Source organism: Miscanthus floridulus, chromosome 13 (assembly GCF_019320115.1).
Source record: "Miscanthus floridulus cultivar M001 chromosome 13, ASM1932011v1, whole genome shotgun sequence".
NCBI lineage: Eukaryota > Viridiplantae > Streptophyta > Magnoliopsida > Poales > Poaceae > Miscanthus > Miscanthus floridulus.
In genome coordinates this window covers 5,310,939-5,383,027 of record NC_089592.1, presented here as the reverse complement: position 1 = coordinate 5,383,027, position 72,089 = coordinate 5,310,939, and the positions used below count along the sequence as shown (strand labels likewise).

The window sequence follows — 72,089 nt, the reverse complement described above, 5'->3', positions numbered from 1 at the left end:
TTTAGTTGAGTCCCATTTGTGCCCAATGTGAGCCTTTCTCATGTTCTTCTTGCTCTTTCTATAGTCGGCCTTGTCCTCTTTCTTGTATTTGTTGTCCTTGATCTCATATGGACACTTGGCAATGAAGTGATTGGTGCTACCACAATTGTAGCGTGTCCTCTTTTTCTTGTTTGGAAAGTTTCTTTTCACTACCTTGTAGCATTGCTTCTTTAGCCCCTTGTGAAATCTTTTCATAAAGAGAGCAACATCATCAATCTTCTCATATTGATCATCATCATTTTCACTTTCACTTGAAGATGATGTGGTCTCTACTCTTTTTTGAACTTGCTTGCTTGCTTTGGGCTTGCTAGTTGAAGCTTGTTGTTTGATCTTGGATTTGCTTGTAGAGCCTTGCTTGCTTGATTTGTTGGCCTTGAGAGCTACATCTTTGATCTTGATGCCCTCTAGCTTTGCTTGCAATTCTCTAAGTTTCTTCCTCTCATTTGCTTCTTCTCTTTGCATGTCAAAGGCCAAGATCCTCCCAAGTACATCATTTGGTGTGAAGTACTCAAACTTTTTTCTTGTCTCTAATCAGAGTGACTACGGTCTCATTTCTAGGTGAATAAGCTTCCAACATAATCTTGACAACTTTGTGATCATCTAGCTCATCACAACCATAGCCTCTAATCTTGCCCACCATTGTCATCAACCTATCAAACATTTCTTATGGCCCCTCTCCATCCAAGATTACAAATCGGTTGAGCTTTGACATCAACAAATCAATCATTGCCTTTCTCACTTTGTCAACCCCTTCATGTGCTAGGTGCAAAGTGTTCCATATTTTTCTTGGCAACATCAACTCTAATCACTCTATTGTACTCATCACCATCTAAGGCACTAAGCAACACACTTGTGGCTTGACCATTGAGGTCAATGATTCTCATCTCTTCTAGTGTTGGGTTCTTAGGATCAACCGGAGACTCAAATCCATTGAAAACAATCTCTCAAATGCCGAGGTGAAGACCTATAAGATAGGCTCTCAACAAGTGCTTCCACTTGGCAAAGTTAGTCCCATTACAATGAGGCAACTTGCCCACGGGCACATTGATGAAAGACCTCCGATCATGGTTAGTCATAGGAATAGAAGAGTAGTTAAAGGATACGACGGCATATCTGTTGTTGTTGGCCTTGCCATTTCCTTTCTTCTCCTTGTTGTTCCCCTTCGACACTTGGTATGACTCATCATCATCTCCATCTTCGGAACTACTTGATATACTTGATGATGCACTTGTTGCCTTCTCTTCTTCTTTCTTCTTCTTCCTAGCTTCTCTTCTTTTTCTTGTTGCTTCTCTCTTGAGCCTTCTTTCTTCTTTCCTTTGCTTCTTCTCCTGTAACCATTGCTCCTTCTTCTTCTTCTCTCTTACTTCTCTTTTTATCTTTCTTGCCTCCTTCCTTCTTCTTCTCTCATTATCATTGAGAGCTCTTTTGGCATTGGTAGCCTCAAGATGTGGTAGTGTGGTGTTGCTTGCTGTCGACGCGCTCAGCTCGCTATTGTCCATGTTGACATCCACCTGCTTCACGCCACTAACTCCTCCTCCGGGCTGGATAACTCAAGCTGTGAAGCGTATATGAGATAACCTACTCTGATACCACTTATAGGATTTCTGGTTGGCCTAGAGGGGGGTGAATAGGCCTGTCAAAACAAACACTCAAACTTTTATTAATTTCACCTTGCGACACTACTGCTCTAACACACGACACTGCCGGACTGCAACACTACCGAGCCAGAATAGCGGCACTACCACACCTCTAGGCAACTTTAAGTCACAGTTCAAAATTAGTGAACGGAAACTTAGATCAGAGAAATTTCTCAGCTTACTGCAAGTATGATAGTCACAGATCGAGAGCTAGAAGTAGTAGAAACACCACACACAAGTAGATCGACTAGAAACCCTAGAAATCACCTCAACAACAATATGACAATCAAGTAATGTAAATCAAGCACAAGAGATACAATGACTTATCCCATGGTTCGGCTCGCCACCAAGGCTTGCCTACATCCACATTGTTGAGGTTAGCCACTAAGGCTTAGGGCTTTCCAACCCTTCCTCATTCTCAAGTCAAGAGACTTAACTCTTGAGATGAGGGGTGAGTTTACTAGCTTCAAGAGCTGGTTATAAACCTCCCGAGGCTGCCACACAAGTTGGCAAGCTCCACGGGCGATGCTCTAGCCGGCTAGGAGCAAAGCTCCAAGTGTAATAAACACAACCGCCGACCAAAACATGAGCCAAGTGCTCTTTTGAGTTGAGGAATCAATGGAGCTGCTCTCTAATAGAGTTTTGGACCCTTTTATCTCAAGGATTAATGGAGAAATTAATGGATTTGCTTGACGGCTCAAGGTCACTAATGGAGGGAGAGAGAGAGAGAGAGAGCTCTTTTTCTGTTTTGGACGAGCTGGAATGAGCAGAAAGAAGAAGATGGCCGTTGGGTAGGAAGAGGATGGGTATAAATACCCCCTCAGTCACAACGGTCACTTAAGTCGCGATAGTGCATGTTAGCTTAAGCATTGTGTCTCCCTTTATAGTACGGCTTTTCCTATACTCAAATTCAAAACATAATAGAATTTAAACCTCCTTTAAGTTTGAAGCCATCAACATTTATAATTGGGGGCTCCTCCGTTTCGTGTAGCATCCTCAAATATAAATTCTCTGCTTGTCATCTCGATAAATCTCATTAGTTCTCTAATTGCATGGTCATTATCACAAAAACCCACAATTAGGGCTTGATTGCACTTTCATAACACCTCAAGTCGACCTCCACCGTAACATCCCTCGAAGTTGTATTGCCATTTTTGTGGCCCAAGCAAGGGTCAGACCAAAAATAGTGTGTTTGCTTCGCCAAAGGGAAAGAATATCAGGAATCCCAGCAAGTAACCGCCACTGCAAAACCAGTCAACCATACAAGAAGGCAACCAACCCAAGCACCCACTCCCTCCTACCAATATACTCCGATCAACTATGACATACCTTTGCAACAACCACCCCCATCAATACACAAACTTCACAAATTACCACCACCCATATCAGACCTACGACATCTACGACAATAACCACCACAAGTATAAACTTGCACACCTCGCAAAAATATATACAGTAACCCACCCACCGACACCACCGCAAGTGAAAACCCTCAGCTCTACCTCCTCCTCCACCATCGCCGACTCAACCGCCGTAGCAGCAACACCACGTCAAAACAGGCAAAATAGCTAGCCAACTCAAACAACAATCAATAACCCCACCTCCACCTTCGGGGTCATTCTTGCAATCATAGGCGGCTCCAACGAAGATCATGGCAACAAAAGACAGCGCAAATGAGCGCATGAGAAGGGTGCACCATGTGCCCAGTGCGGGTCCACACCAAAATTCATAGTGGTCCCATCTCCCGACAACCTTCGACAGCTCTGACCTCAAGCTTCGTGACTACCCGCATACCGATGCGATGGTGATAGAAACAAATGTGGCAGGATGGACCGTCACAAAAAAAATCCTCGTAGACACGGTCAGCTCAGCCGACTTTCTGTTCGTGTCAACCTTCGACAACATGAAGCTTGATAGAAATCAACTCCAACCTCCCCCTATATGGTTTTGGAGGAATGCAAGTCAAAGCAATCGGTAAAATTTCCTTGCGTGTAACGTTCGGCGACCAAAACAATGGTTAAAAGGTAACTATGTGAACATACGAAAACACATCAAATGTTTTTCATGGAACATATAGAAAATAAAATGTAAAATATGAACATGGAAAAATTAAAATTATAACAATGAAATAAAAAAATAAATAGCAAATGCTATGAAATATATATAAAATAAAACCAATGAATAACTAAAATAGAATTAACAAAAGATAAAAAAAACCCTAAGATAAAACAAAAAAATAAAATTGAGAAAACCACAAAATAGAGGAAAGTAAGCAAGAATGAATACTCCGCTACTATGTGAATAAAAAGAGATAAAAAGGAATAAAAAAGACACTTCAACAAAGAAATATGGATGGAACGTCTCACGAGTCATGAATACAAAATTTCATTGAAACAAAAAATCGAGTCATGAATACAAAATTTCATTGAAACAAAAAATTAAAATAATAATTGAACATCCGATCATAAAAACTTCATATGTATACTACACGGACATGACACGTATGTATAGAAATATAGAGAAAAAGTAGAGCTTGAAAAATAGAACAAATAAATAAAATAATTTATTATAGTAAAATAATGAAGAAGAAAAAGGATAAAGAAAATAAAATGAACAAAAAGTCCAAAGAAAAGAGAAATAAAAATAAAAATAAAAAAGTAAACACAAAACAAATAAGAAACATAATTAGAAAAAATAAATAAAAGAAAGATTAAAAAAATAAAGAAGAATAAAAAACATACATACATGAACGGAGTCGGAAGGAAAACAAACATTAACTAGTAGAAAGAAAGAAAAACGAGAAACGTACATAAAAGGCAAAAGAAAGAAAAGAGATAAACCGTACCTGATGCCGTGTTGGAGTGCGAATCGAAACAAAAAAAACGTACATAGAATAGAAGGGAAAAATATATATATAAGAAAGAAAGAAGAAAAGGAAAACATACATAAAACATACGTAACTCGTTTTTTTTTTGTTGTTGAGGAAAACGTATCTAGGTACTTTTTTTTTAAAATGCTCTCGTAGTCGGAAATCAGCAGATGGGCTGCGCTCTCTCGTGCACGTGGGCCTCGCTGCAGCGCTCGTGCAAGCCAGCAGCGCGCGTGTGCTCCGGTCGGCTAGCAAGCCAGCGCCCTGGAATATCCGCCGACGCACCCGCTCCCCGCACGCAGCGCGCGTCACTCCCCCTCGGATTCCCCTCATGTACGCATGCTTCTGTGCACGGGACCCACCTGCCAGCTAGAGGCACCAGCTTGGAGATCACGCTCCCACCAATTCGGAGACCCGACGTCGTTTGCTTTTCCGTCGGCAACCCGTCTCCTGCTTTCTTCTTTCCGTTGCTTTCCCTCGCTGCTTTCCGTCCGCCCGCTCCCAGCAAGGACAAGCGACCCGTGTCCCTCGGACGACCGCACCGCACCCCGTGGAGGCGCGGACTCGTCCAATGCCGCGACAACGCTCCCCTTCTCGAAGCTTCTGCCCGCCGCCTCAGGTCCGACTGGGTACCTTTCGTGTGATTGGCACGAAATCACGTCACTATGGGAGTGATTGGTTGCTAAAGGGTCAGCTAGCCGGGATGGAGTGGCTGTCTAGGCTCTTTCCAGCCATGATAAGACTATGCACTTTGCTGTGTTTGGTTATCTTTGTTGTTGGTCCAGTAAAAAACGAGATCGTATTTGGTTGTACGCATGCATCAAAGTTTTGAGTAACCAATCACCCCATAGTGACGCGATTTAAAGCCTCACAAACGTAATTTGGCAAGAAATCGCGTCACTATAATACCCGCACTGTTATAGCCGTCCATTTTTCTTAGGACACAAGAGAGAAGGCCCACCCCACATCAGTTATTAGAGAAAGAGCGAGAAAAAGCTGGACGAGGAGAGATGGAGGCCCCGGCAGCGGGGAGGACCGTCGCGAGCCTTCAAGAGGGCCTTCTCCTCCTCCACGAGCACCCGGAGCACATCGTCGTGAAGGTGGATTCAGCGGAGGCGCGCCACGCTCCGGCTCTTCTGCAGCTCCTCCACAAGAGTACGCCTGGGATCTGCGCTCCATCGTACAAGTGGAGCAGCTGCAGAAGGTGAAGATCTGGCTCGACACCGTGGAGCTCGCCGTGTTGCTGCTTCTGGAGGGGAACGGGATGGATGTCTGGGAGATCCACCACCATGCCAGGAAGGTCGATGGCAGGCACGGCGTCTTCAACCACGCCGCTTACGACGTCTCAAGGATCCTCATCAACGCCAACAATGAGCTCGTGAAGCAAAAGGAGCCGATCGGGGCGGGAAAGATCGCAGCCATGCGTGAGGCGATGGAGCGCCTCAAGCCGCTCATCGTGCTCCTCTCCGACAACGAGCCCGACAGCGGCGGAGCCGGCGGCGGCAGGTCCGGTGGCACACATTAGGCGCCCATGGGGAGGACCATCGCGAGCCTTCACGAGGGCCTTCTCCCCCTCGAGGAGCACCCCTCCACATCGTCCTCAAGGTCACTTTCGTGGAGACTCGCCACGCTCCAGCTCTTCTCAAGGGAGGGGAGAAGTGCCGCTGGAATCTGCGCTCCTTCGGGAGAGTCAACCACTTGGCGAAGGTTTGCATCTCCGTGCATACTGTGGAACTCGCTGTCCTTCCGCTTTTGGAGGGGAACGGGAAGGACCTCACCGCCGGCCGTCGGACATCCGCCACCATGCCAGGAAGGTCGATGGTAGGCATGGCGTCTTCAACCAGGCCGCCTACGACGTCTTGAGGATCCTTATCGACGCCAACGATTTCTCCTCGCCTTCATTCTACATTGGTAACATATCATCATAGACTTCCAAAATATCTCTAGACATTCCTGATACTTTTTCATCCTGTCTGTGAACGAATCGTTTCTAATTAGTTAAGTCTCATCGCGTTCTACAACTTCTGTTTTGGTCATTTCTCCATCCGAGTTAATTTGAACAGTTCAAAAATATTTGAATTGTGGGATTACAATTTTTAATTAATGACAACCACATTTGATTACTAATGTGGGACTGTTTTTAGCGACAAACCCCATGATGATATAAGGTTTTAGTGACAGACTACATGACGATAAATATACCTATCTATACCGACAGATAGTGAATTGGTAAACGAGGAAATAGCGATAGAAGATCTATGAGTTATCTTTAGCGACAGATCATTCATCAATAAATATTATTTTTAGCGTCAGATGTCTGATGCTAATGCGGTGTTGTGGTGTAGTGAGAGTGTAGAGAGGAGAGAGCTTGGTGGCTAGGATTTGCGAAATGAGAGTGGGAGGGAGAGAGCCCCTTGCCCTCATGCTCATGGCACCATATATAGGCAACAACAATTTACAAGTGGCCCCGTGGTGGGAGTGGGTTTTACATGCTCTAATAGCACTAGTTGGGCCCCTTCTAGGAGGACTTAGCTCATATTCCATATGCCCCCCCCAACAAATAAGAGGTTATGGCATCATGCCATGTTTTATTTGTGAAGTTGTTCTGCACTCTTTTCTTATGACTTGAGAAGTGTGTACTCTGTTTATGAATTTATCATTATGTTCTCTTTGTTTGTAAAATTTATTGTTTGGTAGATGTTGACACCAAAAAATGTGCTAACATGGAAATTGGGCCATGCTATCAAGTTTCTAACATCAAAGGGTGTTGGGAAATATTTGGTGCGACAAACGACAAAGAAACAAGCAAAGAAGAAGGAGGATGGCGCTTGGTGACTTGGCTCAACGAAGTTGGTAAGGCCAACTCACCAAGACGGCAAGGCCGGCTCCCCTACCCTAGGTCGACTTAGCCGACTCTCCTAGTCGGCTAAGCCGATTGCCCCTAAGCCAGCCTGGCCACAGTACCTAGGTGTCGCGAGTTTAGAACCATGTATGGCAAGCATCCGGATTGTTCATCGGAAGTCGATGTGTGGGTCGTCTCTAGTGACTTGGACTCTCAAAATACGCTAGGGACATAGATCGGTTCATCCTAGTTTGGGATTTTTAGCCCTACGTCTAGCAGTATAGTGTTCTTCATGTTAAGAATGTCTAATCTGGGGTTTACAACAAAGAAATCGAGAGAGTTTGGCAGGGGATTGCGCGGTGCTATCCTAGGGTTCCTGGCTATTGAGTCTACTTGAGCGGTCGAGGACCCGATCCCCTTCTAAGGAGCCCATGCCTCCCCTTATATCTTAAGGAGGACATGGGGTACAAGTCAGTTTTGGTTCTAGCCTAAGGATTCTCCACCGGATGCTTACAGTTCCTTCATCTTTGCGCCGCCTGGTACTTCCCTGTTGTTTAGGAGGGGGCCAACAATGTCGCAACGACTCCCTGACGCTGCTACCATAGTCTGACTCTTGATCGTTAGGGGCTACCTACCGTGTTGCGGCCTCCCCTAGGGGAGGCTTCTCGAGGCTTCCTTGGCGTGCAAGGTGCCGTTGGCCTAGCGCAGAAGACTCGAGGGGAGCACGGATTTTCTTTCTGGACCAAACTTTGCTCATTTCAAATGACCCCATTTTGGCTTTTTCTTTGGCTTTTGGCCATTTGAGTGAGTTTTGCCTTTTTTTTCTTCTTCTTTAATCTATCTCTGTGTGTTGGTATGGACAATGCACTCATCAAGGGGGAGATTGCAAAACAAAGGTTGATATGTGTCCTTGTGTGTCAATTTATGATTAGTGATTGTCAGGAGATGACCAAGGCTTTGGTTGAGTTCGGAGACTAACCATCGCGTGAGTGCGTGTGCAACATATCTTTTGGCTGTGTTGGTGTGTAGGTGTGGATCACAGAGATGGTTGATGGACATAGAGAAGGGCAAGTAGAGACGTGCCGTGCCAATGGACTAGAAGCAGTGAAGGATGGACGTGACGCTTGGACCCAAGGACCAAGATGGCCACAAGATTGACCGCGGGTGGCTAACACTTGGGTACATCGACGAGCAAGAGTACATGCGGAGGAGTAGACTATGTTGACCAAGATAAGACGATGGTTGACCAAGTGAAGTGGAGGCGCAAGAGGACTTGGTGATCGGTCGGTCAAGGACGATGGTGACACATGTCAAGATTATAGCGGAGTTGTCGCAGATACGCTTCTCCATGTAGTTTGGTGGTTTGGGCCTTGAAACCACCTGTTGACGATTTTTCGAGTTTGTGCCTCAAAACCCGGTTGGAATTCCAGCGGGAACGGGAGGAGGCACGTGGCATCTATGTGTAAGACCAGACCTTGTTGATCTTGGCAATAAAGCAATCATGTCCTCTGAATATCTTGTCCATGATCTTTCTTGAATCTCGTTTGTTTCGATTGGATTTGGTTTTTCTCCTCCCGGTTCCCCCTCTCTTGAGCTTTTGATGGATTTCAACTTACTGCGGGTTTGAGGGTGATTTGAGTGGATGGATTCGTGCTAGAACCTCTAAGGAACATGTTTACCAAGTGGTTTGGGCAGATTCCTCACGATCACTTAGATCCATCACTTTTACGAAATATTGTAAAAACCCTAACTATTTTAATGGATTTTTCGATCTGCATTGATTCATTGACTTCTGGGTGATGATCTTTGGGAAAAAGCTTCTAAGCACCCAAGGGAACCTCTCTGCAAAATTTCAGATTTTATAGAGTACGTTTGAATTTATTTTGATTTTTTCTTGGAGAGATTTTAGCTGAAATCTGCAAAAACCAGCCGAGGCCGGTTTTTCAACTTGCTCCGATTGAGCTCATTTTTATTGGAGATCTTCTCCTTGGTGTTTTAAGGTCCCCCACCAAGTTCAAGTCTATTCAAATTCGTTTGATCGATTATTGACGTTTTCTCCTTTTGGCTCAAATCTGAAAATCAGTCTGAGCCAGATTTGGAAACTGGCCTAGGCCAGTTTTTCAACCTTCTCCAATTGAGCTATTTTTGGTGAAGATGTTTTTCACAATGTTTTAAGCCTCTCCACAAAATTTCATGTCTTTTGGAGGACGTTTGGTTAGTGTTTTGTGTTTTGAGCACTTGGTTGGACGGAAGAAAAATTGGATTAGGCTACCATATTCATCCCCAGTCTAGTCGCCTTGCTCGGTCCTTCGTATATACAAAATATAGTCAAGATAAGTCATATACAAAATATGGTCAAGGTAAGTTGTATTTGGTTGAGAAATCGTTCCGTCGATCAGCATACACAATACACACATAGCACAAGGGGAATGAGACCTCTTTCTTTATTTTTCTTGTAGTATACAATGTACATCTATGATTACAGGCCGGGGCGTCTCCCCATTCTTCTTATAGCCGAAGAGGCTGCTCGATATAAGAGCTCCTTTGACTTCTCCCATTGACTTTGCCCCTATCCTCTGCACGCCTCATGTACCTGGGTGAGCGCATGGTCATTTTTGTGACCACATGATTCGCCCACAAGTAATTTTTCACAACAGAATCCATAATGATGTCAAGTAATGTGGCGGGCGCCCTGGGGCAGACCCCAAAAGTCTATAGCCTTTGCGTACTTTTCCAGTTCTAGAATATTAATTTTTAATGTACGCTCATTCACATATGGGTATTTAACGTTAGATTTATTTCCAAAAGTATCTTAGTTATCGACTTTGCTTCTATTAGTGCTTGATGTGTCTCTAAATTTGGTATTAGTTGTTATATGTTCACCCAGGCTCTAGCAATTCTCTAGGTCCGCCACTGGGTGTGCCTATAATACGCTGTGTTGTACCGAATTGAATTGCTTTGCTTCTCTAAACTAAAGTGGAGGAAACCTTTTACTCTAAAGAAATTCCTATCCACAATCACTGGAGACCTCATATTGGATAGATAAATGGTCTATCATTATGTATTAATATAAGTCAAGATGTGTGAGCGTGGTGCTATGTAGCGGGGACCATAATGTCCCCATGTCGCTCTAGCCACACAGATTATTTGCACTATGTTATCTTAATATATTATCTATATAAACAGAGAACAGAGTTCCTAGTTCTGCAATTGTCCAGTCCAGCACTCTGCCCAGCCCTCCTAAATTAGTACCTTGGCTTTGTTCAGCTCTGATGGTCTGTTCTATTTCTTAGGTATACTCACACACCAGCATAAATAGTGGGCTCTAAGCAAGCCCATGGGCTAATTACAATTTACAACATTAGGCAGCCCAACACTCCCCCATGTGTGAGCTCTTCACTTTGCAGATTCTTGGCATATGTGCAATGTGTAATGCAATATACCATGTGCACTCATGTGGAGGATTACCTAGGGTAGAATATTACCTCCATGGTCTGCTGTTTTCCTTTCTCTTATAACTTTATAAGTAACCATTTGGGTTTACAATCCCAATGTTTGACTTTTATCCCATGTGTGTGCATGCAGGACATTTTGCACCATATATATTCCCTGTTGCCACTGCGTGATGCTGCCCGTGCTGCTTGCTCGTCTCATGCCTTTCTACGTTTCTGGAGATGTCATCCCAATCTAACCTTAAACTGGCATATCCTTGGCTCAAATGCAAATGCATCTCAAGGGAATTTCAGCTGCATAATTGACAACATCCTGAGGAACCACTCAGGCATCAACATTAAGATACTCAAGCTTCAGTTATATGGCATTTATGATGCCTGCCAGTATCTGGACAGTTGGCTTCAGGTTGCTGTTAAACCTGGGATTGAAGAACTCACCATTGAGCTATGTTACCGTCGGGGTCCGCCGACCCCGACGACTTGGCCACGGCATCATGTATCCTACGATATTTTACCGGTCTAGACCCCGGCAAATAATACGTTTTGACCCCGGCGCAAATCTCCAACCTATACCGTCTGCCAGAAGCACAACAGACCTAGTACGCGGCCTTTCATCTTATAGGTGAAGCACACCAATGGTACATGCGCGCAACGAAGGATACACCCATGATAGAGTGGGCGTACTTCACCGAGAGCATCATCCGCAACTTCGGCACCGACCGCAACACCACCAGCGACCTCTCACCTCCCCGTCATACCGGCTACGTGAACGACTACATCGACAACTTCATCGCCTACGCTCTGCGCACTGGCATCTCCAGCGAACAACATCAAGTCAGCCTCTTTGTCAACGGGTTTCAGCATGTGCTCCGAGAGGTGGTTGTGTGGCACCACCCTCGCTCCATGGAGACAGCCATCGACCTCGTCCGTACCCGGGAGGTGGAGGCCCCGGCGCCTACGGCCACCAAGACGAGGCACTCAACCCCGATTGACGGCGACCGCCACGACATCACACCACAAGGAAACACCGACAGCTCCAATATTGGATCATCTGCGGATCCACTACACCCACCTTCAGCGGAAGCTGCGACATCGATAGGCACCCCAGCCTGCATCCATTCGTCGGCACCAACACCAGAGCAGCAACCTGTGTTGAGCCAGATCCGGAGATCCTCGCTCAACTCCGCATTGCCGCACCAGATGAGAGCGAACTCCAAATCATCTCCGCCACCATTGAAGTTCAGGCGGCGACATCAGCCTGGTCCCTCCAACATGGGATCATCCGCTACAACGAACGATACTACATTCCGGTAACTTCACCTCTGTTACATGACTTGCTCGAGTCATTCGGAACCTCAGCTCCGCACCTCCTGGCGATCGACCTTCACACAGTGACATCTTCACCGACAACACAAGCTTTCCCCTCAAGTATTCTACTCCTTGAGGCATGGCCACAGCGCATACTCCCATCGGCAACGATTGTCCTCATCGACAACAATGGCCAACAGTTCCTCTCCATCGACGACACCTACATCGGCAGGCAGCACGCCGATGGCCCTCTACTAATCTCTCCGGCAAATGACAACACCGGCGATCTCCTCTTCGACACGCTAAAGCACTTCACCATGACACCACCGACCATCATCGCTACAGCGTTATGTCGGCGCATAAGGAGTCAGGTCGATGCCATATAGGTGCACTCACTTCCACGACCTTCATGGGTGATGCAGACACTACACTTTCTGGGAACGCTTCCCGACGCCGCCATCCACGCAGCCCGTTGCATCCATGAACCACTGGATGGCTCGGGAACCAACAACTACTACATCTCTGGCTACTTCGGCTCCTGTAGCTACTACTTCAAGTTCGCCGACTACCACATCAGCACCAATCCCTTCAACGACACCTTGGGCTACTTCACCGATCAGATTGCGGAGCTACCAGCAGACACCAACCCACCACCAAAGCTTGTCAAAGTCTGGACAATGATTCAGCGCGAGGACGCGCTGATCGGAGAAGGGGGGAGTGATGTCATATGTCTAATGGGGCCTACAGGCCCATTTGGCCCAGCTGGTCCGGGCGCCAGCAGCAGCGGCACCGCCGCCACTGCATGGGGCAGCAGCAGCGCCGACGCCTAGGGGAGGCGCACAAGCGAGGGCGGATCCCCAGCCGCTCCACTATCCATATCCGGAGGATCTCCAATAGGAATAGGATTAGTTAAGATAGGAATGAGTCCATATCTATAAGGACTTCCCTCGTTAGATAAAAATCTACCCAGGATTACAAGTAGAGGGGCTATGTAATTATGGGAATCAAGAAAGGATTGCCTCAAGGCCTATCTCTCCTTCCCCTTCCTCTCCCTGCGCCGACCTCCCCCGCTCCCTCTGCCCTAGCTGCCCCCCCCCCCCCTCCCTGCCTGTCTCCCCTACCTCCCTCTACCCTAGCCGCCGCCACCTAGGAGCCCCCTCCCTGCCGGGCTCTTACAGATACCTTGCGTCCTGTGCAGCTCCATAGCCTGAAGGTTTCTTGTTGCCTGAAGCTGCGAGTGATAGAGAGCAAAGCTCGAAATCTCTCCTGTTTTGTATCCTTGAAGTAGGGAGTGTAAAAGTCTCACTTGGAGAAACACTGCAAATGAAGAACCTGTGCATGGGCCGTTCCAACCTAGTCTGTTACGCCCGTGTTAAATTTTCATCCAGTATGCCAAACCTCAAGACTCTTTCCATCAACTCACATTATGAGGTACGCATTTCCTAAAACATTAGTTTTTGTAGACTAGGGGATGTATATATGAATATAACTGTAGTCATACTTTTTTTTGTATATCTAATCTGAAACATCTTTATCTTGCAGAGGGTTAATACACCAATGCTTCGTACCAAATTCCTATTCCTCAAGTGGCTGTCTATTTATCTGAGATTGACCTCTTGCCCATCCTATGACTATTTTTCTCTGGTTTCTTTCCTTGACGCTTCTCCCTCCTTGGAGACTTGGTTGTTGGATGCAAGACGCTGTTCATTCCATCCTGCAAAATATTTAGTAACTGCTGGATCCATTTTCACTCTATTTTATTTATGATGTCTTTTCCACCCCACACAGGTAGCTGAGGAAAGTATGCATCATGAATCAATTTTCGGAGACGGCTCCTTGCAGTTGAGGCAGATGCCTGAGCAGCACCATGGCCGCCTTAAGACTGAGGTTCAAAGGCTTCAACTCAGCCAAGAGCTTGGTTGAGCTAACGTGTTATATTCTCAGGAACGCAAAGTCACTTGGCCGGCTCACACTGGATACCACTTATGGTGATCCTAAGTGTGATAGCGCAATGTCCGGTGGCAGGTGCACTCCCATGAGTAAAGATTTTCTCATGGAAGCGCGTAGAGGGGTTGCGGCAATTAGAACGTACATTGAAGATGAGGCTGTGTTTAGTTCGTGAATTTTGAGAATTTGGCTACTGTAGTACTTTTATTTTTATTTGGTAATTAGTGTTCAATCATGGACTAATTAGGCTCAAAACGTTCGTCTCGCAATTTCCAAACAAACTGTGCAATTAGTTTTTTTTCGTCTACATTTAATGCTCCATGCACGTATCGGAAGATTCGCTGTAATGGCACTGTAGCATTTTTTGAAAAACTTTTTGGGAACTAAACAAGCACTGAAGTTCCATCTACTGTTAGGCTGACGGTGGTTGAGCACTGTACTCGGTGCCATGCTGACGACTTATCTGAATAGGTCAGATTAGATTTGGATGAAGCTTGCTTTTTTTTTTCTTGGATTAGGTTGCAAGGACTGTTCAATGTTTATCACAGAATCAGAGCAGGTGTGTAATATTTGTAGGCATGGATAGACCATGCTTTGTATCTTGTCTTATTGGACCCGCACCCCTTCAATTCAGATCAGTGTCGCTTTTCTTTGGTATATCAGTCATATACGTGGATTTTTGTTTGTGGATCGAGATGAGCTGGATTCGTTTGTGGAATGTACGTTCTCAATCGCTCTTTTCTTTTTGAAAACGGCAGCGTCCACACGCCTGTGTCCGTCTGGACACCCGCGGCTGCTCCGTCCGCTCGGATTCACGTGCCGCTCGCGCCGGCTCCGTTTCCCATGCTCGCATCCGAACTGTCCGCTTCAGATCCGCTGCCCACGCTGTTCGGATGACTCGCCCCCGCCTCTTCCACACCGGTACGGCGCCCGTCTCTTCCGGGCCGCCGGGAAGACTCGCCCCGCCTCTTCCACAACAGCACCACGCGCCCTGTGCCTCCTCCCCACACCGCTGCTTGACGACCTGCGCCTCTTCACCTCCTCCCCACACCGCCGCTTGACGACCCGCGCCTCTTCCACGCGTCGGTGACCACGGCTTGGCCCTGCCCGTCCTCATGGGCACCAACACCGGCGGTCTGCACTTGCAACATGAAACACTCGAATGCAACATACATTTGAAACAGATGAAACATTTGGGACATACGCTTTGCAACATGTGGTTGAAACATATGCAACATCTTGATAAAAAATTGCAACATAAAAAAACACTTACTGCAACATAAGACTAAAAGAGCTGAAACATTTAGAACATGCTGTTGTAACATATGTGTGAAAACATATGCAACATCTAGATAAAAAACGATTGCAACATACGTTTGGAAACAGATGAAACATTTTGAACAAACGCTTGCAACATGCTTCTGAAATACTTGCAACATATGTAACATCCCCTGATCTACTTTTGCAACATCCATAAGAAATAATTGCAACATATCTTTGAAACAACTGAAACACCAGAAACATACATTTACAACATAGGGTAGGGGAAGCCTAGGCCGGTCGATTCCAGCCATTGGGGTCGGAGCCGGCAGCGAGCGGTGGCACACGAGCACCCGCCACCAATGCCACCAGTACCGGGCTTGGCTCGGTGATGGTGGGGTATGGGGGGCGAGGAGCTGAGCGCCATGGCTGCCGGGGTAGGGGGAGCTCGGTCACTGGGGTGAGAGAGGGCGCCGCCGGGGGTGGGGAGGGCGCCGCCGGGGGTGGAGGAGAGCTACCCACTCCTTTGCAACACGGTCGCGTCACCTCCATGGATCTCGCCGGAGGTGAGTGGATCTCGCTCCCACTCCATGGATCTCGCCAGGGGTATGGGAGAGGGCCACCGGATCTGCGGGCGTTGGGGGTTCCCGATAGGGAAGGACGCCGGGCGTTGTTGCGTTGCGGCAGGGGATGAGGAGCACGGAAGGGGTAAGGGCAGGAGCGGAGCGATGCGTGCGGGAGTTGATTTTATTTTTTTAGGCAAGCAGTGCATGCGGCAGTGAGTGGAGCGAGGCGTCCGGCCTTCGGGACATCTTAATGGTAGCATTACTGTATTGAAAAGGAAGCGGAAAAAGAACTAGAAATACTCTGATACATGTTTCTCTATTATCTACACATGCCATTATTAAACAACTATCCTCCACAGCCCGTTAGGTAAAAGCTAATAAAAATACACATATACCGTATTTCTCTACTCATGCATGCCATTATTAGAGTAAGTCAGGCCAACCATCTCATGCACTTAAGTATTTAAAGTTGACTTAGAAAATATTCATAGTTGCAATTTATTTATTTATTTATTTTGTGTCAAACATAGTGGAAAAATGAAAAATATATAGCTCAACAAATGTTTAAAAATAAAGATAAAAAAGCTTGTTAATCAGAAGAGTTTGAAGCGTTGCGAGGTATGGTTCCAGGATTGCCACCACACCCACAGGTTTGGGAACCAGCATGCACATCAATATTGTTCGCTTCGCTGAAAAGTCATGCTGAAAATACTGTTTGCTGATTTGTCGTGAGAGAAAACACTGTACTATGGCTGACACGTGAACTTTTAATACCAAAGTAATTATTCCAGGCACATACAGGAAAACGGTAGCACAATTGTTCAGAGAACAGATACAATTAGTGTGAAAACAACACTCCAATATATATGTTCCATAAAAAATAGCGAGAAATGAAACAAAGCAAAGCACATACATACATTGATACATGTGACAACTAGAGATACACTAGTGTCCTGTGACGGAGCAAGGAATAGTGCAAAGGGTTTACCGGTCACAAGTTGCTGGCTACATCTCTGACCAAGTCTACTCAATTTTAGAAAAGAGGGGCTTGACGGTCTTCCTGAGCCCGAAATCAGTCCCAGTGAAGAGCATGCAGCTTTCAAGTTCAGACATGGTTTTCGAAGCTTCCGAAAGTGAACTCTTAAATCCCTTGTTTCTGAAGATTTCCACATACTGTTCGCACAGCATCACTGATTTAGCAATCTGACCGCAAAGCTTCACAATTCTCAGACAATCTGCTGTTGCATGACGGTTGTCGTCTATTACGGTCTTGAGCTTTTCCACAAATGCTTCACGTCGTTGCTCCTCACTTCCTGCATTGTTCTCATTCTGAACGGCAATCTGAATTGCACCATCCAAATCTGCGCTGTCCAGCTTATCACATATGACCTGTGCAAGGGACAAAAACGCTTCTTCCTCCTCTCTTTCTTGATCAGAAATTTCCTCTGTTTCTGTGTGGTCGCCGTCTGTAGAAATGCTTTGCCTTTCTTCATTATTTGTGGATACAGAATTTCCCTGGTTCTCCTCGTCTCCTAATGCAGCAGGATTGTTCTCGCCCAATGAAATTTTTCTTTCTTGCGATTTTGTTTTAATTGACATTATTTTTCCGAGGACCTGCAATGACAAAATTACTTATTAGTTCTCGCTGTTTTTCTTTTGTAATGGCTTCTTAGTGCATTAGCATTTTCTGGGTGCCAAGCCCAGAACAGTATTTTTTTTCTTGAAACGAAGTCTCCTGTAAAATGAATGGGAATGGAATTCAAATCAATGCGCACATGGTGCTTGTAATTAAATGAGAAGAGAAAAAAACTTTTATGTTAACAACTTAACATGCTTCAAAGTATACTTATTATTTTCAGAAAAATTAAAACGAAAGTGTTGTGCTACTGATGTATTTTGATTAGATTAATATATTTGCACACTAAAAATCTATAATATACTTGCACACTCACCTTTGGCAGTATTTCCTTCATAGTACTGTCCACATTACAGTGAGCATACAGGTTCGCCATTATCTCTGCTGCTATTGTTCTCCGTGTGATGTTGTATCCATCAAGTATTCCAGTGAGACAACCAATAATGCCGTCTTGTGTGGTCATGATGAGGGCAGAGTTACTTTTCCTGTTAGCTGACAGGGATACCAGTGTCCTCCCAGCCATGGCGGCACCATCTCCATTAGCAAGGAAGAAGAGCTGCAGCTGCTTTGTGACGAGCACCTCTTTTATTTCCTCGGTGAGGTTGATAGACAAATCCAGTGCCAGTTCTGTGAGGATCTCCATGGCTACCAGCTTCAGTTCTTGGTGATGAGCTTCATTGTTGCCCAGTTCAAGAATGCTCTTTAGGTTGCTCAGTGCCTGAACATTATTTGAGAAGATTTCATGGCTGCCGTCTGGAGCGCGGATGAGCTGGTACAGCACCTTGAGGCATCTGGTTACAATGTCAGCCCATGCCTTATTTTTGACAGCTTCAATTAAGGTCGCTGAGTAGACGGGTGCCGTGATCTTGGGAAGGAGGCCGGGTGTGCTGCATATGATCCTGCGGTTGTCGTCGTTGTTGGACGCCAGCCTCTCGAGGATGGTCAAGCCTTGCTGAACCAGCTGGTTGCTTCTACCTCCTTCCCTCTTGTTCCGATGACGGTGTTCTCTTATCGCCATTCTCTGCTGGTCCATCATCAGTTTCCTGCGCTCCAGCCAGTCTGGTCCTATGTCTTCGTCTTGCTGATGCAGGGGCGGGTCATCAGGGACAGGGTCTTGGAACAGGGAGGATATGCACCGCATGGCCCCAGGGTAATTGGATAGATCATCTATGTGGGCAGCAACATCGGCCACGATCGTCGCCGCGAGCTCTCTAATCTCCTTTTTATCTTCTAGGCTGCCGGTCACTGCATAGCATCTACCGCGGCAGAATTGAACACAGGCTTCATCTAGGCGGCGGCGGCTGCTGCTGCTGCTTATCATAAGTAAATCTATCAGTCTCTGAATCCTGTGTCTCGAGGGAAGCAGCACCCGGCTCACATCTTCCCCCTTGTTAACGAAGGCACTGAGTAGCCTTGCACCATACAGGTAGTCCTCCTGGGATTCAGAATCCAGCAACACAGCGCCGTACTTGATCAAGTCCATGCCCTTGATGGATAGAGGATCCTTCCTGCATTTCGCGCTGATATCAGAAATGTACCTGCCGATGGCATCCTCGCCCCACTTCTCTGACAGTTGCTCCAGTGATTGGAGGCGTCTGACCACATTTGCCTCGTAGATGTACATAGGTAGTAGCAATACCAAGAACATGGCGCCTTGGAAAATAATAAGTGAATAGAATATGTTCAGTGTTGCCATCATGTCTGCCATGCTGTCAGTCCCATCCATGTGATAACCGTGATTCAGCTTCGCTATGCGCCATGACGAGATCCCTGCACAGGCCAATGGCCCGAGCACGTAGAACAGCCAGACGCACAAAAACAGGACCGTCAATGGCCATAGCAATACTATTAGTACTACTAGTAGTGCAGGAATACGAGCGATAAGGAAGTCCCCGGTACTGAATAGTATTATCCAAAATTCCACGAAATATTGTAGATTGGCCTCCCAGTCCTGGAAAATCCTGCGGGCAACAAGCATGCATAGTCCGTCAGTGTCCTACCCATCTCATGTGCGCACCTCCCAACGTCATTAGTGGAAGAGTTCATTACTTTAGTCATTGCAACTTCGCAATACATGCATGTCCCCTTGTTCCTTTTCTCCCCCCCCCCCCCCCCCCCTCCTCTTTTTTTCTTTGTTACCTACCGGCACTACGTCAAAAACAGTGTGTAGCAACGGGGCTTTTTTTTAGGAGTGGCTGGCATTGGAGCAGCCTCTACAGTGATATGCTCGGGCTCCAGCACAACAGCCGTCCCTACAAATGGCACAGTAAGGACAGCTGGTAATACGAGCCGCCCCTACAAATACGTCGATTTGTAGGAGCGGCTAGTATATAGAGACGGCTAGTATGTAGAGGCGGCTATTACCAGCCGCCCCTGCTATGTCAATTGGTAGGGAAGGCTGAATCACCAGCCACCCCTACAAATGTCCGCTGTATATATAGTAGCCACCTTCTTCCACCTCGGGTCACTGTCTCCAACCCGAGCAAAAAAGGTTGGGAGCCCTTGAGCTCCTCCAAAAAATTGCTCTACTAAGGGGGAGGTTTTGATCTCAAATACTTTGGTGAAGAGGTTGTACTAGGTAAGAAAATGTTATTACAAGCCTTTATTTGAAGTTTTAATGGTTGGTTAGTGATCGTAATTAGAGTTTTGCTTTTCTCTCTCTTTTATGGTGCTTGAGCTTTATATGAAGCAAATTAGACTCTAGTTTTGAAGCTATTAGTGTAAATTAGTTAGATAAATGAGATTACACCCTTTATTAGTCGATCTTGCTTGATTTTAGTTGAGATTACACCCTATTTCATGTATATTTCATGTACATGTAGATTTAGATCTAGATCTAGGGTTTGTTTTTTTATTTTAATTTTGTAAATTTATGTTTCATGAAATTGGAATAGGGTTTGCATGAAAGGTAGTGGGTAAAATATTAATTGTTGTAAATTGTTGTCTTTGAAATTATTTATTTTAATTAATAAATATATATTTTTAATTATTTATTGATAAATAGGCCATTAATTAATTACCCTTTACCATGGTGTGCGTTTGATATGCTTCATGTAATTTATTTTATATTTATATATATCTGAAGTATATAGAATTATTGTCAAGTAATTAATTATTAATTTGATTCCTTTACATATATATCTGAATTAGTAGTCCTTTAATGTATTTTCTTTGATTGTTGTGTTTTAAAAGATTGGGATGTATGGTTCGTTAAGGTTCAAGGCAGGTTTCCATGAAGAGGTAGACAAATTTATTGAAGCCGCAGAGAAGCATGCAGCGACGTTGATAGAGAATAAGGGTACAATTATTTGTCCCTGCAAAGATTGCAAGAACCTTATGGCATGGACAGATGTGAGTATCATCAGAGAACATTTGATTGTGCGAGGATTTGTTGAGGACTACAGTGTGGATTCATCATGGTGAAACAACGGTTGTTGATAATGATGACGATGATGAAGACGACGACGCTGAAACCCGAGAATACATATCCCAATACTCAGAAGAGCTTGATGTACGAATGGATCCTGAGTTTGGCAATGAACAAGGTGGTGATGCTGGTGGTTGGGATGGTAATGATGAAGGTGGTGACAATAATGATGGGGGAGCACGTGTTGGTGATGAAGATGATTTTGATGATTTAGAGGAAATAATTCGGGTCCTTAGACTAGAGATTTTACTAAAGAGCCCGAAAGGTCTAGAAAATTTGAAAAGGGTTACAAAAGCATCGAAGAAGACTATGTATGGTGTTGAAAAGGGTTGTCAGACACATTGAACATTTCTATGTTTTGTGCTTGAGCTACTCATCCTGAAGGCTAAGTATGGCTAGTCAGACTGTAGTTTCAATGATCTATTGCGTCTTATGTCATGGGTCCTACCACAATCAAACTCAGTTCCCGCCAACACATACCAAACGAAGAAGGTCATAAGTCCATTTATAATGAGGGTTGAAAAAAATCCATGCATGCCCCAACCACTGTATCTTTTTTCGTGGCAAAACATTCAGGTCACTGGATAAATGTCCCCGGTGTGGGGCCAGCCGATACAAGAGCAATGGCCTTTATAGTGGGGACAAAGCCTCCACGGGGAGAAAGAGGAATAAGAAGGGTATGAAAAAGGTGGTACAAGAATCTCAGCCCCTAGAGGACACTCTATTAGGCAACGATGCAAAGCAGAGAAAAATTCCTGCCTTGGTAATTTGGTACCTACCAGTGACCGACCACTTGAGACGTATCTTCCTAAACCCTAAAGAAGCCACACTCATGATATGGTGGGATGATGAGCGCAAGGTGAATGATGATAAGATTGCACACCCGACTGATTGTAGCTAGTGGCAAAGGATCAATGAGAAGCATAAAGAATTCAGCAATGATCCAAGGAATGTATGGTTTGGCTTGAGCACCGATGGAATGAATCTCTTCAATGAGAGGATGAGCGACCATAGCACTTGGCCAGTGATCTTGACCATGCACAATATCCCAACGTGGTTGTGTCAGAAGAGAAAGTACCTTCTCCTCACTATTTTTATTTCTGGCCCTAAACAACCCGGCATTGATATAGACGTGTTCCTCGAGCCTTTGATGCAAGAAATGGAGATGCTATGGAGGCATGGGGAGCCGATGTATGATGCATTCTAAAAGGAGGACTTCATATGTAGAGCAATAATATTTGTTACTACCAATGATTACCCCGCGCTGTTTGCTTTGTCTGGACAGATCAAAGGGAAGACGGGATGCTTAGTTTGCTTGGATGGTACTACATGGGTGTTCCTGGATACATCCAAGAAGATAGTTTACCTAAGGAATCGGTGCTTCTTAAAGACAAGTCACAAGTACCGCAGCCTATTGTTCTCTAGATTTTATGACAACACCCTAGGGATTGAACCCCCTCCGGAGAGACATCATAACGGAGAACATGTGTACATAATGGTGAAAAACATACGTGTCATCTATGGAAAGAAGAATCTAGATGGGACGAATAGAGATAGAAGCACACCTCCTATTGAAGGCGTACCTTTCAAGAAACAATCGATCTTCTTTCAGTATTTGCATTATTGGCCAGACTTGGAGGTCCCCCATGCCATTGATGCTATGCACGTGTAGAATAATGTCTTTGAGAGTCTCATTGCTACCTTGATGGACACATGCAAGTCAAAGGATGGTCTGAAATCATAGAAAGACATGGTGCAGCTAAACATGATGCCATAGCTTCACCCGGTACCTGAGGCTAATGGAAAATACACTCTGCCCGTGGCGTGCTTCAACCTAACACCAGAAGAGAAGAGAGCTATATGCACTTTCCTGAGGGGGGTCAAAGTCCCAACTAGGTTTTTAGCGAATGTGAAGAAGCTAGTGTCGATGAAGGACTTGTCAATAACACACTGCAAGGCTCACGATTGTCATGTGATGCTGACAGTGTTTCTACCTATTGCAATCAGGGCTATAAAGCTAGAGTTCTTGAAAATGGCCATCACCCGCATGTGCTACTTCTTTTCAAAGATCTCACAGAAGATGATTGGCAAGAAAGAGCTGAGTGACCTACATGAATTTGTGGTGGAGACACAAAACCAACTAGAGATGTGTTTACCTCTTGCTTTTTTATATAATGCCACATCTCATGATTCACTTGGTTCATCGGATACAGGTGTTGGGCCCTTGCTACTTGCATGAAATGTGGTCCTACGAGTGGTTCGTGTTGGTTCTAAGCCGATACGTGCATAATTGAGCATACCTAGAGGGCTCCATGATAGAGGGTTATAGTACTGAAGAAGTTATCGAGTGCTGTCAAGAGTACCTAAAAGTATAGAAAGGGATTGGTAAACCTGATTCTCATCACAAGGGTAGGCTAGCTAGGAAGGGCACTAGTGGTAGAAAAGTGTTCATCGACCATGATTATAAAGAAGTGAGTCGGACGCATTATAGTGTCTTGCAGAGTACACAACTGATGCAACCGTACATTGATGAAAACTTGGCTATCATTATGGAGGAGAGAAATGGTCATTCAGATGATTGGGTCATGAAACAGCACAAGCAGGGTTGAAGGACCAAAACATACCACCTGGAGAAACCATAGACTCTATTACCATCAGTAGGTTGGCGGAGGGGCCATCGAGACAAGTGACATCTTGGAAAGCTTATGACATCAATGGGTACACGTTCTATACCCATGCAAAGGATAGTAAATATGTGAACCAAAACAATGACATTCGAATAGAAGTTCTCTATGGAGTGGGGCAAAAGATCCAATACTTTGGCATCATTGTAGAGATATGGGAACTTGACTATGGAAGGGATATAACGGTGGCCCTGTTTTGATGCTGCTGGATCAAACAACACCAACTAAATGAGATTAGATTGAGAGTCCTGGACCTCGAGAATCTAGGTGTTGGTGTTTTGAGTAAGCACCGGCTAGTAAATTTGTATATTGCGTCTCTGACCCAGATGGTGTGCTAAGAGGACACAAGGATTATACTAGTTCAGGCCAAATGTCCCTATGTCTAGTTTTGAGTTGCTCGTGTTACTAGCATTGAGTTTGTAGTAGAGAGTTACAAACTGGCAAGAGAGGGAGATAGCTCCCAAGTCTCTAGTGTGATGCGGTGTGTTTGTTTGATGAATCGATCCCCTTAGTGGGACGCCCGGCTTTCCCTTTTATAGGTCAAGGGGAAGTAGGGTTTTTTACCACCGAATGGAGGAGGAAAAAGGAAAGAGAAATAAGGCTTCTGGAGGTGCGCCGTTCTCCTCTTCGCGTGGGTCCCGCTGACCCTGTAGATCATGGTGGCAGTGGCATCATACCAGGGGTCCTATTGGCTGCTGCAGCTTATGTGTGGGCATCGTGCGTCATTCATGTCTTCTGTCCTATCCGAGCAGACGGAATGGTCAGAGGGTCCCCTGATAGAAAGCCATGCAGGGGGGTAGTGGTACAGTGCCAGTCAACTAACGCCGATTTGACTTACGTTGGACGGTGGTTAGGTAGGGAGTTGGAAGCACAGTGACGATGTGTCCATCACTATGGGCGATGTGAGTTCCCTAGAATGACATGTCATGGGGATGGGTCGTGCTGAGATGTGACCGCTCCCTGCACGATGCCAGAAGTTTGACCTTGAATGGTACTCTCTGGCCCGTAGTGGTTGGTTGCAACATGAGCTTCTGTTAGGAACTATATTTGAGGGATCGGGCGAGGCAGAGCTGGCCCATAGGGTTTGGCCGAGGCGGAGCCTACCCTCGGGAGTCAGCTAAGGTGGAGCCTACCCATAGGAGTTAGCCAAAGTGGAGCCAGCCCTCAAATGTCGTGCGAGGTGGAGTTGGTCCTCAGACATCAGCCGAGGCGTAGCCGGCCCTCAGGGGTTGGTCGAGGTGGAGCCTACCCTTGGGAGTCAGCTGAGGCAGAGCCGACCCTAGGGGGTCTGGTGAGGTGGAGCCCATGGCCTTAGTGTCCACTGAGGTGGAGACAACCCTCGAGGGTCGGACGAGGTGGAGCCCGTAGCCTCGATGGACAGACAAGGCGGTGCCCAGCAAGAGGTGTAGTCGCGCTCCTAATCGCTCAGATGAATCAACCATTGATGATTATTATCTCCTCCTCTTTGGATACCCTAGTATTGGTCCCCGACAGTAGCCCCTAGGCGATTCGGGTAGAATCACCTGGGGGTTTTTTCAACTTGCTAGTGGGGGCGCGCGAGCGCACCCAGTGGGTGTAGCCCCCGAGCCTACGGAGGAGTAGAATACTCCTTCGGAGGGTTTGTGTAAGGGAGGACCCTGAGGGCCCTAGCCTTCCTTTGTCGCCCATGGCATGTTCTAGGAACGGTGATTCCTTCTTACCAAGGTCAAACGCTTCACGGGTATGGCCGTGAGTTTTGGTGGTTCGTTAGCTGGATAGCTCGATTGGGGTCCAGGCATCCCATTCATGGGGATCTAGCTAAGGTTAGCCTGGATGAGGCCCAATCGTGGGCTGAGATGTCCATGGCGCTCGTGCGCCTAGGTACTGGCTGCTTGCGGGGCCCATCTCCCTCCATCCCCAATCGCAAGGGTGCTTGGCGTGGCTGTCGAACTTGCTGATGGGCCAACCGTCGAACCCCTAGGCTCAAACGGGCCATAAAGGCATTTTTTGATCCGTATTCCTCTTACTCGTAACGAGTCATGGCTCACCTAGGGAGGTGAAATGTCTAGTGCATCTTTCGAGGGAAAGGATAGGGATTGCGTGCGCATATCCCGTGGCATGACATTATAGCAGATCATGGTGGATGCAGAGATCTAGGCAGACAGTTGGTTTCCTCGTGTCCATCGCCCCTATAAAACAAGTGGGTTCGCCCCTAGGGTTTCTTACCTTGCCTTTTAGCCTTTGCATCTGCAACCTCTGCCGCCAATCGCCTAGGCTTCCTGCATTTGTGTCTTCGGCCGTCGTCGAGCTTGTGTTCACTTGCTTCCATCTTCCAATGGATCCATGGTGCCGCTCTAACATCACGTTTCAGCATATGGAGGGCCTCATCCATCACGGTCTTCTCTGCATGCGGACCATGGATGAGTGGCTACTGCTCGGTGAGGAGGATGTGCCATTGCTGCCCGCTGGCTACATGGTGTCGTTTGCGCACTTCCATGAGCGAGGGTTCACTACCCCTCCTCATAGATTTCTTGGGGGGCTATTGTACTACTACAAGATTAAGCTACAACACCTTAATCCTAATGGAATCCAGCACATGGTGGCATTCATCGCCCTGCGTGAGGGGTTCCTAGGGATTAGTCCCCACTTTGATCTGTGGTGGCACTTATTCACCGTTACCCTCTAGAAGAAGAGGGAGAAGAAGCAGGAGTTCAATATGCCGATGGGATGTGCCGGCATCCACCTCCAGAACAACTGAGTCAGCGAGTACCTATCGATGTGGCTGTCGACCTCCAACAAAGGGTAGCATTCGCATTGGTTCTATCTCAAGAATGACACTACTGCCACCCTGCTAGAGTTCTTCGGGCGCTTAATCGAAGAGGCCCTGGATTTGTGGAAGTGGGGTGTCCTGGAGAAGGACAAGAAGAAGATCCAGGACCACCTTGTCGCCATCTGTATCCTGAAGGAGAGGGGCCTAAAAGGGTCGGGCATCATCAGGGCCTACCATGTGAGAAGGGTGGCGCCACTGATGAGGCGCATGCTTCCACTGTATGCGATGGCGCCTGAGGCATCATTTGTCAGGATGGTGCTGGCTGAGGGAGTGCTCTCCCCCTCTAAAGTCACGTAGCGCATCAAGGAGGCGATGGAGCCATCTCAGGATGACGTAGGCGTCCCTCTTGATTTTGTGTACCTGGTGCCGGGACACCCTTCGATGGGGCTGGAACTGGGCTAAATCATCTTTGTAAGTTTCCTTTCCTCATGCCTCCTCTTCAATTGATCTCTCGACCTCTTGAAACTGACATTGAGATGGGGGGACTAGCCGATGGACCTCATCCTTATGGATCTCCTAGCTCTACTGCCGAGGGATCCATCCATGAGGGCGGCAAATCGCGTCAAGGCTGAGCGGTAGAGGAAGGCGAAGGAGGACGAGAGGAAGAAAAGGCAGCAGAAATTGCGAGCGCGGGAGCAAGGGGAGGACACTAATAGTGACGATGACAATGATGAGGAGGACGATGATGAGGTAGTTGGTGACACCGAGTGTGATGACTTGGAGAGCGAGGATGTGGTGATAGGTATCCGCTCGTCCTTGTAGGGGTCGGGGCCCTTCCCATTTCATGGTGGGGAGGGCACGTTCGAGAGGCCAACGGAGACAGGCTGGATAGTCAGCTTGCCCTAGGAGCCAACGGGGGCGAGCGGGCCTACCGCCATGCCCGAGGTGCCAGCGGAGGAGGGTGGCTCTGCCGTCGTGCCCCAAGATGCAAGCGAGGCAAGCCCCTCTGCTAGGGAGCAGGGGGCGTGCTTGAAGCAGCCCCACCCCCCTAAGGAGGAGCAGGGATCTAGGGGTTCACCCCCAAACGTATCCACCACCCAATAGCGCTGATGTAAGTCACCAATTCCTCTGTTTTTCTCTATTTTCATCATGACTCATGCTTTTCTTTCTCGCAGTGTCTTGAGGCAGCGCAATCTTTTGGCGCTGGAGCCAAAAAGAGCGTCACCCTTCAAGTAAGGCGGTAGCCATCAGTTGATGTCGCACCCATTTTGGGCGGGAGCAGCGCTGGTGTGACTGCGTCGTCGACCAGTCATGCACCGCCCATGGTGGCGCCTGTGCCCTCTACGGGACAAGCAGGAGCCAAGGCTTGAGGGATGCCATCAAAGGTTGCTAAGTAGCCAGCGACGGAGGTGATTCCGCTACTGACGACGGGGTGGATAGAGCTACCGACCGCGCTTGTGGCGTCAACCACGATGGGCGTGATGCCACCAGTCGAGGCCCTACCAATGTAGGTAGAGATGGCAGCAGCTATGATAGGCAAGACATACCCAGATGCAACCATGGCGATGCCTGAGGCAGCGGCACGATCTGGGCCACCGGTAGCCTGAGTGATGGAGCTCGACGTGGGCTGGACAGAGGGGGATGTGGCTGAGGGGTCCTTGGGCGTCATGGTGGTGGCAAAGAGGACCGGCAGGGAATCATCCCTGGCTCCGACATCGGGGGGCAGCCACTCGCCCATGTGGGATGAGCCCCTGCTCTAGTGGAGGAATCCGTGGGACCCAACATCGACACTCTTCACCCTCGATGATGCCACTGAGAGCATGGAGCGGGAGAGTCTCCACGATGGGATTGCGGCCATGCTAAAAGCCTTGGACCATGCCAGGGGTGCCCTGCATGAAGTCGTCGTTCCCACTGGCTGGGTATTCACTTGACCTTGCCTTCTCGCCTTCTTCTTTCTTCATGTATTTTTGTGTTCTAGCCATCATGTTTTTTCAGTCTCTTATCGCTCATAGCCAGGAGAAATCCTGGTTCCTTTGTGAGCAAAAGGAGAACTAGGACCGCCTTGTCAATGAGGTGTGGCCGCACGGGGATGTGACCACCCAGCTCATTGCAGCCCAATAGAGGGTGTCCCAGCTGACTCCCCTTACCGAGGAGGTGGATAGTCTCCGACTATGGGAGGCCAAGGCCCATCGACATGAGGAGGAGACCGAGAGGGCGTTCGAGGCCGTATCGGCAAGGGCACGGCAAGATGATGAGGAGGCCGCTAGATTTAGGAGGGAGCGAGATGAGCTGCTTTAGAGGGATGCTGAGACCCGCCGGCGGATCCTCAACCTTCTAGCTGAGGCTAAGAAGAGGCGGATCCTCGACCTTTTGGCTAAGGAGAAACTCGTAGACCTAGAGCGGAGGGCGAGTCTAGATCTCGAGGCGATCGCTCGACTATGTAAGGAGCGAGATGAGCTGCTCCAAACCATGGGGAGGCTCCGCTCAGAGTGTGGTGCGGCCCATGATGAGCACGACCAGGCCGTCCGAGAGCGCAACGAGGCACAGTAGAGGATCGGCTCCCTCTACGCTAAGCTCGGAACCATGACAATTTAGAGGCTAGAGGCCAAGGGTGTCTCTACCAGGCTAGCCACGGAGCTCGCCAAGGTGAGGAGGAACCTTCAGACAGAGAGAGATGAGCTTAGTATCTTGAGCACCGCCCTCAGAGTGGTCTATGACGACCTGGAGGTGGTACGGTCGGAGGGGACCAGTTCGCTTGTGGCCCGTGCCATCAAGATCATGGCATGGGTGTGCCAGCTCGAGAGGGACGCCCTTCGCACTAGGGTCCATCAATCCTTCGTGATTGCTCATTCTCATTATGGGGACAGCATTGACCTAGAGACGATGAGCCTTGGCTTCGCGCCTAGCTACACTAACACCAAGCTGGATGAGATAGAGGCGGTGGTGGCTCCTCTTTCATGGGACCTGGCAGATAAAATGGAAGACATAGTTCTACCCCAGAGGGGTAGTTAGTCAGATAGGTCAAGTAATCATTCATGTAACAAGCAGACAAACTCTGGCCCTTCTGCACTATCGCACGAACTTATCATTTTGTTTTGTTTGTCTAAGTTTGTTTTTCCTCCCTTTTTATGTGTGGAAAGGGGTTCGTGAGTTCTGACCCTTCCTTTTGTTAAAACCACGGGGCCCGAGGTGTAGGAGGGAAATTTAGATCGTGCTGGTCAGTAAGAGTGCCGTAGCCATAGTGGCATAGGTTTCCCATAGTCCAACCAACGATGCTCAATCGCTTGTTTCCGCAGACCTTGCCACTATATTTATCATGAGGAAGAGGTCGGGTATGGTGACTATTTTAGAAAGGGTGTATTTATACCCTTATCGGCCCCCGAGTGAGATTCGACCCCTTACAGTTGTTGGGGTCAGGTGTCACTAAAGATCATGGAGAGGATAGCGAGATTAGTAGGAGAAATCATCTCTTGTTGTCGTACATACCCCCTCCCTAGGATTTGAGCTATCGTTCTATGACCACGCGTTCGGTCTCCTTGCGAGTCCAACTTTCGTCAAGCCCCCTCACTTAGCTAGGGTTTGATCAAGGGTTGGCTCAACTTTGTGATTATTGCCCCATCCGTGGTTTTCGTAGCCGGAGGTGACTTGTCGTCTATCTGCGACCATGTATTCGGTCTCTTTGTGATGCCGAGGCCCCGAACCCCCACACATAGCAGGGGTCCATCCGGGGGTCAGTTTGTCTTGAGATCATCATCCCTCAGGCATCCATTCACTAGAACGAAGGGGCTTAGCCATGCCATGCTTTCCTTGCTGGACGGAGCACGGTGTTCGATGAGTTGTTAATGGGCCTTTTCGAGTGGAGCCTCGGCATCCACTTCTTTGGGGGCCTGGTTCGAGGTTAGCTAGTGATAGTCTCTAGATTCTAGGTGGTCGGTCCATATAGTTCTCGGATCTGTTCGACCGGTCTGAGGGCTCGATGCCTTTCTTCGAGGAAAAACCAAGGACCCTGCATCATCCAAGACTTGAAACGAGGGTCAGGACGCCCGAGGTGCTCCGCACGCTTTAGGTATTGGCCACTAGTAGGCCCGTCCTTAACCTCTCCTCACTCTAGGGTGCCCTAGAGTGGCTGTGAACCCACTGGTGAGTGAGCATTCAAACTCCTAGGCATTAATGGGCCGTAGGAGCATTTTTAGCTCTGTATCCCACTTACCTGCGGTGGCCTGTAGTCTTTGAAGGTGAATCGTCGCTCGATGGATCCTTTGCGGGGAAGATTTGGATAGGCATGCGCTCATGTTCTGAAAGCTTCCTGGAGCCGTTTGATCAACCTAGGCACAGGTTTTACCTTGATGATAAGATGATGGGTTTGGGAAGCTCTTACCGGCTATGATTGAGCAGGATTCGGGTCCGTTGTTCATGATGGGGTTGGCATGATCCACATGGGGCATCCTATTGCTCCCTACCTATTTCACGGCGTCGGTCAAGCCATCCAATTGACTTGTGTTACCTACTAGGACAAGGTTTTCATGCGGAGACAGAGGATGAGAACATCCCACGCGAGAATTTAGTTTGGGCAGATAAACCAGGCAGGGAACTCATGATAAATGGACAAGCTCTTAAATTTTGTTATAGCAAATAGATTTTTAGTTCTTCTCCCCTTTTTGTATAAAAAGGTTAGTGCATTCCGACCCTTTTTGTCGTTAAGGCCATAAAACCTTGGGATGCGGGTGAGCCAGTTCTAATCACGCTGGTGAATAGAGGCGTTGTGGCCAAAGGGCTATAGGTTTCCCAAAGCTCGACTAGTTATACTTAGAGCCTGTTCCCGTAAACCTAGCTCCTTGGTTTTAATGTGAAAGGGGGTCGGGCGCTGAGAATGTTTGCTAGGCGGATAGATTTTTAAAGCGTACCGGCCCTTTCAATGCCTAAGGCCCAAAAGCCCGAGGTGCAGAAAAGAAACTCTGATTATGCTGGTGAGCAAAGACGCCGTAGCCGCTGGGGCATAGGATTTTCGCGGTCCGACCAGTTTTACTCATGGTTTATTTCCGTAAACTTCGCTTTTGGGTCTTAATTGTGGAAAAGGGGTGTACGTAGAGATTATCTACTTGATAGATCTATCCTTATTAGCACCCGAGTGAGGCCAGACCCCCTATTGTTTGCTAGGGTCAGGTGTCACAAAAGATCGGGGAGTTCGATAGCGAAACTAATAATAAGAGGAAGTATGCGATTATTAGGGGTAAAAGTGTCATAGTTGCACAATGTTTCAGGCATCAACGAAGATCTCGCCATTGAGTTTGTAGGCACCTGGCCGAAGTATCTCCATGACGATGTGCAGTCCCTCCTATGGTGTGGAGAGCTTATGGCAGTCCTTGCATACTTCGCCAAGGGAAGGGGGGTGACGTCGTGTGCTTCGTCTAGCTGGGCTCTGTCCTATGCTCCCCTTATTAGAGCTTCCAGGCAAGAACTGCTTCAAGAGAACGTAGTCCTTATACAGGGGCTTGATGGGGAAAGCATGGTTCGGGCATGGCCCTTCAAGCAGCTTCTCAAAGTGGCTTGGGGTGCCCTCCACAGGCTTTTGGCCCCCCGTGCAGTCAGCGTTGGCCACTAGCGAGCTCCCACGCCGCCGCTTGTTCTTCCTTTTGTTGAGAGGCTTGGAGGCGCCTTTGTTGGCATCCTCGTCCCACTTTGCCTTGCCCTTGAGGGTGTGTCGGTCAAAGGCCTGAGGTCCCATCAAGTAGGGCTCAAGCTTTGGTCCTCACTGCTGTCATAGCGTCCGCCATGATGTGGATGGTAGCCACGGCTAGCCCCTTCCTTTGCATCGCCATAGGCATGCCTGCGGGTGTTGAGGGTGCCGTGGGCATCGCGATGGAGGCCAAGACGCTCATGTACAGGAACTATGGTGCGTGGCTCACCGCCCTGTTGGGCCTGCTAGACCGGTATGTCCTCGTCGAGTTGTTTTGAGGGCGCTTCGTGTCTACGAGCGTTGGGGGTGTCACGCGTGTCACGGTGGAGCTCGAGATGCTCATGCACCAAACCTGCGGTGCAAGGCCTTCCGTAGTCGACGCTGAGGGGCTAGTTGCTTTCGGGGGCGTGGACCTCCGTTGTAGGTAGCTATAGCTCCTTGGGCGCCTCGGTGATTGTGTCAAGGCTAGTGAAGAGGAGGGATTGTGTGGCAGCGGAAGACCGCACCAACTCTCCCACTATCGTAATAATGAAGTCTAGGTTCCCAAAATGCATGTGCGTGCCTAGGACCCAGCTGTTTTCTCCTCCCGGTTCCCCTCTCTTGAGCTTTTGATGGATTTCAACTTACTGCGGGTTTGAGGGTGATTTGAGTGGATGGATTCGTGCTAGAACCTCTAAGGAACATGTTTACCAAGTGGTTTGGGCAGATTCCTCACGATCACTTAGATCCATCACTTTTACGAAATATTGTAAAAACCCTAACTATTTTAATGGATTTTTCGATCTGCATTGATTCATTGACTTCTGGGTGATGATCTTTGGGAAAAAGCTTCTAAGCACCCAAGGGAACCTCTCTGCAAAATTTCAGATTTTATAGAGTACGTTTGAATTTATTTTGATTTTTTCTTGGAGAGATTTTAGCTGAAATCTGCAAAAACCAGCCGAGGCCGGTTTTTCAACTTGCTCCGATTGAGCTCATTTTTATTGGAGATCTTCTCCTTGGTGTTTTAAGGTCCCCCACCAAGTTCAAGTCTATTCAAATTCGTTTGATCGATTATTGACGTTTTCTCCTTTTGGCTCAAATCTGAAAATCAGTCTGAGCCAGATTTGGAAACTGGCCTAGGCCAGTTTTTCAACCTTCTCCAATTGAGCTATTTTTGGTGAAGATGTTTTTCACAATGTTTTAAGCCTCTCCACAAAATTTCATGTCTTTTGGAGGACGTTTGGTTAGTGTTTTGTGTTTTGAGCACTTGGTTGGACGGAAGAAAAATTGGATTAGGCTACCATATTCATCCCCAGTCTAGTCGCCTTGCTCGGTCCTTCGTATATACAAAATATAGTCAAGATAAGTCATATACAAAATATGGTCAAGGTAAGTTGTATTTGGTTGAGAAATCGTTCCGTCGATCAGCATACACAATACACACATAGCACAAGGGGAATGAGACCTCTTTCTTTATTTTTCTTGTAGTATACAATGTACATCTATGATTACAGGCCGGGGCGTCTCCCCATTCTTCTTATAGCCGAAGAGGCTGCTCGATATAAGAGCTCCTTTGACTTCTCCCATTGACTTTGCCCCTATCCTCTGCACGCCTCATGTACCTGGGTGAGCGCATGGTCATTTTTGTGACCACATGATTCGCCCACAAGTAATTTTTCACAACAGAATCCATAATGATGTCAAGTAATGTGGCGGGCGCCCTGGGGCAGACCCCAAAAGTCTATAGCCTTTGCGTACTTTTCCAGTTCTAGAATATTAATTTTTAATGTACGCTCATTCACATATGGGTATTTAACGTTAGATTTATTTCCAAAAGTATCTTAGTTATCGACTTTGCTTCTATTAGTGCTTGATGTGTCTCTAAATTTGGTATTAGTTGTTATATGTTCACCCAGGCTCTAGCAATTCTCTAGGTCCGCCACTGGGTGTGCCTATAATACGCTGTGTTGTACCGAATTGAATTGCTTTGCTTCTCTAAACTAAAGTGGAGGAACCTTTTACTCTAAAGAAATTCCTATCCACAATCACTGGAGACCTCATATTGGATAGATAAATGGTCTATCATTATGTATTAATATAAGTCAAGATGTGGTGAGCGTGGTGCTATGTAGCGGGGACCATAATGTCCCCATGTCGCTCTAGCCACACAGATTATTTGCACTATGTTATCTTAATATATTATCTATATAAACAGAGACAGAGTTCCTAGTTCTGCAATTGTCCAGTCCAGCACTCTGCCCAGCCTCCTAAATTAGTACCTTGGCTTTGTTCAGCTCTGATGGTCTGTTCTATTTCTTAGGTATACTCACACACCAGCATAAATAGTGGGCTCTAAGCAAGCCCATGGGCTAATTACAATTTACAACATTAGGCAGCCCAACACTCCCCCATGTGTGAGCTCTTCACTTTGCAGATTCTTGGCATAGTGTGCAATGTGTAATGCAATATACCATGTGCACTCATGTGGAGGATTACCTAGGGTAGAATATTACCTCCATGGTCTGCTGTTTTCCTTTCTCTTATAACTTTATAAGTAACCATTTGGGTTTACAATCCCAATGTTTGACTTTTATCCCATGTGTGTGCATGCAGGACATTTTGCACCATATATATTCCCTGTTGCCACTGCGTGATGCTGCCCGTGCTGCTTGCTCGTCTCATGCCTTTCTACGTTTCTGGAGATGTCATCCCAATCTAACCTTAAACTGGCATATCCTTGGCTCAAATGCAAATGCATCTCAAGGGAATTTCAGCTGCATAATTGACAACATCCTGAGGAACCACTCAGGCATCAACATTAAGATACTCAAGCTTCAGTTATATGGCATTTATGATGCCTGCCAGTATCTGGACAGTTGGCTTCAGTTGCTGTTAAACCTGGGATTGAAGAACTCACCATTGAGCTATGTTACCGTCGGGGTCCGCCGACCCCGACGACTTGGCCACGGCATCATGTATCCTACGATATTTTACCGGTCTAGACCCCGGCAAATAATACGTTTTGACCCCGGCGCAAATCTCCAACCTATACCGTCTGCCAGAAGCACAAACAGACTAGTACGCGGCCTTTCATCTTATAGGTGAAGCACACCAATGGTACATGCGCGCAACGAAGGATACACCCATGATAGAGTGGGCGTACTTCACCGAGAGCATCATCCGCAACTTCGGCACCGACCGCAACACCACCAGCGACCTCTCACCTCCCCGTCATACCGGCTACGTGAACGACTACATCGACAACTTCATCGCCTACGCTCTGCGCACTGGCATCTCCAGCGAACAACATCAAGTCAGCCTCTTTGTCAACGGGTTTCAGCATGTGCTCCGAGAGGTGGTTGTGTGGCACCACCCTCGCTCCATGGAGACAGCCATCGACCTCGTCCGTACCCGGGAGGTGGAGGCCCCGGCGCCTACGGCCACCAAGACGAGGCACTCAACCCCGATTGACGGCGACCGCCACGACATCACACCACAAGGAAACACCGACAGCTCCAATATTGGATCATCTGCGGATCCACTACAACCCACCTTCAGCGGAAGCTGCGACATCGATAGGCACCCCAGCCTGCATCCATTCGTCGGCACCAACACCAGAGCAGCAACCTGTGTTGAGCCAGATCCGGAGATCCTCGCTCAACTCCGCATTGCCGCACCAGATGAGAGCGAACTCCAAATCATCTCCGCCACCATTGAAGTTCAGGCGGCGACATCAGCCTGGTCCCTCCAACATGGGATCATCCGCTACAACGAACGATACTACATTCCGGTAACTTCACCTCTGTTACATGACTTGCTCGAGTCATTCGGAACCTCAGCTCCGCACCCTCCTGGCGATCGACCTTCACACAGTGACATCTTCACCGACAACACAAGCTTTCCCCTCAAGTATTCTACTCCTTGAGGCATGGCCACAGCGCATACTCCCATCGGCAACGATTGTCCTCATCGACAACAATGGCCAACAGTTCCTCTCCATCGACGACACCTACATCGGCAGGCAGCACGCCGATGGCCCTCTACTAATCTCTCCGGCAAATGACAACACCGGCGATCTCCTCTTCGACACGCTAAAGCACTTCACCATGACACCACCGACCATCATCGCTACAGCGTTATGTCGGCGCATAAGGAGTCAGGTCGATGCCATATAGGTGCACTCACTTCCACGACCTTCATGGGTGATGCAGACACTACACTTTCTGGGAACGCTTCCCGACGCCGCCATCCACGCAGCCCGTTGCATCCATGAACCACTGGATGGCTCGGGAACCAACAACTACTACATCTCTGGCTACTTCGGCTCCTGTAGCTACTACTTCAAGTTCGCCGACTACCACATCAGCACCAATCCCTTCAACGACACCTTGGGCTACTTCACCGATCAGATTGCGGAGCTACCAGCAGACACCAACCCACCACCAAAGCTTGTCAAAGTCTGGACAATGATTCAGCGCGAGGACGCGCTGATCGGAGAAGGGGGGAGTGATGTCATATGTCTAATGGGGCCTACAGGCCCATTTGGCCCAGCTGGTCCGGGCGCCAGCAGCAGCGGCACCGCCGCCACTGCATGGGGCAGCAGCAGCGCCGACGCCTAGGGGAGGCGCACAAGCGAGGGCGGATCCCCAGCCGCTCCACTATCCATATCCGGAGGATCTCCAATAGGAATAGGATTAGTTAAGATAGGAATGAGTCCATATCTATAAGGACTTCCCTCGTTAGATAAAAATCTACCCAGGATTACAAGTAGAGGGGCTATGTAATTATGGGAATCAAGAAAGGATTGCCTCAAGGCCTATCTCTCCTTCCCCTTCCTCTCCCTGCGCCGACCTCCCCCGCTCCCTCTGCCCTAGCTGCCCCCCCCCCCCCTCCCTGCCTGTCTCCCCTACCTCCCTCTACCCTAGCCGCCGCCACCTAGGAGCCCCCTCCCTGCCGGGCTCTTACAGATACCTTGCGTCCTGTGCAGCTCCATAGCCTGAAGGTTTCTTGTTGCCTGAAGCTGCGAGTGATAGAGAGCAAAGCTCGAAATCTCTCCTGTTTGTATCCTTGAAGTAGGGAGTGTAAAAGTCTCACTTGGAGAAACACTGCAAATGAAGAACCTGTGCATGGGCCGTTCCAACCTAGTCTGTTACGCCCGTGTTAAATTTTCATCCAGTATGCCAAACCTCAAGACTCTTTCCATCAACTCACATTATGAGGTACGCATTTCCTAAAACATTAGTTTTTGTAGACTAGGGGATGTATATATGAATATAACTGTAGTCATACTTTTTTTTGTATATCTAATCTGAAACATCTTTATCTTGCAGAGGGTTAATACACCAATGCTTCGTACCAAATTCCTATTCCTCAAGTGGCTGTCTATTTATCTGAGATTGACCTCTTGCCCATCCTATGACTATTTTCTCTGGTTTCTTTCCTTGACGCTTCTCCCTCCTTGGAGACTTGGTTGTTGGATGCAAGACGCTGTTCATTCCATCCTGCAAAATATTTAGTAACTGCTGGATCCATTTTCACTCTATTTTATTTATGATGTCTTTTCCACCCCACACAGGTAGCTGAGGAAAGTATGCATCATGAATCAATTTTCGGAGACGGCTCCTTGCAGTTGAGGCAGATGCCTGAGCAGCACCATGGCCGCCTTAAGACTGAGGTTCAAAGGCTTCAACTCAGCCAAGAGCTTGGTTGAGCTAACGTGTTATATTCTCAGGAACGCAAAGTCACTTGGCCGGCTCACACTGGATACCACTTATGGTGATCCTAAGTGTGATAGCGCAATGTCCGGTGGCAGGTGCACTCCCATGAGTAAAGATTTTCTCATGGAAGCGCGTAGAGGGGTTGCGGCAATTAGAACGTACATTGAAGATGAGGCTGTGTTTAGTTCGTGAATTTTGAGAATTTGGCTACTGTAGTACTTTTATTTTTATTTGGTAATTAGTGTTCAATCATGGACTAATTAGGCTCAAAACGTTCGTCTCGCAATTTCCAAACAACTGTGCAATTAGTTTTTTTTCGTCTACATTTAATGCTCCATGCACGTATCGGAAGATTCGCTGTAATGGCACTGTAGCATTTTTTGAAAAACTTTTTGGGAACTAAACAAGCACTGAAGTTCCATCTACTGTTAGGCTGACGGTGGTTGAGCACTGTACTCGGTGCCATGCTGACGACTTATCTGAATAGGTCAGATTAGATTTGGATGAAGCTTGCTTTTTTTTTTCTTGGATTAGGTTGCAAGGACTGTTCAATGTTTATCACAGAATCAGAGCAGGTGTGTAATATTTGTAGGCATGGATAGACCATGCTTTGTATCTTGTCTTATTGGACCCGCACCCCTTCAATTCAGATCAGTGTCGCTTTTCTTTGGTATATCAGTCATATACGTGGATTTTTGTTTGTGGATCGAGATGAGCTGGATTCGTTTGTGGAATGTACGTTCTCAATCGCTCTTTTCTTTTTGAAAACGGCAGCGTCCACACGCCTGTGTCCGTCTGGACACCCGCGGCTGCTCCGTCCGCTCGGATTCACGTGCCGCTCGCGCCGGCTCCGTTTCCCATGCTCGCATCCGAACTGTCCGCTTCAGATCCGCTGCCCACGCTGTTCGGATGACTCGCCCCCGCCTCTTCCACACCGGTACGGCGCCCGTCTCTTCCGGGCCGCCGGGAAGACTCGCCCCGCCTCTTCCACAACAGCACCACGCGCCCTGTGCCTCCTCCCCACACCGCTGCTTGACGACCTGCGCCTCTTCACCTCCTCCCCACACCGCCGCTTGACGACCCGCGCCTCTTCCACGCGTCGGTGACCACGGCTTGGCCCTGCCCGTCCTCATGGGCACCAACACCGGCGGTCTGCACTTGCAACATGAAACACTCGAATGCAACATACATTTAAAACAGATAAAACATTTGGGACATACGCTTTGCAACATGTGTGTGAAACATATGCAACATCTAGATAAAACAATTGCAACATGAAAAAACACTTACTGCAACATAAGACTGAAACAACTGAAACATTTTGAATATGCTGTTGCAACATATGTGTGAAAACATATGCATCATCTAGAAAAAAAAAACGATTGCAACATACGTATGAAAACAGATGAAACATTTTGAACAAACGCTTGCAAAATGCTTCTGAAATACTTGCAACATATGCAACATTCCCTAATCTACTTTTGCAACATCCGTAACAAACAATTGCAACATACCTTTGAAACGACTGAAACACCAAAAACATACATTTACAACATAGGGGAGGGGAAGCCTGGGCTGATCGATTCCAACCATTGGGGTCGAAGCCGACGGCGAGCGGCGGCACACGAGCACCCGCCACCAGCGCCACCAGTACCGGGCTTGCCTCTGTGACGTAGGGTATGGGGGGCGAGGAGCTGAGCGCCATGGCTGCCGGGGTAGGGGGAGCTCGGTCACTGGGGTGAGAGAGGGCGCCGCCGGGGGGTGGGGAGGGCGCCGCCGGGGGTGGAGGAGAGCTACCCACTCCTTTGCAACACGGTCGCGTCACCTCCATGGATCTCGCCGGAGGTGAGTGGATCTCGCTCCCACTCCATGGATCTCGCCAGGGGTATGGGAGAGGGCCACCGGATCTGCGGGCGTTGGGGGTTCCCGATAGGGAAGGACGCCGGGCGTTGTTGCGTTGCGGCAGGGGATGAGGAGCACGGAAGGGGTAAGGGCAGGAGCGGAGCGATGCGTGCGGGAGTTGATTTTATTTTTTTAGGCAAGCAGTGCATGCGGCAGTGAGTGGAGCGAGGCGTCCGGCCTTCGGGACATCTTAATGGTAGCATTACTGTATTGAAAAGGAAGCGGAAAAAGAACTAGAAATACTCTGATACATGTTTCTCTATTATCTACACATGCCATTATTAAACAACTATCCTCCACAGCCCGTTAGGTAAAAGCTAATAAAAATACACATATACCGTATTTCTCTACTCATGCATGCCATTATTAGAGTAAGTCAAGCCAGCCATCTCATGCACTTAAGTATTTAAAGTTGACTTAGAAAATATTCATAGTTGCAATTTATTTATTTATTTTGTGTCAAACATAGTCGAAAAATGAAAAATATATAGCTCAACAAATGTTTAAAAATAAAGATAAAAAAGCTTGTTAATCAGAAGGGTTTGAAGCATTGCGAGGTATGGTTCCAGGATTGCCACCACACCCACAGGTTTGGGAATCAGCATGCACATCAATAATTCAATACTGTTCGCTAGGCTGAGCCAGGGTAAAAATACGATTTGTTGATTTGTTGTGAGAGAAGAACATCGTACCATGGCTGATAAGTTCAAGCGAACAGGGCCATCATGTGAACTTTTAATACCAAAGTAATTATTCCAGGCACGTACGGGAAAACGGTAGCACACTTGTTCAGAGAACGGATACAATTAGTGTGAAAACAACACTCCAATATATATGTTCCATAAAAAATAGCGAGAAATGAAACAAAGCAAAGCACATACATACATTGATACATGTGACAACTTAGAGATACACTAGTGTCCTGTGACGGAGCAAGGAATAATGCAAAGGGTTTACCAGTCACAAGTTGCTGGCTACATCTCTGACCAAGTCTTCTCAATTTCAGAAAAGAGGGGCTTGACGGTCTTCCTGAGCCCGAAATCAGTCCCAGCGAAGAGCATGCAGCTTTCAAGTTCAGACATGGTTTTCGAAGCTTCCGAAAGTGAACTCTTAAATCCCTTGTTTCTGAAGATTTCCACATACTGTTCGCACAGCATCACTGATTTAGCAATCTGACCGCAAAGCTTCACAATTCTCAGACAATCTGCTGTTGCATGACGGTTGTCGTCTATTATGGTCTTGAGCTTTTCCACAAATGCTTCACGTCGTTGCTCCTCACTTCCTGCATTGTTCTCGTTCTGAACGGCAATCTGAATTGCACCATCCAAATCTGCGCTGTCCAGCTTATCACATATGACCTGTGCAAGGGACAAAAACGCTTCTTGCTCCTCTCTTTCTTGATCAGAAATTTCCTCTGTTTCTGTGTGGTCGCCGTCTGTACAAATGATTTGCATTTCTTCATTATTTGTGGATACATAATTTCCCTGGTTCTCCTCGTCTCCTAATGCAGCAGGATTGTTCTCACCCGCTGAAATTTTTCTTTGTTGCGATTTTGTTTTAATTGACATTATTTTTCCAAGGACCTGCAATGACAAAGTTACTTATTAGTTCTCTCTGTTTTACTTTTATAATGGCTTCTTAGTGCATTAGCATTTTCTGGGTGCCAAGCCCAGAACAGTATTTTTTTTCTTGAAACGAAGTCTCATCTAAAATGAATGGGAATGGAATTCAAATCAATGCGCACTTGGTGCTTGTAATTAAATGAGAAGAGAAAAAAACTTTTATGTTAACAACTTAACATGCTTCAAAGTATACTTATTATTTTCAGGAAAATTAAAACGGAAGTGTTGTGCTACTGATGTATTTTGATTAGATTAGATTAATATATTTGCACACTAAAAATCTAAAATATACTTGCGCACTCACCTTTGGCAGTATTTCCTTCATAGTACTGTCCACATTACAGTGAGCATACAGGTTCGCCATTATCTCTGCTGCTATTGTTCTCCGTGTGATGTTGTATCCATCAAGTATTCCAGTGAGATGACCAATAATGCCGTCTTGTGTGGTCATGATGAGGGCAGAGTTACTTTCCCTGTTAGCTGACAGGGATACCAGTGTCCTCCCAGCCATGGCGGCACCATCTCCATCAGCAAGGAAGAAGAGCTGCAGCTGCTTTGTGACGAGCACCTTTTTTATTTCCTCGGTGAGGTTGATAGACAAATCCAGTGCCAATTCTGTGAGGATCTCCATGGCTACCAGCTTCAGTTCTTGGTGATGAGCTTCATTGTTGCCCAGTTCAAGAATGCTCTTTAGGTTGCTCAGTGCCTGAACATTATTTGAGAAGATTTCATGGCTGCCGTCTGGAGCGCGGATGAGCTGGTACAGCACCTTGAGGCATCTGGTTACAATGTCAGCCCATGCCTTATTTTTGACATCTTCAATTAAGGTCGCTGAGTAGACGGGTGCCGTGATCTTGGGAAGGAGGCCGGGTGTCCTGCATATGATCCTGCGGTTGTCGTCGTTGTTGGACGCCAGCCTCTCGAGGATGGTCAAGCCTTGCTGAACCAGCTGGTTGCTTCTACCTCCTTCCCTCTTGTTCCGATGACGGTGTTCTCTTATCGCCATTCTCTGCTGGTCCATCATCAGTTTCCTGCGCTCCAGCCAGTCTGGTCCTATGTCTTCGTCTTGCTGATGCAGGGGCGGGTCATCAGGGACAGGGTCTTGGAACAGGGAGGATATGCACCGCATAGCCCCAGGGTAATTGGATAGATCATCTATGTGGGCAGCAACATCGGCCACGATCGTCGCCGCGAGCTCTCTAATCTCCTTTTTATCTTCTAGGCTGCCGGTCACTGCATAGCATCTACCGCGGCAGAATTGAACACAGGCTTCATCTAGGCGGCGGCGGCTGCTGCTGCTTATCATAAGTGAATCTATCAGTCTCTGAATCCTGTGTCTCGAGGGAAGCAGCACCCAGCTCACATCTTCCCCCTTGTTAACGAAGGCGCTGAGTAGCCTTGCACCATACTGGTAGTCCTCCTGGGATTCAGAATCCAGCAACACAGCGCCGTACTTGATCAAGTCCATGCCCTTGATGGATAGAGGATCCTTCCTGCATTTCGCGCTGATATCAGAAATGTACCTGCCGATGGCATCCTCGCCCCACTTCTCTGACAGCTGCTCCAGTGATTGGAGGCGTCTGACCACATTTGCCTCGTAGATGTACATAGGTAGTAGCAATACCAAGAACATGGCGCCTTGGAAAATAATAAGTGAATAGAATATGTTCAGTGTTGCCATCATGTCTGCCATGCTGTCAGTCCCATCCATGTGATAACCGTGATTCAGCTTCGCTATGCGCCATGACGAGATCCCTGCACAGGCCAATGGCCCGAGCACGTAGAACAGCCAGACGCACCAAAACAGGACCGTCAATGGCCATAGCAATGCTATTAGTACTACTAGTAGTGCAGGAATACGAGCGATAAGGAAGTCCCCGGCACTGAATAGTTTCATCCAAAATTCCACGAAATATTGTAGATTGGTCCTCCCAGTCCTGTAAAATCCTGCGGGCAACAAGCATGCATAGTCCGTCAGTGTCCTACCCATCTCATGTGCGCCCCTCCCAAAGTCATTAGTGAAGAGTTCATTACTTAGTCATTGCAACTTCGCAATATATGCATGTCCCCTTGTTCCTTTTCTCCCCCCCCCCCCCCCCCCTCCTCTTTTTTTCTTTGTTACCTACCGGCACTACGTCAAAAACAGTGTGTAGCAACGGGGCTTTTTTTTAGGAGTGGCTGGCATTGGAGCAGCCTCTACAGTGATATGCTCGGGCTCCAGCACAACAGCCGTCCCTACAAATGGCACAGTAAGGACAGCTGGTAATACGAGCCGCCCCTACAAATACGTCGATTTGTAGGAGCGGCTAGTATATAGAGACGGCTAGTATGTAGAGGCGGCTATTACCAGCCGCCCCTGCTATGTCAATTGGTAGGGAAGGCTGAATCACCAGCCACCCCTACAAATGTCCGCTGTATATATAGTAGCCACCTTCTTCCACCTCGGGTCACTGTCTCCAACCCGAGCAAAAAGGTTGGGAGCCCTTGAGCTCCTCCAAAAAATTGCTCTACTAAGGGGGAGGTTTTGATCTCAAATACTTTGGTGAAGAGGTTGTACTAGGTAAGAAAATGTTATTACAAGCCTTTATTTGAAGTTTTAATGGTTGGTTAGTGATCGTAATTAGAGTTTTGCTTTTCTCTCTCTTTTATGGTGCTTGAGCTTTATATGAAGCAAATTAGACTCTAGTTTTGAAGCTATTAGTGTAAATTAGTTAGATAAATGAGATTACACCCTTTATTAGTCGATCTTGCTTGATTTTAGTTGAGATTACACCCTATTTCATGTATATTTCATGTACATGTAGATTTAGATCTAGATCTAGGGTTTGTTTTTTTATTTTAATTTTGTAAATTTATGTTTCATGAAATTGGAATAGGGTTTGCATGAAAGGTAGTGGGTAAAATATTAATTGTTGTAAATTGTTGTCTTTGAAATTATTTATTTTAATTAATAAATATATATTTTTAATTATTTATTGATAAATAGGCCATTAATTAATTACCCTTTACCATGGTGTGCGTTTGATATGCTTCATGTAATTTATTTTATATTTATATATATCTGAAGTATATAGAATTATTGTCAAGTAATTAATTATTAATTTGATTCCTTTACATATATATCTGAATTAGTAGTCCTTTAATGTATTTTCTTTGATTGTTGTGTTTTAAAAGATTGGGATGTATGGTTCGTTAAGGTTCAAGGCAGGTTTCCATGAAGAGGTAGACAAATTTATTGAAGCCGCAGAGAAGCATGCAGCGACGTTGATAGAGAATAAGGGTACAATTATTTGTCCCTGCAAAGATTGCAAGAACCTTATGGCATGGACAGATGTGAGTATCATCAGAGAACATTTGATTGTGCGAGGATTTGTTGAGGACTACAGTGTGGATTCATCATGGTGAAACAACGGTTGTTGATAATGATGACGATGATGAAGACGACGACGCTGAAACCCGAGAATACATATCCCAATACTCAGAAGAGCTTGATGTACGAATGGATCCTGAGTTTGGCAATGAACAAGGTGGTGATGCTGGTGGTTGGGATGGTAATGATGAAGGTGGTGACAATAATGATGGGGGAGCACGTGTTGGTGATGAAGATGATTTTGATGATTTAGAGGAAATAATTCGGGTCCTTAGACTAGAGATTTTACTAAAGAGCCCGAAAGGTCTAGAAAATTTGAAAAGGGTTACAAAAGCATCGAAGAAGACTATGTATGGTGTTGAAAAGGGTTGTCAGACACATTGAACATTTCTATGTTTTGTGCTTGAGCTACTCATCCTGAAGGCTAAGTATGGCTAGTCAGACTGTAGTTTCAATGATCTATTGCGTCTTATGTCATGGGTCCTACCACAATCAAACTCAGTTCCCGCCAACACATACCAAACGAAGAAGGTCATAAGTCCATTTATAATGAGGGTTGAAAAAAATCCATGCATGCCCCAACCACTGTATCTTTTTTCGTGGCAAAACATTCAGGTCACTGGATAAATGTCCCCGGTGTGGGGCCAGCCGATACAAGAGCAATGGCCTTTATAGTGGGGACAAAGCCTCCACGGGGAGAAAGAGGAATAAGAAGGGTATGAAAAAGGTGGTACAAGAATCTCAGCCCCTAGAGGACACTCTATTAGGCAACGATGCAAAGCAGAGAAAAATTCCTGCCTTGGTAATTTGGTACCTACCAGTGACCGACCACTTGAGACGTATCTTCCTAAACCCTAAAGAAGCCACACTCATGATATGGTGGGATGATGAGCGCAAGGTGAATGATGATAAGATTGCACACCCGACTGATTGTAGCTAGTGGCAAAGGATCAATGAGAAGCATAAAGAATTCAGCAATGATCCAAGGAATGTATGGTTTGGCTTGAGCACCGATGGAATGAATCTCTTCAATGAGAGGATGAGCGACCATAGCACTTGGCCAGTGATCTTGACCATGCACAATATCCCAACGTGGTTGTGTCAGAAGAGAAAGTACCTTCTCCTCACTATTTTTATTTCTGGCCCTAAACAACCCGGCATTGATATAGACGTGTTCCTCGAGCCTTTGATGCAAGAAATGGAGATGCTATGGAGGCATGGGGAGCCGATGTATGATGCATTCTAAAAGGAGGACTTCATATGTAGAGCAATAATATTTGTTACTACCAATGATTACCCCGCGCTGTTTGCTTTGTCTGGACAGATCAAAGGGAAGACGGGATGCTTAGTTTGCTTGGATGGTACTACATGGGTGTTCCTGGATACATCCAAGAAGATAGTTTACCTAAGGAATCGGTGCTTCTTAAAGACAAGTCACAAGTACCGCAGCCTATTGTTCTCTAGATTTTATGACAACACCCTAGGGATTGAACCCCCTCCGGAGAGACATCATAACGGAGAACATGTGTACATAATGGTGAAAAACATACGTGTCATCTATGGAAAGAAGAATCTAGATGGGACGAATAGAGATAGAAGCACACCTCCTATTGAAGGCGTACCTTTCAAGAAACAATCGATCTTCTTTCAGTATTTGCATTATTGGCCAGACTTGGAGGTCCCCCATGCCATTGATGCTATGCACGTGTAGAATAATGTCTTTGAGAGTCTCATTGCTACCTTGATGGACACATGCAAGTCAAAGGATGGTCTGAAATCATAGAAAGACATGGTGCAGCTAAACATGATGCCATAGCTTCACCCGGTACCTGAGGCTAATGGAAAATACACTCTGCCCGTGGCGTGCTTCAACCTAACACCAGAAGAGAAGAGAGCTATATGCACTTTCCTGAGGGGGGTCAAAGTCCCAACTAGGTTTTTAGCGAATGTGAAGAAGCTAGTGTCGATGAAGGACTTGTCAATAACACACTGCAAGGCTCACGATTGTCATGTGATGCTGACAGTGTTTCTACCTATTGCAATCAGGGCTATAAAGCTAGAGTTCTTGAAAATGGCCATCACCCGCATGTGCTACTTCTTTTCAAAGATCTCACAGAAGATGATTGGCAAGAAAGAGCTGAGTGACCTACATGAATTTGTGGTGGAGACACAAAACCAACTAGAGATGTGTTTACCTCTTGCTTTTTTATATAATGCCACATCTCATGATTCACTTGGTTCATCGGATACAGGTGTTGGGCCCTTGCTACTTGCATGAAATGTGGTCCTACGAGTGGTTCGTGTTGGTTCTAAGCCGATACGTGCATAATTGAGCATACCTAGAGGGCTCCATGATAGAGGGTTATAGTACTGAAGAAGTTATCGAGTGCTGTCAAGAGTACCTAAAAGTATAGAAAGGGATTGGTAAACCTGATTCTCATCACAAGGGTAGGCTAGCTAGGAAGGGCACTAGTGGTAGAAAAGTGTTCATCGACCATGATTATAAAGAAGTGAGTCGGACGCATTATAGTGTCTTGCAGAGTACACAACTGATGCAACCGTACATTGATGAAAACTTGGCTATCATTATGGAGGAGAGAAATGGTCATTCAGATGATTGGGTCATGAAACAGCACAAGCAGGGTTGAAGGACCAAAACATACCACCTGGAGAAACCATAGACTCTATTACCATCAGTAGGTTGGCGGAGGGGCCATCGAGACAAGTGACATCTTGGAAAGCTTATGACATCAATGGGTACACGTTCTATACCCATGCAAAGGATAGTAAATATGTGAACCAAAACAATGACATTCGAATAGAAGTTCTCTATGGAGTGGGGCAAAAGATCCAATACTTTGGCATCATTGTAGAGATATGGGAACTTGACTATGGAAGGGATATAACGGTGGCCCTGTTTTGATGCTGCTGGATCAAACAACACCAACTAAATGAGATTAGATTGAGAGTCCTGGACCTCGAGAATCTAGGTGTTGGTGTTTTGAGTAAGCACCGGCTAGTAAATTTGTATATTGCGTCTCTGACCCAGATGGTGTGCTAAGAGGACACAAGGATTATACTAGTTCAGGCCAAATGTCCCTATGTCTAGTTTTGAGTTGCTCGTGTTACTAGCATTGAGTTTGTAGTAGAGAGTTACAAACTGGCAAGAGAGGGAGATAGCTCCCAAGTCTCTAGTGTGATGCGGTGTGTTTGTTTGATGAATCGATCCCCTTAGTGGGACGCCCGGCTTTCCCTTTTATAGGTCAAGGGGAAGTAGGGTTTTTTACCACCGAATGGAGGAGGAAAAAGGAAAGAGAAATAAGGCTTCTGGAGGTGCGCCGTTCTCCTCTTCGCGTGGGTCCCGCTGACCCTGTAGATCATGGTGGCAGTGGCATCATACCAGGGGTCCTATTGGCTGCTGCAGCTTATGTGTGGGCATCGTGCGTCATTCATGTCTTCTGTCCTATCCGAGCAGACGGAATGGTCAGAGGGTCCCCTGATAGAAAGCCATGCAGGGGGGTAGTGGTACAGTGCCAGTCAACTAACGCCGATTTGACTTACGTTGGACGGTGGTTAGGTAGGGAGTTGGAAGCACAGTGACGATGTGTCCATCACTATGGGCGATGTGAGTTCCCTAGAATGACATGTCATGGGGATGGGTCGTGCTGAGATGTGACCGCTCCCTGCACGATGCCAGAAGTTTGACCTTGAATGGTACTCTCTGGCCCGTAGTGGTTGGTTGCAACATGAGCTTCTGTTAGGAACTATATTTGAGGGATCGGGCGAGGCAGAGCTGGCCCATAGGGTTTGGCCGAGGCGGAGCCTACCCTCGGGAGTCAGCTAAGGTGGAGCCTACCCATAGGAGTTAGCCAAAGTGGAGCCAGCCCTCAAATGTCGTGCGAGGTGGAGTTGGTCCTCAGACATCAGCCGAGGCGTAGCCGGCCCTCAGGGGTTGGTCGAGGTGGAGCCTACCCTTGGGAGTCAGCTGAGGCAGAGCCGACCCTAGGGGGTCTGGTGAGGTGGAGCCCATGGCCTTAGTGTCCACTGAGGTGGAGACAACCCTCGAGGGTCGGACGAGGTGGAGCCCGTAGCCTCGATGGACAGACAAGGCGGTGCCCAGCAAGAGGTGTAGTCGCGCTCCTAATCGCTCAGATGAATCAACCATTGATGATTATTATCTCCTCCTCTTTGGATACCCTAGTATTGGTCCCCGACAGTAGCCCCTAGGCGATTCGGGTAGAATCACCTGGGGGTTTTTTCAACTTGCTAGTGGGGGCGCGCGAGCGCACCCAGTGGGTGTAGCCCCCGAGCCTACGGAGGAGTAGAATACTCCTTCGGAGGGTTTGTGTAAGGGAGGACCCTGAGGGCCCTAGCCTTCCTTTGTCGCCCATGGCATGTTCTAGGAACGGTGATTCCTTCTTACCAAGGTCAAACGCTTCACGGGTATGGCCGTGAGTTTTGGTGGTTCGTTAGCTGGATAGCTCGATTGGGGTCCAGGCATCCCATTCATGGGGATCTAGCTAAGGTTAGCCTGGATGAGGCCCAATCGTGGGCTGAGATGTCCATGGCGCTCGTGCGCCTAGGTACTGGCTGCTTGCGGGGCCCATCTCCCTCCATCCCCAATCGCAAGGGTGCTTGGCGTGGCTGTCGAACTTGCTGATGGGCCAACCGTCGAACCCCTAGGCTCAAACGGGCCATAAAGGCATTTTTTGATCCGTATTCCTCTTACTCGTAACGAGTCATGGCTCACCTAGGGAGGTGAAATGTCTAGTGCATCTTTCGAGGGAAAGGATAGGGATTGCGTGCGCATATCCCGTGGCATGACATTATAGCAGATCATGGTGGATGCAGAGATCTAGGCAGACAGTTGGTTTCCTCGTGTCCATCGCCCCTATAAAACAAGTGGGTTCGCCCCTAGGGTTTCTTACCTTGCCTTTTAGCCTTTGCATCTGCAACCTCTGCCGCCAATCGCCTAGGCTTCCTGCATTTGTGTCTTCGGCCGTCGTCGAGCTTGTGTTCACTTGCTTCCATCTTCCAATGGATCCATGGTGCCGCTCTAACATCACGTTTCAGCATATGGAGGGCCTCATCCATCACGGTCTTCTCTGCATGCGGACCATGGATGAGTGGCTACTGCTCGGTGAGGAGGATGTGCCATTGCTGCCCGCTGGCTACATGGTGTCGTTTGCGCACTTCCATGAGCGAGGGTTCACTACCCCTCCTCATAGATTTCTTGGGGGGCTATTGTACTACTACAAGATTAAGCTACAACACCTTAATCCTAATGGAATCCAGCACATGGTGGCATTCATCGCCCTGCGTGAGGGGTTCCTAGGGATTAGTCCCCACTTTGATCTGTGGTGGCACTTATTCACCGTTACCCTCTAGAAGAAGAGGGAGAAGAAGCAGGAGTTCAATATGCCGATGGGATGTGCCGGCATCCACCTCCAGAACAACTGAGTCAGCGAGTACCTATCGATGTGGCTGTCGACCTCCAACAAAGGGTAGCATTCGCATTGGTTCTATCTCAAGAATGACACTACTGCCACCCTGCTAGAGTTCTTCGGGCGCTTAATCGAAGAGGCCCTGGATTTGTGGAAGTGGGGTGTCCTGGAGAAGGACAAGAAGAAGATCCAGGACCACCTTGTCGCCATCTGTATCCTGAAGGAGAGGGGCCTAAAAGGGTCGGGCATCATCAGGGCCTACCATGTGAGAAGGGTGGCGCCACTGATGAGGCGCATGCTTCCACTGTATGCGATGGCGCCTGAGGCATCATTTGTCAGGATGGTGCTGGCTGAGGGAGTGCTCTCCCCCTCTAAAGTCACGTAGCGCATCAAGGAGGCGATGGAGCCATCTCAGGATGACGTAGGCGTCCCTCTTGATTTTGTGTACCTGGTGCCGGGACACCCTTCGATGGGGCTGGAACTGGGCTAAATCATCTTTGTAAGTTTCCTTTCCTCATGCCTCCTCTTCAATTGATCTCTCGACCTCTTGAAACTGACATTGAGATGGGGGGACTAGCCGATGGACCTCATCCTTATGGATCTCCTAGCTCTACTGCCGAGGGATCCATCCATGAGGGCGGCAAATCGCGTCAAGGCTGAGCGGTAGAGGAAGGCGAAGGAGGACGAGAGGAAGAAAAGGCAGCAGAAATTGCGAGCGCGGGAGCAAGGGGAGGACACTAATAGTGACGATGACAATGATGAGGAGGACGATGATGAGGTAGTTGGTGACACCGAGTGTGATGACTTGGAGAGCGAGGATGTGGTGATAGGTATCCGCTCGTCCTTGTAGGGGTCGGGGCCCTTCCCATTTCATGGTGGGGAGGGCACGTTCGAGAGGCCAACGGAGACAGGCTGGATAGTCAGCTTGCCCTAGGAGCCAACGGGGGCGAGCGGGCCTACCGCCATGCCCGAGGTGCCAGCGGAGGAGGGTGGCTCTGCCGTCGTGCCCCAAGATGCAAGCGAGGCAAGCCCCTCTGCTAGGGAGCAGGGGGCGTGCTTGAAGCAGCCCCACCCCCCTAAGGAGGAGCAGGGATCTAGGGGTTCACCCCCAAACGTATCCACCACCCAATAGCGCTGATGTAAGTCACCAATTCCTCTGTTTTTCTCTATTTTCATCATGACTCATGCTTTTCTTTCTCGCAGTGTCTTGAGGCAGCGCAATCTTTTGGCGCTGGAGCCAAAAAGAGCGTCACCCTTCAAGTAAGGCGGTAGCCATCAGTTGATGTCGCACCCATTTTGGGCGGGAGCAGCGCTGGTGTGACTGCGTCGTCGACCAGTCATGCACCGCCCATGGTGGCGCCTGTGCCCTCTACGGGACAAGCAGGAGCCAAGGCTTGAGGGATGCCATCAAAGGTTGCTAAGTAGCCAGCGACGGAGGTGATTCCGCTACTGACGACGGGGTGGATAGAGCTACCGACCGCGCTTGTGGCGTCAACCACGATGGGCGTGATGCCACCAGTCGAGGCCCTACCAATGTAGGTAGAGATGGCAGCAGCTATGATAGGCAAGACATACCCAGATGCAACCATGGCGATGCCTGAGGCAGCGGCACGATCTGGGCCACCGGTAGCCTGAGTGATGGAGCTCGACGTGGGCTGGACAGAGGGGGATGTGGCTGAGGGGTCCTTGGGCGTCATGGTGGTGGCAAAGAGGACCGGCAGGGAATCATCCCTGGCTCCGACATCGGGGGGCAGCCACTCGCCCATGTGGGATGAGCCCCTGCTCTAGTGGAGGAATCCGTGGGACCCAACATCGACACTCTTCACCCTCGATGATGCCACTGAGAGCATGGAGCGGGAGAGTCTCCACGATGGGATTGCGGCCATGCTAAAAGCCTTGGACCATGCCAGGGGTGCCCTGCATGAAGTCGTCGTTCCCACTGGCTGGGTATTCACTTGACCTTGCCTTCTCGCCTTCTTCTTTCTTCATGTATTTTTGTGTTCTAGCCATCATGTTTTTTCAGTCTCTTATCGCTCATAGCCAGGAGAAATCCTGGTTCCTTTGTGAGCAAAAGGAGAACTAGGACCGCCTTGTCAATGAGGTGTGGCCGCACGGGGATGTGACCACCCAGCTCATTGCAGCCCAATAGAGGGTGTCCCAGCTGACTCCCCTTACCGAGGAGGTGGATAGTCTCCGACTATGGGAGGCCAAGGCCCATCGACATGAGGAGGAGACCGAGAGGGCGTTCGAGGCCGTATCGGCAAGGGCACGGCAAGATGATGAGGAGGCCGCTAGATTTAGGAGGGAGCGAGATGAGCTGCTTTAGAGGGATGCTGAGACCCGCCGGCGGATCCTCAACCTTCTAGCTGAGGCTAAGAAGAGGCGGATCCTCGACCTTTTGGCTAAGGAGAAACTCGTAGACCTAGAGCGGAGGGCGAGTCTAGATCTCGAGGCGATCGCTCGACTATGTAAGGAGCGAGATGAGCTGCTCCAAACCATGGGGAGGCTCCGCTCAGAGTGTGGTGCGGCCCATGATGAGCACGACCAGGCCGTCCGAGAGCGCAACGAGGCACAGTAGAGGATCGGCTCCCTCTACGCTAAGCTCGGAACCATGACAATTTAGAGGCTAGAGGCCAAGGGTGTCTCTACCAGGCTAGCCACGGAGCTCGCCAAGGTGAGGAGGAACCTTCAGACAGAGAGAGATGAGCTTAGTATCTTGAGCACCGCCCTCAGAGTGGTCTATGACGACCTGGAGGTGGTACGGTCGGAGGGGACCAGTTCGCTTGTGGCCCGTGCCATCAAGATCATGGCATGGGTGTGCCAGCTCGAGAGGGACGCCCTTCGCACTAGGGTCCATCAATCCTTCGTGATTGCTCATTCTCATTATGGGGACAGCATTGACCTAGAGACGATGAGCCTTGGCTTCGCGCCTAGCTACACTAACACCAAGCTGGATGAGATAGAGGCGGTGGTGGCTCCTCTTTCATGGGACCTGGCAGATAAAATGGAAGACATAGTTCTACCCCAGAGGGGTAGTTAGTCAGATAGGTCAAGTAATCATTCATGTAACAAGCAGACAAACTCTGGCCCTTCTGCACTATCGCACGAACTTATCATTTTGTTTTGTTTGTCTAAGTTTGTTTTTCCTCCCTTTTTATGTGTGGAAAGGGGTTCGTGAGTTCTGACCCTTCCTTTTGTTAAAACCACGGGGCCCGAGGTGTAGGAGGGAAATTTAGATCGTGCTGGTCAGTAAGAGTGCCGTAGCCATAGTGGCATAGGTTTCCCATAGTCCAACCAACGATGCTCAATCGCTTGTTTCCGCAGACCTTGCCACTATATTTATCATGAGGAAGAGGTCGGGTATGGTGACTATTTTAGAAAGGGTGTATTTATACCCTTATCGGCCCCCGAGTGAGATTCGACCCCTTACAGTTGTTGGGGTCAGGTGTCACTAAAGATCATGGAGAGGATAGCGAGATTAGTAGGAGAAATCATCTCTTGTTGTCGTACATACCCCCTCCCTAGGATTTGAGCTATCGTTCTATGACCACGCGTTCGGTCTCCTTGCGAGTCCAACTTTCGTCAAGCCCCCTCACTTAGCTAGGGTTTGATCAAGGGTTGGCTCAACTTTGTGATTATTGCCCCATCCGTGGTTTTCGTAGCCGGAGGTGACTTGTCGTCTATCTGCGACCATGTATTCGGTCTCTTTGTGATGCCGAGGCCCCGAACCCCCACACATAGCAGGGGTCCATCCGGGGGTCAGTTTGTCTTGAGATCATCATCCCTCAGGCATCCATTCACTAGAACGAAGGGGCTTAGCCATGCCATGCTTTCCTTGCTGGACGGAGCACGGTGTTCGATGAGTTGTTAATGGGCCTTTTCGAGTGGAGCCTCGGCATCCACTTCTTTGGGGGCCTGGTTCGAGGTTAGCTAGTGATAGTCTCTAGATTCTAGGTGGTCGGTCCATATAGTTCTCGGATCTGTTCGACCGGTCTGAGGGCTCGATGCCTTTCTTCGAGGAAAAACCAAGGACCCTGCATCATCCAAGACTTGAAACGAGGGTCAGGACGCCCGAGGTGCTCCGCACGCTTTAGGTATTGGCCACTAGTAGGCCCGTCCTTAACCTCTCCTCACTCTAGGGTGCCCTAGAGTGGCTGTGAACCCACTGGTGAGTGAGCATTCAAACTCCTAGGCATTAATGGGCCGTAGGAGCATTTTTAGCTCTGTATCCCACTTACCTGCGGTGGCCTGTAGTCTTTGAAGGTGAATCGTCGCTCGATGGATCCTTTGCGGGGAAGATTTGGATAGGCATGCGCTCATGTTCTGAAAGCTTCCTGGAGCCGTTTGATCAACCTAGGCACAGGTTTTACCTTGATGATAAGATGATGGGTTTGGGAAGCTCTTACCGGCTATGATTGAGCAGGATTCGGGTCCGTTGTTCATGATGGGGTTGGCATGATCCACATGGGGCATCCTATTGCTCCCTACCTATTTCACGGCGTCGGTCAAGCCATCCAATTGACTTGTGTTACCTACTAGGACAAGGTTTTCATGCGGAGACAGAGGATGAGAACATCCCACGCGAGAATTTAGTTTGGGCAGATAAACCAGGCAGGGAACTCATGATAAATGGACAAGCTCTTAAATTTTGTTATAGCAAATAGATTTTTAGTTCTTCTCCCCTTTTTGTATAAAAAGGTTAGTGCATTCCGACCCTTTTTGTCGTTAAGGCCATAAAACCTTGGGATGCGGGTGAGCCAGTTCTAATCACGCTGGTGAATAGAGGCGTTGTGGCCAAAGGGCTATAGGTTTCCCAAAGCTCGACTAGTTATACTTAGAGCCTGTTCCCGTAAACCTAGCTCCTTGGTTTTAATGTGAAAGGGGGTCGGGCGCTGAGAATGTTTGCTAGGCGGATAGATTTTTAAAGCGTACCGGCCCTTTCAATGCCTAAGGCCCAAAAGCCCGAGGTGCAGAAAAGAAACTCTGATTATGCTGGTGAGCAAAGACGCCGTAGCCGCTGGGGCATAGGATTTTCGCGGTCCGACCAGTTTTACTCATGGTTTATTTCCGTAAACTTCGCTTTTGGGTCTTAATTGTGGAAAAGGGGTGTACGTAGAGATTATCTACTTGATAGATCTATCCTTATTAGCACCCGAGTGAGGCCAGACCCCCTATTGTTTGCTAGGGTCAGGTGTCACAAAAGATCGGGGAGTTCGATAGCGAAACTAATAATAAGAGGAAGTATGCGATTATTAGGGGTAAAAGTGTCATAGTTGCACAATGTTTCAGGCATCAACGAAGATCTCGCCATTGAGTTTGTAGGCACCTGGCCGAAGTATCTCCATGACGATGTGCAGTCCCTCCTATGGTGTGGAGAGCTTATGGCAGTCCTTGCATACTTCGCCAAGGGAAGGGGGGGTGACGTCGTGTGCTTCGTCTAGCTGGGCTCTGTCCTATGCTCCCCTTATTAGAGCTTCCAGGCAAGAACTGCTTCAAGAGAACGTAGTCCTTATACAGGGGCTTGATGGGGAAAGCATGGTTCGGGCATGGCCCTTCAAGCAGCTTCTCAAAGTGGCTTGGGGTGCCCTCCACAGGCTTTTGGCCCCCCGTGCAGTCAGCGTTGGCCACTAGCGAGCTCCCACGCCGCCGCTTGTTCTTCCTTTTGTTGAGAGGCTTGGAGGCGCCTTTGTTGGCATCCTCGTCCCACTTTGCCTTGCCCTTGAGGGTGTGTCGGTCAAAGGCCTGAGGTCCCATCAAGTAGGGCTCAAGCTTTGGTCCTCACTGCTGTCATAGCGTCCGCCATGATGTGGATGGTAGCCACGGCTAGCCCCTTCCTTTGCATCGCCATAGGCATGCCTGCGGGTGTTGAGGGTGCCGTGGGCATCGCGATGGAGGCCAAGACGCTCATGTACAGGAACTATGGTGCGTGGCTCACCGCCCTGTTGGGCCTGCTAGACCGGTATGTCCTCGTCGAGTTGTTTTGAGGGCGCTTCGTGTCTACGAGCGTTGGGGGTGTCACGCGTGTCACGGTGGAGCTCGAGATGCTCATGCACCAAACCTGCGGTGCAAGGCCTTCCGTAGTCGACGCTGAGGGGCTAGTTGCTTTCGGGGGCGTGGACCTCCGTTGTAGGTAGCTATAGCTCCTTGGGCGCCTCGGTGATTGTGTCAAGGCTAGTGAAGAGGAGGGATTGTGTGGCAGCGGAAGACCGCACCAACTCTCCCACTATCGTAATAATGAAGTCTAGGTTCCCAAAATGCATGTGCGTGCCTAGGACCCAGCTGATGTTGTGATTAGCCATCTGAGGCCTGGTGTTGATGTCAAGACATGCAAAAACACCCCTATCTGGCAAGCCAACTATTGGTGTTTCAAGTAAGCACCGGCTACTAAATTTGTACATTGCGTGTCTGACCCGGATGGTGTGCTAAGAGGACACAAGGATTATACTGGTTCAAGCCAAATGTCCCTACGTCCAGTTTTGAGCTGCTCATGTTACTAGCATTGAGTTTATAGTAGGGGCTTACAAACTAGTGAGAGAGGGAGATAGCTTCCAAGTCTCTGGTGTGATGCGGTGTGTTTGTTCGATGAATCAATTCCCTCAGTGGGACGCCCTACTTTCCCTTTTATAGGTCAAGAGGAAGCCGAGGGTATTTACCACCGAAGGGAGGAGGAAAAAGGAAAGAGAAATAAAGCTTTCAGAGGTGCGTGGTTCTCCTCTTCGCGTGGGTCTCGCTAACCCTGTAGATCGTGGTGACAGTGGAGATGTACCGCGGGTCCTATTAGCTGCTGCTGTTTACATGCAGGCGTCGTGCGTTATTCATGTCTTCCATCCCATCCGAGCGAACGGAATGGTCAGAGGGTCCCTTGATAGAAAGCCATGCGGGGGGCTAGTGGTACAGTGCTAGTCAACTGATGCTGGTTTCACTAATGTTGGACTATGGTCAGGTAGGGAGTTGGCAGCACAGTGACCACGCGTCCATCACTTTGGGCAATGTGAGTTCTCCGAAATGACATATCATGGGGACGGGTCATGCTGAGATGTGACCGCTCCCTGCACGATGCCAGAAGTTTGACCTTGGGTGGTACTCTCTGGCCCGTAGTGGTTGGCGGCGACGTGAACTTCTGTTAAGAATTGTATTCAAGGGATCGGGCGAGGTGGAGCCAGCCCTCAGGGGTTAGCCAAGGCAGAGCCTATCCTCGGGTGTCAGCTGAGGCAGAGCCTACCCACAGGAGTCAGCCAAAGCAGAGCCAGCCCTCAGACGTCAAGTGAGGCGGAGTTGGTCCTCAGATGTCAATCTAGGCAGAGTCGGCCCTCAGGGGTCGACTGAGGCAGAGACTACCCTCGGGAGTCAGCTAAGGCAGAGCCGACCCTAGGGGTTGGGAGAGGCAGAGCCTACGACCTTAGTGTCCATTGAGGTAGAGCCAACTCTCAGGGGTCGGACGAGGCGGAGCCCCTGGCCTCGGTGGTCAGACGAGGCGGAGCCCAGCAAGAGGTGTAGTCACGCTCCTGACCGCTCAGATGAATCAACCGTTGATGGTTATTAGCTCCACCTCTTTGGGTACCTTAGTATTGGTCCCTGACACTAGGCTACTAAGATGACCCTTGGGTGCTCGCTTCACGTGTTGCACAAGTTTTCTATATGCATGACCCACAAAGTAACCTCCTCCCAAAGAAGAAGACAAAGCACATGGTTGCCTCCCAGAAATAGCACATTATCGGAGTTGATGTCATAGACTATGTTGAAGCTTACAATAACTACAATGAGATGCCGCTATTCATAGACTTTCCTAAGAAGATCAGTGTTGTAGAAAAGAACCTGCCCAAAGACATATTGCCATAGGAACGAATAGGTGTCAAGGGAAAAGTCGTTACAGTGGGCTTGCTAGTTGTTGAACGTGGAGTGTTTGTGTAAGTGTGTGTGTTTGTAAGACTTCATTTATGTATGTGTGTGAGACTATATATTTATGTATGTGTGTGAGACTATATATTTATGTATGTGTGTGAGATTATATTTATGCATGTGTGTGAGACTACCCTTTGCAACATCCAGAAGAACCTATTGCAACATCCACTCTATTACTACTAAAACAACTCTAACACGCAGACACTTGAAACAGGCACTTATTACTACTGCAACATGTTCGGACTACTATTGAAACACTTAAAACAAGCACTTAACACTTTATAAAAAGAAGAAATGACCAAAATAAAAGTTGGAGATCTTGACGAGCTATACAACTTTTATTTTGATCATCTTTACACCTAAAATCATTTAGTGGTTGAAAATTAGGTTTGAAGTTGTTATTTTCTGAAATTCAAAATTCGAATTATCCAAAATTAGTGACAAAGATAGATGATCAGACTAAAATGATAGAGCATAATTTTAGAAAATTTTAGGAAAAACCCATCATATTTGGAGTTAGTACGAGGGAGAAAAATTAGTTACAAGTTTTAGCCACATATTAAAAAGAGAAATCATACTTGTTCATCATTGATCATCATGAACAGTAGTGATTTTTCTTTTTAATCTCTGGGTAAAATTTGTAACTAGTCTTTCTCCCTCATACTAACTCTAAATGTGATGATTTTTTTTCTAAAATTTTCTAAAATCATGCCCTTTCAAGTTACTGTGTTGATTTGGTTATTCTTTTCGTTTGACAAAGTTTGAGCAATTCAAAATTTCAAATTTAAAAAAATAACAAGTTCTAACAAGATTTTGAAACACCAAATGATTTCAACTGAAAAATTGATGAATACCAAAGTTGTATAACTTATCAAGATCTACAACTTTTATTTTGATCATTTCTTCATCTAACAAAGTGATAGTAAACATTGTTCATAAATCAACAAGTCTCTCGTATAGTTTATGAAACTATGAGTGATATGTGGATTTGTGAACAATGTTTACTAACACTTTGTTAAATGAAGAAATGATCAAAATAAAAGTTGTAGATGATGATGAGTTCTATAACATTTATATTTATAACTTTTTTAGTTGAAATCATTTAGTATTTTAAAATCTTGTTTGAAGTTGTTATTTCTTGAAATTCAAATTTTGAATTATTCAAATTTCGTCACATGAAAAGATGACCAAAACAAAAGTTGTATATCTAGATGAGTTCTACAATTTTAAAGTTTACAACATTTTCATGTTAGATCATTTACTGTCCTAAAATTCTATTCGAAGTTTTGAATGTCAAATTTTAAAATTTTTAAATATATTTTTAATTTTTTTATAAAGAAGAAAATATAGAATAAATATATATCAACAAATTGTTTATATATATATATACATATATATAATAATCAAATTATTATTATATAAATTTACATTGTGTTATTTTGTATATGAAATACATATTTATTAATTTAGATAAATTGAAAAATATTTGTTGGGGCAGCTTAATCACGAACCGCCCCTTCAAATGCCTGCGGTATATATAGGCGAGCGCGCAGGGAGGCCAAAATTTGGCTAAGTCTTGGGCGCTCATTTCCTCTTTGATGCCGGTAGGCTGCAGAAATTTCCCACGGCCGCCACCATCTCCATGCCCTTCCTCCGCCGTCCTCCCCCAACCCCCTCTGTGCCCTAACTGCCAGCGTTTTTGAGCCACCATAGCAGCTACGGTTTGCGAGCTTGTGCTCGATCGACCAGTCCATCGGCGCCCCATCTCCGACCTCGACCTCAAACACTACGGCCGCATGCTACCTCTCCCGGCAGTCGCGCGCTTCCTCTCCCGGTGGTCGCGCACTACCTCCCTTGGCAGGTGGCACGCCTTTCTAGAGCATCCACACCCCCTCCCCTGGCGATCCTGCCTTGGTGGCTGACCCCTTCAGCGTCTGCAGTCCCTCCCTCGACAGGCGGCGTGCCTTTCCCCGATTGTTGTGCCCCTACCCCGGCGAGCCTACAACGGTGGCTGTGCACCCTGCCCCCACGCACCACCGGCGGCATCCCTCTCTACCAGGTCTTCTGCAGGTACACCCAACCCCTTCTCCTCCATTCCCCGGCCCTGTCGGTCTTGTGTGATGGATTGGCAGCTACATTTCTCAAGTTTGAAGTGATTGGCAGCTATATTTCTCAAGTTTCCATTGATTGGCTAGTCTGAATCGTTGATTTTGTTTGTGTTGCTGACAACCAGTTGTATTAATTAGCTTGTAAAGTTGGGAAATGTATGTCTAGTTCCATTTAGGGTATCCCTATGATCCCCTAAGCATGTTTGGACCTTTGGTTACCTATAATGATGTGCTATCATGCATCCATCTACACATTTGGTGGTGGTTGTCCTAATTTTTGCTGAAAATGATGAAGTGTGGGGGGGCTATCAATGTTTGGTTTGGATCTTGATTATATGCCGATCTAGATTAGTACGATGAAAATGATGAAGTGTGTGTGGGGCTGCTTATGGTGAGATGTTTTTTGTATATCATGTGGTGATGGTAGTGGTTCCATCTCCCTCTCTCTCTATTTATTGGTGCATCCAGCAATCCAGCCATTAATGGCATTGTTTTTATTGGGAGACATTGTTGCATTGTATTATGAAAATTGTAGTTTATGTTAGGATATAAATGTCATGTTAAAAATGTCATTTTCTAGGAAACTTATTGATACAGAAGTTGTAGGAGATTTAGTCATCTGTGATGTCCAAAAAAATCATGATTCTATCTCATCAGGTTTAGGAGACATGAAATTTTGAAGTTCGCTGTCAGGTTTTGACTGCGTGCTATACAGTTCTGGAATTTTGTGTATTTCGAGCTTGATAACTACTTAACCTGATCATGTTGATAACTACAAAGTCATAGAGAATTATTTAAGCTTTTCATGTTGCTAAAGAACATGAATTTTGGTTGTTTGTAACTCCAGTTTTGAATTTTGGTAGGCAGTAGCTTTCCATGTTTGTAACTCCTCTCTCCTCTCCTCTCCTCTCCTCTCATGTCCTCTACTTCTAGTACTTCCCTACTACTACTATCTACTACTTCTACTACTTCTGTCTTCTATCAACTACTTCTACTTCTGTCTACTACTTCTACTACTTCCCTACTACTACTATCTACTACTTCTGTCTTTTGTAAATTACTTCAACTTCTGTCTACTACTTCTACTACTTTCCTACTACTACTTCTGTCTTCTGTCAACTACTTGTACTTCTGTCTACTACTTCTACTACTTCTCTACTACTACTGTCTACTACTTCTACTACTTCTATCATCTGTCAACTACTTCTACTTCTATCTACTACTTCTACTACTTTCCTACTACAACTGTCTACTACTTCTATCTTCTGTCAACTACTTCTATTTCTATCTACTACTTCTACTTCAATCTACTACTTCTCTACTACTACTTCTGGTCTTTTGTCTACTACTTCTACTACTTCTAGGTTTGACAGCAGATGCTTTATTTTTTTAGCAACCAGCAGATGCTTTTTTTGGCAAACTCTCATTTCCTCTCCCCTCTTTTGCCTATGATGAAATTGTCCAACTCCATATGTTATCTAGAATATGAGCTAATGATCAAGAACTTGGAGGAACTATGCATCATTACTAGCCGCCCCTATTGTGTTTTTCTAAATGCTCACTATTTTTATATATGATCCCCTGTGTTTATGATGCCTTGTTGCTCCAAGTTCATGATCAAATGATGATTAACATGTTTCTGAGACCTCAACCACTACTACTACTCGTTTTGTGATCAATTGTTGTTTTATCAGATTAATTTATGGCTCAATGATACAAAAGGGTGTTGTGAGACAACATGACAGAAGTAGTAGGAAAGACAAAAGTAGTACAAGCATGTCAAGGTTAAGGCATTTGGTGTTGGTTGTCCTGATTTTTGCTAAAAATGATGAAGTGTATGTGGGGCTGTCAATATTTGGTTTGGATCTTGATTGTATGCTGGTCTAGATTAGTACAATGAAAATGATGAACTGTTTGTGGGGCTGGTTATGGTGAGATGTTTTTTGTATATCATGTGGTGGTGGTAGTGGTTCCATCTCCCTCTCTCTCTCTCTCTATTTATCGGTGCATCTAGCCATCTAGCCATCAATGGCATTGTTTTTTGTGGGAAAACATTATTGCATTGTATTATGAAACTGTAGCGTGTACAGTTTATGTTGGGATATTAATTTTGTGTTAAAAATATCATTTTCTAAGAAACTTGTTGATACAGAAGTTGTAGGAGATTTAGTCATCTATGCTGTCCAAAAAAATCATGATTTTATCTCCTCGGGTTTGGGAGATATTAAATTTTGAAGTTCGCTGTTAGGTTTTGACTGTGTGCTGTACAGTTCTGGAATTTTGTGTATCTCGACCTTGATAACTACTTAACTTGCTCATGTTGATAACTACATAGTTGTAGATAATTATTTAAGCTTTCCATGCTGCTAAAGAACATCAATTTTGGTTGTTTGTCACTCCAGCTTTGAATTTTGGCAGGCAGCAGCTTTCCATGTTTGTAACTCCTCTCTCCTGTCCTCTCCTCTCCTGTGCTCTACTTCTCCTACTTCCCTACTACTACTGTCTCCTACTTCTACTACTTATGTCTTCTGTCAACTACTTCTACTTCTATCTACTACTTCTACTACTTCCCTACTACTACTGTTACTACCTCTACTACTTCTGTCTTCTGTCAACTACTTCTATTTCTGTCTACTACTTCTACTACTTCCCTACTACTACTGTCTATTACTTCTACTTCTGTCTTCTGTCAACTACTTCTACTACTTCTCTACTACTACTATCTACTACTTCTACTACTTCTGTCTTCTGTCAACTACTTCTACTTCTGTCTACTACTTCTACTACTTCTACTACTTCCCAACTACTACTTTCTACTACTTCTATCTTCTGTCAACTACTTCTACTACTTCATTACTACTATTGTCTACTACTTCTACTACTTCTACTTTTGTCTACTACTACTACTACTACTTCCCTACTACTACTGTCTAATACTTCTGTCTTCCCTACTACTTCTATCTACTACTTCTACTACTTCCCTACTACTACTTCTGGTCTTCTGTCTACTACTTCTACTACTTCTATGTTTGGCAGCAGCTGCTCTATTTTTTTTGGCAACCAGCAACTCCTTTTTTTTGGCAAACTCTCACCTCCTCTCCCCTCTTTTGCCTATGATGAAATTGTCCAACTCCATATGTTATTTGGAATATGAGCTGATGATCAATAACTTGTAAGGAACTATGCATCATTACTAGTTGCCCCGACTATGTTTTTCTATATGCTCACTATTTTTATATATGGTCCCATGTGTTTATGATGCCTTGATGCTCCAAGTTCATGATCAAATAATGATTGACATGTTTCTGAGGCCTCTACCACTACTACTTGTAATTTATGTTGCATCCTAGTTATGATCGTAAATCATTTAGGAGTTGTTGGTAATGTGGAAGCCGTTGTAGAAGCATGTCCTTTGCTGTGTTCTCTCAATTCTATTGTCTTGCATGTTCAATTTTCATCCTCACTCCGGTACTAGGCCCTTCAGTCTTCTTTTTGAGTAAGCTAAACTAGGGCTAGATTTTGCCATATATTTGTGTAGTTGCATCCTCTGCGTCGGCCCGTGCACGCCTAGCCGTGCGCTCTGGCAGTCCTCCCCACTCTTCCTCTTCGTCCTCCGTGCCTTGGAGCTCCGTGAGGTCCTGCTGCTAACCCTAGCGTCGCCGCCGTTCGTGGGGGCGAGAAGCTCTACCTCCACCATTCAGGTTTCTGGTGTTTAGCTTGATGTGCCTAATCAACATTTGTGTTTAGCTCAATGTGCCTAATAAACATTTGTGTTCTATCCTTTATTTTATTCTTTTAACCTTGAATAGCAAGGTTAATCTAATATTTTGTGATAATCTAGGGTGCATGGTTTCTGCTAATAATGAGACCAATACTGTTGTTTTTTGGCTATTTTTGCCATCAGTTGTTGCTCTATGTTTGCTAAGCAGCTGTTGCTTTTTTTGCCAAATCTCCCCTCTCTTCTCTTTTGTTTTGCCGATGATGAAATTGTCCAAGTTCATACATTATATGGAATATGAGCTGATGATCAAGAACTTGTGAGGAACTTGGCATCATTATTAGCCGCCCCTACATTACCTTCTCCTCTCTTCTCTGTTATGATGCCTTGATGCTCCAAGTTCATGATCAAATGATGATTGATAGGTTTCTTAGGCCTCTACTACCGCTACTACTCATTTTTTTATATATTGTTGTTTTATAGGACTAATTTGTTTTATAGGCCTTTTATTTCTTATACCTTCTCGCGTACCTAAAGCATACTTTCTTGCATCTAGTAGAACAAAGCACGAAATAATGTCACGGATAGTAGACAGTGCAGCCCAATGCCCCGAGCATGATGAGCAGCCAACCTATGAAGAGCAAGCACTAGAGGACCTGCTTACTCAGGAGCAGTTCGATAATGAGTTAGAAAATGATCTAGAAGTGATACTTACTCAGGAGCAGTGTGATGAGGAGGAAGGGGGAGCAAAGGGAAGAGTAGGAGAGGCTACTGAAGGCAAAGAAGAAGAGGATGATGATGATGAAGATGACGATGATGAGGACTCAGAAGAAGGATATGTAAGTCCCGAGGATCCTTTCCCATGTGAAGCTAGAAGGAGGCCAACAGAGGAAGATTTGGACAAGGATTTTGACCCGAATGAGGAGGTAGGGATACAACCTTAGCTTGTAAATTTTGCTAAAGCTTTGGCTGTATTACCTCTCCTAACACTTTGACCTGTCGTATATACAAGTCCCTCCTAAAACTTAGAAAAAACGACATTGACGTCCATGACATCTCGCCGGACAAGACGGAGTAGAGAAAGGAGAGCAGAGGCAACAGCCACATAGATGGACAATGAGGCCTTTGCTCCACAACGTCAAGACACAACCACAAACATGACTACCAAGCCAAAGAGGAAATCAAGGGATAGAAAAGCAAACCAATATCTAGATAAGGCATGCTATGTGGTAACGGAGGTCGGGCCAGCAAGAGAGATCCTTGAGCCGAATGAATTTAGAGGACGATTTTGTAATGCGATCGGGGCCCTAGTAAGAGATAAATTAAACCCAGCAATCCCTAACTAGAAAGAGGTACCAGAGAAGAAAAAGGATAAACTATGAGATAAGCAGTTGAAGCTCAATTTTAGATTTCCGGAGGGTAAGCAAGAACTGGTAAAAAAATGCTTTCAAGATCATGGGAGAGTCATTCCATCGTTGGAGGTCAGAGCTCAACAAGAAGTATATCCAAAAGGGGTTAACTCCCTTCAACGAGTTCGGCAACATAACTCCTAGTCAATGGGAGGAGCTCATGGCTCAGAAGACTTCACCGGGGGCATTAGAGCTTAGTGCCCATAACACCGAGCTGGCGAAGAGAAACAAACACCACCATCATCTAGGCCCCAGTGACTACTATGCTAAGGAAGAGTAGTTTAGGAAGATGGACAAAGAGGCGCAACTTCTGGGAATATCGATATGAAGAATTGAAGGTATGCTCAAGGAATTGGATATATCCGAGGAGTGCAGAATCATCCGACAGTAATCTTAAGTTTGATAAGCCGGAGACCCAAGAGGCAGTATCAACGATACTGAAATATGCAAAAGACAAGAAGAAGAAGGGCTCATTCAATCCTTCTAGAGAGAGGGACGAGCTTAGCCTTGGCTTTGGAAACAACGAGCACACAAGCCACACTAGGAGGCTAGGAAAAAGGATAACCTAGAAGCATGGATTCGAAGAGGACAGGCACATGTACAAGAAACATGGCAGAGACTGGGAGGATAATCTTGAGCTCCAAGAGAAGGTTCTAGTTGTGAATGCGCTGGAGGAGCAAGGACTGTCTATGGAGCCACAGACATTAATGGCACCACCGAGAGAACTAGCATTAGTTGGCAGCCCTTCGGAAGTTCCTAGCAGCCAAGGTTCCACTACAGCCACAACCCCCGTCGATCAGCATACGACAGCCAACTAGTTGCACCTTGGTGTTTCTCAGCGACCGACAGAACATTGTGATGGAGGTGGCAACGGGTGTGGCAGCATCCTCCCGATGGCTTACACCACAATAATAAGATACCGCCAGACTACACTAGGGTCAAGGTACATACCATGAAGCCCGAGTTCATGAAGAGGAGGATAGACTATGCAACTCCCGAGAGGCTAGTGTTACTCGGAGACATAATGGGGACAGTTCATCCTCTGGCACAAATGGGACATTATATTGAATGCTTCTTTGCCGCCTCCCCCTCTCTCAAATTTGGAGCGAGTTATTGAGGACGGGGAGATATTTTCACCATCTCATGACCACCACATTCCTAAGATGCCACATTCTTCTCCGCCTCCTAGTGAGCATGTGCCTGATAAGCCACAACCTTCTCCAGCTCGTACCGAGCAAGCGCATGATGAGATGCCACAGTCTTCTCAACAAGTGTGGCCGATACATGAACAACGAGTGCCTCCTGAAGAAGGTGATGCACAAGAAGATGAGGACGTGCTTGAATGGGAACTTCGAAAGAAGCATCCAATCACCATAAGGCCAATTTATGTTCCAATGAAAGACATCTCGTCGGTGCACAAGTGGTATGCCCATGACCAGTTCAAGCCTGAGAACCAAGTTAAAAAAGTCCCAACATGGGCTTCTGAGGAGGCCATCACTAGCAAAGTCCACCAAACAGCAAAGAAGTATCCAAATGTTGATGCCATCAAATGGTCAAAGGATTGCAGAAAACATATAAAAGAGGCAAGCTATTCCTACCAAACTAGACATCCAGCGCCTACCACTTGGAATGAGAAGGTTCCATGATTATTACTTGCATGTTCTCCTAAAGAGCATAGACCTCGTACAAGCATGCTTCCCCGCCGGCACATTTGGAAGCCCAGCCGGAAAAATTATCTTTGACTTCAATGACATGCAGACATGCTTTCACCTCGGAGCAATGAAAATAAATCTAATTTGCACATGGTGCCTGTAAGTCCTTGCCCTCCCGATATGATATGAATGTAATCTTTGGATTTTGTTGTAACTAACCCACGTCGTGATTTATAGAATGCAAGTGCGCATTGTAAAACAAATGCCAAGTGTGAAAGCTGGGTATATAGACCCTCAAGCTGTAGCACAAACAAATTTTAATTACCCTAGACAGTGAAAACTGGATGCCAAAGAGCTAGCTGCTGGAAAGACCCTTCGGGAGAAAGAGAACATCCGTGCGAAGAAACTAAGGCAAGAGTCCCTTAAGGTTTCGGCATACATTGCCCTAGCTTTTAAAATTTTCCAACAGCACTCTACTATATGGCTACCATACAACTTCGAGTAAGTTCAACTCTATACTTAAAGTTGTGTTCGATATATTTTATTCGATGCAAAAGAGTTTATCTAGCTCTATGATTAAATCCATGCATCAACCACTGGATTTGTATAGGCGTCGATGTCAGGACGAGCATGGCATGTGTCTTTGATTCAATAGATAGGGACCCGGTGACATACAAAGACTTCATATCGATTCTCAAGACGTATACATATCGACAATCCTCATTAGCTTATATGTTTGTATACATACTTGTAATGTTTACTTTTGGATCCTAACAATTTGTATTTGCTAAAATAATTTGAACAGGGCATTCAGATTCTATGTCAATGAATATCATGGAAGACATGATCCAGTAAGAAAGGAAAGGCTGGCTATAAAAATACTATATGCCATAAGTGTAACTTACTTTAGTACTCCATTATATGACTGTCAAAAGCATTACTTAACATTTTCATATGCAAAACACACATTGCCCCAAGCAGAAGCCTAGGAGTGTACATTGTGGATACTATGTATGTTCTACGATGAGTAACACCGGTGCCTACAGGAGACACCCCTTAATGGTAAGTTTGAATCTCTTCACCCATAGTATAAAAACTTCGCACATGATATAAAATACTAAACCGAAACTTATTCTCTTGTAGTGGAAAGAAGAAAAAAAATGAAAAGAGACCCATACAAGGATGACCAACTCTTAAAGCTCGTCGGTGACCTTTGCAACTTCATATTGGACCAGATTGTATATGTCAAAGACACCTACCATGATCGAGATTCTGACTTAGGTAGAAATCCTCAGTACCAACACCTTCGTGAGACTGAAAGGCTAGCTCTAGGCCATTGATAACAATGTGTATGGAATTTGATATTGGTCTTACCTTGTGAGATGGTTTTGACTTGTGGAACGAATTAGACTTATGAATTATGTCTATTTAATGATGGATTGTATATATTCTTGTGAATTGGATTTGTAATGGTAGTTTATATAATACTCTTGTGCTTGTGGTCAGATTTGAATTATATATATATATATATGTTCTGGTCGAATTTGAATTTTTTTGCGGAAAAATGTACTGTAGGGGTGGTTATAGACTGAACCGCCTCTACAAACAGGTATTATAGGGGCGGCTGGTACTATGGTCGCCCCTACAAATTGATTTTGTAGGGACGATCGGTAACTCCAGCCGCCCCTACAAAAATCGATTTGTAAGGGCGGTCTAAGAACCGCCCCTATAAATACATGATTTTTAGAGACGGTATGGTAGGAGCAGCTGGCCGAACCACCTCTACAAAGCCTCACCAGCCGCCCTAGAAACCATTCCTGTAGTAGTGCGGTTTTGGTCAGCGTGTTTAGGTGACGCTATATGATTTATTTTATATAAATAAAATATTGTACCTGTTGCCTCAACCTAGATTACACGGCCTATTCTCTTCTTAAGAAGTTATCACTAAGGGCTTGTTTGGATACACTAGCTAGGTTAAGCCTATTTCAATCCAGCTAAAGCCAACTAAAATTTAGCTGAGTCTATTAATTGGAGCATCTAAACATCCTAAAAGTTTAGCCGAAAATCTTTTAGCTGACTAAAGTTTTACTTTGAAATTTTAGATAGCTAAAATTTAGTTGGGTGCATCCAATCTAGCCCTAAGTTAGGTATACCTAGACGCAGGTAATATTGCCCCGTTCGCTGGTCTGAATCTTAGTTGAAACTAGCTGAAAAACACTGTTCCGGTTGAATTATTATGAAAGAAAAATACTATTCCGACTGAAAAAACAAGTTGAACAAACCAAATATAGGGTAAGCAGAACAGGGCTAAGTCAAGTGATTCATTCGGCCTCACCAACTCTGGATGCGAATCTTTTTTCAAATGGATGCAAATGGAGTTGTTCAGGAACTGAGACCGCGAGAACAATCTGGTCGATCAGACAAAAGTGAATGCTCAGCTAACAAAGTGATTAGGAGTAATTCCAAAACAACATGTTTTTTCTTTTGTGTTCTTAGTGTGGCGAATAATCACCGTTGCCCTTCGTTTTTTCTCTTCTCTCAGTTTTGAAGTTTTTTTTGGATGGACTCGTCCCTAATTGGACCAAGTGGTGAAGTTGTGACGTGTGTTTTTTTTATTGTTCTCTTGTCGAATAAGAAATATGGTAAATCTCCCGCTGTCTTTTTTTTTTAAAGCATTGCAGCACACGCGGCCATACACTTACGGCTTGTTTGGGAAATATGCCTGGGCCAGGCAACTACTCTATGCCGTCGATTTTCTAAGCCTAGGGATGGATTGATGTGCCTGGGCAGCAGCCTCCAGGCGATGCTCCCATCCAAACAGACCCTTATAATATGCAGAGGATGTCTGGTTGTTTAGTCGCTTCTAAAATTTATATCATATCAAACCATTTGCGAGACGAATTTTTAAGCCTAATTAATCCGTCATTAGCATACGTTACTGTAGCACACGTCGTCAAATCATGGCCTAATTAGGTTTAAAAGATTCGTCTCGCAAATTAGTCGCAAGTTATACAATTAGTTTCGTAATTAGTCTATATTTAATACTCCATGTATATATCTAAACATTTGATATGATAAGAATTTTAGACAAACAGGCCCGTAGTCTTGTTATAGAAACAAACAGGCCCGTAGTCTTGTGAATCTTGTATCGGAAATAAATACGTACAACGTCGTACTTACAGAGAGAAGGGAGAAAAATAGATCGAGGAGATTACTCACCCGGCTGTCTGTATCACGGCAATTGCCATGATGCAGAAGAAATCCTCCTTCTTCAGCGACTGGACGTAGCCACCAAGGACAACCGTGGCCAACAAGAGAGCCACGAGGCCTGAGCCCTTCATAGCCAGTAGTGAAACGTACGCCCGAACGTGTGCGTACGTCAGAGCATAGTCGTAGGCCCGAGTGTGGGCGTTCGCCGCCCCAGCGAGGAAGTACGCCGACCGACGAGCCCGAGCCTCAGCCTGACGAGCCATAGCGCGGCTGAACGCCGCTCGAAAGACGCCGCACGTGGTAACAGAAGGCCGCCGCTCCTGCTCGCCGGATGCGCCGCCGTTACTCCCCTCTCCTTCGACGACACTATCAGCCGTCATATCCCACTAGCTATTGACTGGAAGCCTAGCGAGCAAGCGCACGCGCTTGGGACTGAAAACTAGAGTACTTGTTGCTCCCTGCTAGAAATATATGGAACGAAGCAGTGGCGGAGCGTGCCCCAAACGCAAGGGGGGGGCCAAATTGTCCATTCAACAAAGTTACCTCTGTTTTTTAGTGAGAGCCATTTCAACAAAGTTACCTCTGTTTTTTTCTTCTTCTTCTTCTTCTTCTTCTTTTTTGACTGAGGTTTCTCATCGTGACCTCTAAAAGCACATGGCTGACATATTAGCCACTTAACAGAATAACAGCAGCTATTGATCTCCACATCTGATTCAATTTCTCAAACGTAGACGATTTTCTTCCTCTTCCCCAACACACATGTCTGACATATTAGCCACTTAACAGAATAACAGCAGCTACTGATCTCAACATCTGATTCAATTTCTCAAACGTAGACGATTTTCTTCCTCTTCCCCAACACACATGTCTGACTTATTAGCCGCTTAAGAGAATAACAGCAGCTACTGATCTCAACATCTGATTCAATTTCTCAAACGTAGACGCTTTTCTTCCTCTTCCCCAACATCTGATTCATCTTGATCTCGAAGGAGTTTTCAGACGAACCATTGTTTTGCTACCTAATTAACAAATTACATCTATTCAATTTCAATCTGAATCTAGCAAAACTAAACATGAAAAGAAATAGAGCAAAAGATTGGAGATTGAAGAAATAACCTGTAGGCTAGCAGTGCTCCTGCTGTCATTCAGACTGCAGTCCTGCTACTGCTAGTGCTAGCGTTGCTGGCTTGCTGCAGGGTACGGGCTGCGCCGTTGCGGCCTGTGCCGGCGTGGTGGGGAGAGCAGAGAACGGGAGAAGTGTGGTGAGTGGCGACGAGGCGGCGACCGGCAACCAACGCTGCAAGAATGCAGGAGTAGGACGACGGCGTCACGGTGAGTCGCGAGCAGGGCGGCTGCGGTCTCTGCTCTGCTGGCGGCGGCGCGGCGCCATGGCGAAGGCGAACTAGCAGAGACGCGGTCGAGCGACTGCGGCCTCCGGCCTCCGGCCTCCGCTCACCTGTTCTAGTCTGGGCTATTGCCTATTGGGCTTTCTTAGTTTCTTTGCGTGGGCTCAAGAGGACTTGATAAATTAATCTCGGACAAGGGGGGACCGAGCCCAGTTTAGCCTTCACTGGGCTCCGCCCGTGGAACGAAGCTTCAGGGTGAAGAAGATTCATGAAACGAGGGATAAATAAAAAGGCACGCTAGCTAATGTTTTTGGATGACTGAGAGATGTAAAGTAGGAATACTGGCTCTTTGTCTGCTCTCACGAGCCTACTTGCTCCCATAGTAATAAATTATAAGTTATTCTAAATTTCTTACGAAGTCAAAAATCTCAGCTTTAACCAAATTTATATGATAAAATAATAACATTTATGATACTAAATAAGTATCATTAGATTATTTCATAGTATACCCATTTAATATTATAAATCTTTGTAATTCTCTCTATAATTTTACTCAAACTTGATATGCTTTGACTCTCCAAGCAAAAAGATAGAATGTCTTGTGATTTGAAATG

At 46.6% G+C, this 72,089-nt stretch overlaps 1 protein-coding gene across 3 annotated transcripts; it reads right to left on the bottom strand.

Moving 5' to 3' along the window:
- Window positions 1-16,723: 16,723 nt before the first annotated feature.
- On the bottom strand, window positions 16,724-71,569 carry LOC136501658 (uncharacterized). Of its 3 annotated transcripts, XM_066497171.1 has the most exons (5): window positions 71,246-71,569; window positions 70,710-71,148; window positions 70,139-70,587; window positions 17,873-19,517; window positions 16,724-17,534 (listed from the first exon to the last, which is right to left on the bottom strand). In XM_066497171.1, exons 3-5 carry the CDS (start codon window positions 70,507-70,509, stop codon window positions 16,944-16,946), a joined length of 2,607 nt encoding a protein of 868 aa, XP_066353268.1. In that variant the 5' UTR covers window positions 70,510-70,587; window positions 70,710-71,148; window positions 71,246-71,569; the 3' UTR covers window positions 16,724-16,943. The 3 variants fall into 3 exon arrangements, with proteins under 3 accessions (XP_066353268.1, XP_066353267.1, XP_066353269.1); XM_066497170.1 differs by having other exon boundaries at window positions 70,139-71,148; XM_066497172.1 differs by lacking the exons at window positions 16,724-17,534; window positions 17,873-19,517; window positions 70,710-71,148; window positions 71,246-71,569 and adding exons at window positions 40,470-41,277; window positions 41,621-43,263 and having other exon boundaries at window positions 70,139-70,166.
- Window positions 71,570-72,089: the final 520 nt, after the last annotated feature.

Bases quoted from the DNA above. Each gene is read 5' to 3' on its own strand.
- LOC136501658 (XM_066497170.1), bottom strand. From the start codon at position 70,509: ATGACGGCTGATAGTGTCGTCGAAGGAGAGGGGAGTAACGGCGGCGCA. The intron at 19,518-70,138 runs GTGAGTAATCTC...TGTTGCCCGCAG, and splicing joins GCCGTGATACAGACAGCCGG to GATTTTCCAGGACTGGGAGG. The intron at 17,535-17,872 runs GTGAGTGTGCAA...TTGTCATTGCAG, and splicing joins TGAAGGAAATACTGCCAAAG to GTCCTCGGAAAAATAATGTC.